This window comes from Phasianus colchicus, chromosome 1 (genome assembly GCF_987193195.1).
Source record: "Phasianus colchicus chromosome 1, bPhaCol1.hap1.1, whole genome shotgun sequence".
Lineage (NCBI taxonomy): Eukaryota > Metazoa > Chordata > Aves > Galliformes > Phasianidae > Phasianus > Phasianus colchicus.
The window spans coordinates 94589932-94646910 of record NC_143436.1 but is presented as its reverse complement, the minus strand read 5'-3'; the positions used below and the strand labels follow the sequence as shown (position 1 = coordinate 94646910).

Below are 56979 nucleotides of genomic sequence, written 5' to 3'. Positions count from 1 at the left end.
AATCACCTTGTGGTCCTTCACAGGACTCATTCCAGTATATCCCTGTATCTCTTGTACTGGGGAGCACAAAAATGGACTCAAGTGTTCTGAGTGTGGCATCACCACTGTAGGGGAAGGATCACCCCCTTCCAATTGCTGGCAACACTACTAATGCAGAAGCCTGTTGGTCTTTGCGGCAAGTACATGGCTGACATTAACAAACATGTTTAACTTGATGTCCCTGAGGATCCCCAGGGCCTTTTCTGCAAGGCTGCATTCCACATGGTTATTCCCAAGCAAACAATGGAATATAGCGTTGTTCCTTCTCAGGAGCAGAACTTCAGGCTTCCCTTTGTTGAACTGTGTATTAGCCTGACAGAAGAAAACAAGAGCTATGGATCAAAGCAAATCAGAAAAGAGGAAGGAGTACGAGAGCAGGAGGAGACAGACTGAGCAGTTCTCTCCTCACAGTGCCAGGGGGCCCTGAAACAAACTTGCTTGAGTTGAGCTTAAACACAATTCATTTTGAAGCTGCCTGACATGTCCCATGAGCTGAGCACAGCATCATAGAATCATACAATGGCCTGGGTTGAAAAGGACCTCAAAGATCATCTAGTTTCAGCCCCCCTGCCATGGGAAGGGTTGCCAAGCACTAGACCAGGCTGCCCAGAGCCACATCCAGCTTAGCCTTGAATGCATCCAGGCATGGGGCATTCACAACCTCCTTGGGCAACCTGTTCCAGTGTGTCACCACCCTCTGTGTGAAAAACTTCCCAATCACACAGAATCACACAGAGAATGGCCCGGATGGAAAGAGACCTCAAGGATCATGAATTTTCAACCCCCCGCCACAGGCAGGGCCACCAACCTCCCCTTTTAATACTAGACCAGGCTGCCCAGGGCCCCATCCAACCTGGCCTTGAACACTTCCAGGGACGGGGCATCCACAACCTCTCTGGGCAGCCTGTTCCAGCACCTCACCACTCTCTCTGTAAAGAACTTCCCCCTGACATCCAACCTACATCTTCCCTCCCTCAACTTAAAACCATTTCCCCTTGTCCTGCCATTATCTACCCTTTCAAAGAATTGATTCCCCTCCCCTCTGTAGGCTCCCTTTAGGTACTGAAAGGCTGCAGTGAGATCACCCCGCAGCCTTCTTTTCTCCAGGCTGAACAAGCCCAGCTCCCTCAGCCTGCCTTTGTAGGGGAGGTGCTCCAGTCCCCTTGATCATCTTTGTGGCCCTCCTCTGGACCCTCTCCAACAGCTCTCTGTCTTTCTTGTACTGAGGGCTCCAGACCTGGCTGCAGTACTCTGAATGAGGCCTCACAAGAGCAGAATAGAGAGGAACAATCACCTCCCTGTCCCTGCTGGCCACCCCTCTCTTAATGGAGCCCAGGATACCATTTGCTTTCTGAGCTGCAAGAGCACACTGCTGGCTCATGTTAAGTTTTTCATCTACCAAGACCCCCAGGTCCTTCTCTGTAGGGCGGCTCCCAAAGACTGCTCCTTCCAGTCTGTATAGATGCCTGGGATTCCTTCGGCCCAAGAGCAAAACCTTGCACTTTGCTGTGTTGAACCTCATCAGGTTCACCTGGGCCCACCTTTCAAGCCTGTCGAGGTCCCTCTGAATGGCATCCCTTCCTTCCACCATGTCAACCACACCACTCAGCTTGGTGTTATCAGCAAACTTGCTGAGGGTGCACTCGATTCTGTCATCGATGTCATTGATAAAGATGTTAAAGAGCACCGGTCCCAAGACAGACTCCTTGGGGAAACCATTCATTACCAGCCTCCACCCAGACACAGAACCATTAATCACCACCCTCTGTCTGTGGCCTATCAATTAATTTCTTATCCATCGAGTGGTCCACCCATCAAATCCACATTCCTCCAATTTGGAGATAAGGATGTGGTGGTAGCGGATCATGTCAAAGGCCTTGCTCAAGTCCAGGTAAATGACATTGGTTGCCTTACCCTTGTCCAGCAATGTCGTCACTCCATCATAGAAGGTCACAAGATTTGTTAAGCATGACCGTCCCCTGGTGAAGCCATGCTGGCTGTCTCGAATCACATGCTCATTCCTCATGTGATCAAGCATGTCATCCAGGACGATCTGTTCCATGATCTTCCCAGGCACAGAGGTGAGACTCACTGGTCTGTAGTTCCCAGGGTTCTCCTTGCTCCCTTTCTTGTAAATGGGAGTGACGTGACCCTTCCTCCAGTCATCCGGGACCACACCTGACAGCCACGACTTTTCAAATATGATGGAGAGTGGCTCAGCAACCACCTCAGCCAGCTCCTTCAGAACCCTGGGATGCACGCCATCCTGCCCCATAGACTTGTTGTACACATTCAGTCTCATGAGGCGATCTCAAACCTGCTCTGCCCTTACAGTGGGAGGGGATTTACCGCCCCGGTCCCCACCCAGAGGTTTATGTATGCAGGGCTCAGGGATGTGAGAAATACTAGAATCCTGACTGCCAGTGAAGACTGAGGCAAAGAACTCATTCAGTACCTCAGTCTTCTCTTCGTCCGTTGAAGCCAGTTCTTTTACATTTACCAAAGGTGGTACACTCTTTTTGGCCTGTCTCTTCTGGCCAACATACCTGTAGAATGTCTTCCTTTGTTTTTCACATTCCTCACAAAGTTCAGTTCTGCCTGCGCCTTGGCTTTCCTGATCCATGTCTGCAAGTCCGGATGGCATCCCTGTATTCTTCCCAGGTACACACCCTTGTTTCCAAACCTTGTATGCACCTTTCTTTGCCCTCAGTGTGCCCAGCAGGTCCTTGCCAAGCCATGCCAGTGTCCTACCTCCTCTGCACCTCTGCTTTCTTATGGGTTGGAGACCTCTTGTGCTCTCAGGAAGGCGTCCTCGAAGTGTAGCCAGCTCTCCTCAACATCTTTGTCTTTAAGGACAGCATCCCAGGGGATCTTGGCCAACAAGCCATTGAACAGCTTAAAGTTCACTCTTCCAAAGTTCATGGTCCTGACCCCACTCTTTGCCAGGTCCACATTCCTCGAGATCACGAAATCTAATGTCTAACCTAAATCTACCCAATCCTAGTTTAAATCCATTCCCCCTTGTCCTATCACTATCAGCACACAACACATGAGCTCTTACTGAGTCAGGACACATCTGAGCACATAGGAGTGAAGGCTCAAAATCACTCCGACAATACTGGTCAGCACTAGGCACCAGTGAGACTGGAGAACTGCAAGTGCTGGGATTTCAAAAGCCACAGTCAGCAGAGAAAAAAACTGAGTGTGATCAGAGCACGTATTTTCAAATCTTACCTATGTTTCAACATTGTCCTCTATCCCATCCCTCTCAAAAGTCACTTTGGGCAAAGAAACAGTGCTAAACAGAGACCCACTCCTTGCTTTAGACCTAGCCAGTGATATTTGCTCAGCTTGCTTTCTGTCCCACAAGATACATAAAGTCAAACCACTACCATAATTCCCACCTCTCCTTGGTGCATGCCAGCCCTCCCCACTCCTTGCCAGCCTGGCTTTCACCTGTCTCCAACTCACTGAGAATGGATTGAAAGCCTCTTACAACCAATTTATTCTACTGCTTCTCTTTCCTCCTTGACCAGAGATAACAAAAAGTGGCCGAAATACCCTCCAAGCTCTAAACCTGCAAACAAGCCAGAAAAATGAAGTACAATGAAGCAACCTAGATTCAAGAGAAAATAAAATGAAGGAATCCTTATCTAAACCATCCATTCTAGTTACCTCACTACATAGCCTGGCCGTTCTCCCCATAACGCAGTGCCCACCACGAATGAAGGATGGAGTTGCTTTCAGAGGAAGTTTTGGCTTATTTTATATTACTTGACAAAAGAGCTCACTTAGGGATGCTTCAGGGGCATGAGAATAGATAATGATACCCATTCTGCCTCTCTTTTTCCTCTGCTGTACCAGGAACAGCAAAGGAGGTGTATTATTGATGAATGGTGCTAATAAGGAAAAAGCAAAGGTGAAATAACTGTCAAAGAGAAAGAAAAAAGCCGGAGCAGCAGAGCAGATTCGGCATAATCCCAAACCCGAAGCTCTGCCACTACTGCGAGCAGAGCAGCATCCACCAGGCTATCACCTACAGCCGATACATCCAAGCCGGGCCGGGCTGGGCGGCCGCCATTTCCCGGGCGGGCGGTTCCCCCTAGCGGCCCCGGTGCGCGCTGCGCCTGAGGAGCATCGGGGGGGGTTTTAAGGGGGTCGCAGGGCTCCCCGCGGCCCCCGGGGTGATTTTTGGGATAGTAACCCAAGAATAAACACCGAGCACACAGCTTGGAGAAGGGAAAAGAGATTAATGCAACTTTCCATCCTCCAAAGATGTTAATGCACACTTTGGTGGCGGAAGACTTCAGGGACAACTGGGCACAAGAGGCACTAGAGTTTCCTAGGAAGGAGAAAGGGATGTGACATTTGCTCCCCTTCACTGATGCTGTAAGATTGAAGTAATTTGTGCCTCTGTAACATTTTGTCAGCTGAGGCAGGCTCCATGCCGTTTCAGTTTGACTAGGCTAGAGAGTTCAGCAACTTCTCTGAGATCTCCCAGGCAAAGGTCGGGAAGGGCGGCTATTTGAAATGGGCTGCAGAAACATCGACCCTGTTTGAAAATGTACATGAGAAATGTAGATCACCAGAGATCAGCTCCCCCATTGAATTCTAATAATATAGAATCATAAGGATCAGAAAAGGCCTCTAAAGTCACCCAGTCCAACCACCTACCCATCCTCACCATGCCCACTAACCATGTCCCTCAGTGCCACAGCCACACGGTTCTTTAAAACCTCCAGGGATGGTGACTCCACCACCTCCCTGGGCAGCCTGTGCCGCTGCCTCACCACTCAGAAGAAATGTTTCCTAATATCCAACCTGAACTTCCCCTGGCACAATGTGAGACCATTCCTTCTCGTCCAGTCACTGTTACACGAGAGAGTGAACCTAGAAGCATTTATGCCTTTCTCTTGAAGCTTGAACTTTTACTTTTTATTTTTAAAAATAGGCAGCACACAAGTCGCTTGAGCTGCTTTGCAAAGTGAAAATGAAAGATGGCAGATTTTCCGACTCCTTTGCTTCTGTCAACATCCCTTCTCCTTTTTTTTTCTGTCCCATATGTTCTCTTTTACTGTCACACAGATAAAAAAAAAAGGTCACCAGACCTAGAATTTTTTTTTCTTCTTCCAAGTTTTGTTGAATTTTAAGGATAAACAAATAAATAAATCATTCATAGAAAATGTGAGACCAGTTAGCATTACCTATGCTGCAGTTCCAAGGAAATAACACAATGGCAGTATGAATCCATCATGTTCCCTTCTGCTGCAGGATACATCACTCTGTTGAAGGAACTGAGACTCAAGTAGTTACAAATATCTAGACATCCTGAGGAGGAGCTAGTTCTACACAGCCAAGAGCTTACATTTCCAGACGATTTAGGAAGCTACTCAAAATTAACTGTTGCAATCAACAGCGATATAAGTTGGTACAAACCCCATTCAATTCAGTAGCCATGGAAAATGTAGGTCAGATCGTTTTTACCAAGTTGTACTTCTCACAATATTTAACATTAGTTTGATGCGGAAATATCACAGGGACTCTTTCTACTTGCAGCATTTTACCATATAATCAGCAAATACAAAGTAAACTCTTGTCATTTTTCCCTTGCCCCAATGTATTTCTTTCTGTCCCTAGATGACATACACAGATATTCTAGTGGAGGAGGTCTTCTCACTCAAACTTATCTCCAGGAGTTTCATTGTTGGAACAGGCAAGAGGATCAAATGATATCATCAGCATTGTAGGAGATCACAGATATGAAATAATCTCTCTACATTAAGAAGGTATCTGTCATAGCCCCTGAGCTAAAACAAAAATAAGTTAGATGAGACCTTCCCAGACTGGCCCAGAAAATAAAGTGAAGTCTGATGGCGAACCAGACAGCTGACATGGCTTGCAGCACACCCAAAGGGGGTGAAATCCACTCTCTAGCACCTAGAAAGGTGCCCACCTTGCCAACCGGTCTCTTTCTGTACAGATGAGCTCATGTCTCCCCTGCCTGTGGCTGCATAAATGTAAGGCAGAGACACGCCAGCCCATGGCAATGTGCTAGCCCTCAAATTCACAGGGCTGAGAGGAGGACATTGCAAGGAACAAAAGGCAAGCTCACACATGCAGCCAGGGAAGCTGCCAGACCTTTTATCTCTGCAACATGTCAATGTAAGTGCAAGTATTGCCTACTATAAAGGCTGCTGTCATTAAGCTGTGTTCAGGTACAGGCAATCTGAGCCTCATGAGGGCTTTCTGGTGTGAGGAAAATTCCCTACTGACCAATTAGTACAGTTTTCCTTTTGTTCCATCATGCTGCTGGAACAACAGAGCAGCCCATTATGAATATGCTCCAGAAGGCTCCAGTCTTTGTAACCAGGAAGAGAATTTGCTACAGCATCCATTGCCTTCTCAGTGCTGTACACAGACCTGGGATGTTCAGAGAGTAAGTTCATCAATTCTATTATTTTGTTTGCTAGTTGATCCTATGGGATCTATACTGAAGTACATCATCACTGCTGGGTACTTCACAGAAACCAGCAGTCTGCTTGTGTTAAAAGAAAACCTCAGCATTGTCTGCAGAAATCATTTCAACGTTTCTCTGCTTGTCTCAACCAGCCATGAGTCCAAACTGCAGGATAGAGTACAATTTCTTTGCAGTAGTGTTGTTTGTTCAATGAGCACATCCATAAATAAAAAAGACTCACTAGAGCATTGTCCAAATCCCATTCTGATCCAACTCTGGAATCTCCAGAAACTGCATGGATCTGACAACTATGCCTTCCAAATGTTCCCTCCAAAATAGTTTGTAAATTCTGTAACTGAAAGTTTGCAGTCATCCAACATTAATCCAGCTTTCCTTGCCTTGCATCACATCTTCACTCTGAAGTTGAACAGAATTTTATGAATTCCCTTTGTAGAATCCATGGAGATATTGCCAAACGTTGACTTTGGCCTAGTGAGTTAGATTTCCTCTAAGATCTCTTCAGGTGGTGGAAAGAAAGAGGTTCTTCGAGAGATGGGTTCAGAATAACTAAAGCAGGCTGCAGACATTAGCTGCAGAATCTGAATGTTATCTTCCTTGCCACATCCTAGGCAGACAGAGCAGACTTCAAACAGTCCTTAAGCATACTTGTCAGAATTTGGAAGAAGGCTGCTACATGGACCCTGTATCCTCTCATTCTTTTAATAGTCTCTGGGGAAAAACAAAAACAAAAACTCAGCAACCTGTCAAGATGAACGCTGTGAAGGAAACACCCAGCAACTGAAGTCAGATGTTTACATTCACCTTCAGCTTGTTCCATGCCTGTCTGAGAAAAAAATAGACCCTGCAGAACACTGGATATAGACTGATTTTACCAATCTCTGCAGACAGACGATCAAAATGAGGTATTTTGTTGCCATAAATTAAGGAAGCTTTGTTTGAGAGGAAGTACATTCCCATCATACTACAGCTATCTTAACCTACACATTTAATTTAGCTTCACTTTTACAGCATACAGCTTTAAAATAAGTAGCATAGTCTGAGATGTACCACAGAGAACCTAACCCAACGTAAAGCTAAGCTATGCCAACTCCTGGTGTCCCCAGAAATGATAACATTCCTGTTAACTACAGAAGGGTTAGGAAGTTATCCAACATTCTGGCATAGTATAAAAACACAGTTTGTTCTGAATTTTTTTTCTTACAGTAGCCTGCTCTTCTAGGCTACCCAGTAATCTAGTTGTTTACCATCCAAAACCGTAAATGCAGAAAGCTAGATTTGGCTTTAAGACTATCTTCAATTCACCATTTAATAAGGGTCGTAGATTGCTTAATGCAGCTATAACAAAAAGAGGGAAAACACCTGCCAGTCCATGTCATTTTGTGAACAGCAGTGGTCTCGAAAGAGAAGCATCTAAGCGTACTCCTGATGAAATACCTTTAATATAACTTCCAATCTGCAAGAAGGAAAAACCTAGTCACGAAGCTGGAAGGTAGAAGGGCAGATTTCAATCCCTTACCTGACAGCTGAAATGGAAGGAAAGACGATGTTAAGGCAGAGCTATTTGCACCATCTCTTCAGGAGAAGGAGGCCTCAATTGTGTGAGGGCAGGGTGAAGAGGACCATCTGGAATCATTTGGAAGGTGTGGTGTCTGGCTTTTATGTTTTTATTTTCCATGATTCAACAGAATTATAGTAATTCGACTCATTCTCTGTGTCTTTCCTTGACATCTCTGTGGCAGGAAGACATGGATTTTGCTATGATTAACCATTGGCATCTCATTCCTCTGCAGATAGCCTATGTTTAATAAAACCTGGAAATCAAACATTTCAAGGATAATTGCTAAGTAGAATCCAGCTAGCAGGTGAACACAGGATAACACAGCTGTGATAGATAACTTTCCTAGAATCATCCTAAGACAACTAAGTTTTACTGTCCTCACCCATAACCTCCAACATGGACAACAGTAGGCCAAGCCTCTGTGTTTGACTGCAGTTTTAAAAATTCTCCTTCCTTTCAGAAACTCCAGCTAGCCAGACATGTGGGTTCCTGGCAAACTGCTCTTAGCTCTTGCAGCCTGACTGCTTCTGATGATGCATAAACATACTGGTTCTTGCACAAAGCAGCACATACTATGTCTCTCCTAGCCTCTCCAGGCATTTAGGAGTGTATTTCTGTTTCCTCCTTTCACAAATGTACCACTCTTTTGTGGTGGATTCTCCTTACCATGCTATTTTTGTCCCCTTACACTTGTTAACAGCTGCGTCTTCGCAGGTGAACCACTGCTTTGCTCAGAGAGGTTTTACAAACCGCAAGACAGACTGAGACTGAAGCCTAGCTCCTATTTGCAATCACTGCCCACATTTTTATTTGTGATTTTGCAGAGGTGCCAAAAGAGCAAAGCTAATAACCTGGATATTTTTTTTTTTCCAAACATAAACCAGTAAAGTACGAGAATAAAGATGTTAGCCTGACCCCAGAAGATTCAAGAGTACTCCCCAAGAAAATGAGAACAAAACAAGAAGAATCTAGTGATAAGCCAGTCATTTATCTGAATGACAACACTGTCAGTCAGCAGTTTTCTCTGTCTGGTGGCTATTATGTCCAGAGGTAACTGGGGAATACCTTCCTTCCAGGCTGCTTCTGTCTGAAATTCAGACAGACCCAATAGTATTAGTCAGTGCCTATTGTGCATAGGACTTATAGCTGTGGAGAACCAATGCACTGTGCATTTTCCTCGCTGATCTTCTCGTCTTGTTTTCTAAGTTAGATAAATGTATCACAAGGCCCAGGACATAGTAATCTAGCCACAAAATTCAAGCAGCATAGAAGCAATTTATTCAGTACTGTATTTCCTATTTAGACAGAGTAAAGCAAACTCATCCCACTTTGTCATTTCACAGGTGTGTAGCTTTTCTGAAGCCTTTCTCAATATTAGAGCTGAAAATATCTTTCTGTTAGTAAAAACAAGGCTTGAGGCAGCAGCAAGGCTCAGATCATTAACCAACCAAGATGTGCAAATGTTATTGGTATCCTTACCTCACAGGCTCAAAGAGGACGCTGTAAATTGGTAGAATTATTTACAGTGATCCAGCCTCAAACATCCAGAGTTTCAGAGGTGGGTTTTTTTGCTATTTCTTTTGAGATGTCACGCTTACCACAGTGCCGCTAGCCTAGTGTCTTGCCTCTTTGTTATCTTTTACAGTGATTAAAATAATGCATTTCCAGGAAAAGAAAAGTTATATCATCCCCAGAGACAGAGAATCAAAGAAGAAAGAAAGAGAGACAAATTTCTTGCCTGAGACCACAAAACAGCAGCAAAGAATTAAACACAAAAATCCTCATTTACTTTGACATCATCTTATTACTTCTTTAGGCTTCTCTACATTTCCAAAAACGTGTAAAATGCTGAAGTTAGAAAACAAGCAAGGATGCTCCTTTAACATAAAAATGGGGTCTAGACTAAAGATTTTCTGAAAGAATACAAAAATATTTATTATTTTAGCTAGGTTCATAATTTTAAACCTTATTGTTCAAAACTGTGACTAAGGCTTCAGAAAACACTATATTATTTATTTGAATTTACCACTGATTGCTATGCTGCCCATGTCCACTGAGTTTTCATTTCTTTAGGACTAGAGACATCACATTTCTTCTATAGTCACAGAGGAAACCAAATACAGAAACTAGGACTCAGACAGCTGGGATTTTAAGGAAAAAGAGAACACAAAACAAAAGTATCAAATGCTTTATGAATAATCAGTAAGAATCAGCAATACTATAGTCAGCTTGTTTTGTCAGAGATACTGGAAAGTGAAAAAGGACTGAGAGAAGGGAACTTTATATGAAGCAAGTAGGGAAAATAATGAGCATAACTGTGGAAGCCCAGAATCAAATCTCTACTCTGTCCATTCAAAGTTAGGTCGAGATAGCTCCCCAAGCTATCCCTTGATATCTTGAGGAACGGAGTTGATCTTCCAGATATGGGTCAAGCAAGAGCAACTGCATGCTGGCCAACTGCTGTCACACCTTTAGAGCCAGTGTTGTTTGATCTAGATAAAGCAGCCTCAGGATTTAAGGAGGGGCACATCCTCCTGATACAGGTGGGATCATTTGGTATGTATGTTTATCCTCATTATTAAGGAGGAGACAGAAATTCAGTGAGAATCTTCTTGTTTGTTCCCTTTGCCTCAAAAGAGAGGTTTGAGAACCTGCTGAATGCTCTGATGTGAAATCATTATACAAGCTAGCAATGAGGCTGATAATTAGTTTCCTAACACTTGCCATTGCAGGACTTTTTTGGTGTCACTTTCTAAGCTTTTCACTGCTCTGGCTGACCTTTCCTGCCCTGGGCAGCTGTCTCAGGTCAAAATGATGCTCGAGCTGAAAAGTTGGCCCAGCCTGGCCAACCTCACCAGATGTTCAAAGGAAATTTGAACCAAAACGTTCTTACTGTTGAAAAATATCCGAACACTTATCTAGAATGGTTTTTACCCTCCACATACAGTTTTGCTACTTACTAGCCAGTGATGGTGTGTGACCCAAAATACAAGCACCACAGTGTCTTCTGAGTCTCCCAAACTATGGTAATGTAATGAGGGATTCAGAGTTGAGGTCTGTTCCCACCAAATTTGGACAGTCCGTGTGCTTTACTTGCACACCTCAGGAGAGCTTTCTGCTCAGCATTTGAAGGTATTTTGTAAGAGCAGCCTGCTGACAATTTCCATTTTATCCCTGAGCTTCTTGATGTCTAGGACAATCTCTTTTTCAGCTTAATATTTTTCTTTATCTCTGGGGAGTCTCTGTAGATATAGATTCCAAGCATCTATTTCAAGAGAATTTGCTCTTATTTCCAGAGCTGGCTGGGCATATCACTTCTTTTGTGAAGAAAAGTCTCCAGCATGTCTACACCTTTTAAAAAAATTCCAGATCTCAGTTAAAATGAAGCCTTACTCCTAGTGACTTCACCATTTAGTTCCCCCATCACGTATGCTTTTTCCTATTTAAAGTAAGAATAAGAGACACAGACCTGCATTCCAACTCACATAAATTAAATCAACCTCATGTGATCACTTCGGGTATTTCCTACAACCACCTTATCTATATTGTTGGTGTTAGTCACAGAAACAAACTTCTGAGTAGCAGCACTCTCAGTTGGCTCACTGACTGCTCAGTTAAATATACCTTCAAATAGACACGGTCTATTTTTGCTAATGATTTTTAGACTCAGTGACAGAGAAGTTAAAACTTCCTGTGACACAAATCTCAGGAGGATTTCTCTCTTCAATAAAATTAAAGAATTATTTGTTCACTTCCAAATTCAACTTCCCAGCCTATCCCAGGAGGGCCTCTTTTCACATCCTTTCCTAAAACAATTTTGGTCGTGACTAATCTACTTTATTCATATTATCACTGTTGTTTTTTTTTTTTTAATATAATTTCTTAATACGAATCCACTCCTCCACTGCCTTTAAATCGCTATTACTATTAATTTCTGTACAGCACATTTCCAACATGATTGTTCCTTGTCATATAATAATCACTGCTGCTCCATCTGGATGAAGTCGATGTCATATTCAGTTTCATGCTTGGCACATCACCTGGGATCCAATTCCCTGGTGTGAATACACACGCATGTCTGCGTGTTCCTCCCCATGTAAGACAAAATTATTTGACTATTGCCAACTTGACTACAACTGTCAACAGTGTTTCTCATTTCTTCCCCTTCTCATTGGTTCAGAGCAAATTCAGTCACATTCCACTAGGTTTGAGTTCTGCATTGTTTGCACTGTCCATCAGATAATGCCTCTACATAAAACATTTGCTGAGTGTGAGCTCCCAGAGATGGGACTAGTCTTATCATTGTAGCTAGTAGATGCAGTCTAAGCAATTGCTTTTTGCTTCTTTCTTTCTTTCTTTCTTTCTTTTTGGAAGATATGCTAATTCACAATTTGCACTTACGCACAATGGCTTTTTAGCTGCAAGCTGTTGTGCGATAGTAGTAGAAATTCTATGCCAGTTTACTTTTTTTAAATATCAAGTAAGTCAAATGAGACTCATGCATTTGCAAATAATTGTACAGATTGTATTACATCATTCTCCTTGTTATTCCAGCATTTCTGAAGAAAATACACAGCTTAGCTGGCACCAGTGCCTACACATGGTCATGGCTCCTTTGTTTTCTAGATGAGCAATCCAATGTAGCAAGTTACCAAAAGATTCAGTCTGTAACATTTTTTCCAAGACTTCCAAAGTAGCCTTCGAGGAACATATTCATTATGGCCCTGTTATTTTCCACCTATATCCTTTGTGTAATAAGAGAGAAAGAGGAAAAAAGAGAGAGGGACATTAAATACAGGAGCACTTCAAATTAGCAGTTTTCAGAGTCTTCATGGGGTTGATGCTCAGGTTATTTCCTGCATACAAAGCAGGTTATAATAAGTACACCCTTTGGGAAGACTTTTTTTTTTTTAACAAAAGCTGTGTTTATCTTTTCATCTACGTAGGCTCAACAGGAGTGGCTCAACAGAGCACAAGATGGGTTGAGGGAATTTTATTTTTGGCTTGCTATAAGCTGAACCTGCGAGTTGGGCACTCACTATCAGCTGGGGAGCACTAGGAATACCCCTACTGTGCACTTGCTGCTTTAGAGCCATTAGAAACTAAGCCAGTTTGCTGGGTGCTCCAAGGCTGCTTGACAATCTGAACTCCAACATTTAGTATGGACTATAGGGAATTTCTCTTCATAAGCATATTCCTGACTCAGGCTAACACTAATATTACTAATATTAATGCATCTGCCAACAGATGACCACAGAAAATAACAGTTATAAAAAAAAATATCAGGAATGGAACACAGACACCAGATTTAGCATAATACAGCCACTCAGTACCAGAGCAGTTGATACAGAACTCCAGTTGCATTTTGCTTATTTGGCAAGCCATATTTGAAATACATGATTTTCTGAGAATGTGCTAGAGGGACGACAGCTGTAGCTAAGAACTAAGAATGTTATGTATTTAGAAAATCATTTTTTCCATGCTTTAGCATAATCTTTACCTTTTTTTCTTCCCTCATCCGTGCCCTACCCCAACCTGCTTCCTACATCAAAATGAAAACAATGATATCAGTAGCTCCAACAAACTGCTGAAGCTGGTCATAGATGACCAGTAATGACTACCAGCTGTTATTATTTTTTTCTGCCTTACATCAGAAAAGGGGAGGGGATTAAAATACGGAAAGGAAAAAAAAATCCATTAGTTTGAGATGCACTCTAAAATCACTATGAGATAGGATTTCCATGTGCATATCAGCAATTCACATTCGTTTACCTAAAGAAGGAAATGATATGCAAGCAGTATTGTAATAGAAGAAAAAGACTGGAATTTTGAATTCACATGCACACATAAAGGACATTTCAGGTTACTATTTCTGCAAAAACTTTGCATTTTTTCCCTCACTTGTCTGTCTAATAAAGTATTTCATAATATTTATATGTAATGAAACGTTCTGTTGATGGCAAATTGTAAAGAAATTAATGTGAAGGAAAAATATATAACTTTTTCTCCTTATGTTCACAACTTCACACGTAGAAATACATACATGCATACTCATCGAGAAATAGGAGACTACTGCTAATTGTACAAGAACGACAATGATAAAGAGTGTGATAGCAAGTGCAGATGGTAGAGATTCATACCTGGATGCAAATGGTGCCCATGAGGGTATCATATCTATGCACACATTAACTTGTCTGATGCAGGAGGAAACCTTAGCTGGGCACTAATTTCTCGTTTGATTCTAATCTGCCTGATTTAAATATTTAAAGCAAGTTGAAGACAAAGGCAGGCATCCAGGCCTGAGTTTCTCACCACTTGTCTCACTCACCTTTTTTTCCACACAGCACTCTTCTCACACAAGACACGAAGTGAGTACAAGAAATATACTTCTGTATTAAGCACACTGTTCTGTATGTGGTCAGTTCTTTTGCACAGAAGAGAGGGTTTTGTACTTCCTAGATTATAAATCTAATATAAAAAGGATTTTAGCTTTTTCTCCACCATTTTTTTTTTTTTTCAGATATACATACACATGGAAATCCAAAATACAAGCCCAGCCAGATACAAATAATGTGACATATAGGCACTGTTGGGACTGTGGCAGCAGTCAGACAAAATCAGGTCATTATAGAATCATATCATATAGAATGTCCTGAGTTGGAAGGCACCCACAAGGACCACTGAGTCCAACTCCCAGCTCTACACAGCACCAGCCAAAATCCAAACACTATGTCTGAGAGCAGTGCCAAGGCACTCCCTGAACTCTGGCACTTGTGGCAATGCCCACTGCCCTGGGCAACCTGTGCCATACTCACTGCCCTCTGGTGCAGAATCTTTCCTTCACAGAAAAATAGAAGACCAAGAAAGGAGAGTCAAAAAGGAGGCCAGGTCAGACCAACCCCAGTCAACACCAAGAAATTCAAGAAACTGTATCAACAAAACAACCAGAAAAATACATAGTGGTATATCAGTAATGGAAGAATCTTGAAGAAGCAGAGCAAAAAACCTCCTTATGCTGTTATTTCTACTGTCATTGGGGGAAAACTTCACTTTTGCAAGTTCACAGTGAGTCTGTGATTTGTAATACCATTTGCTTCTTTCTCTGAAAGTATTACTGCTTATAAATAAAGTAAAATGGCACCTGTTTTCCATGCTGTAGCTAGAGCCACCATTTCTTGCTTATATACAGATTTTTAACAACGTGTGCATCAGAGACAGTCTCATTCAAAAACAGCAGGACACTGTGTCAGAGGTGCTTTGTTGAAGCAAGTAAAATCATCAATAACCAAGTTTGTTTGAAAAGTCTCACGAAAGAATGTGTGCTTTTATGACTCCCTGCTGCGAAAAAAAAAAGCTGGTTACAATGTTTTTGCAGAATAATAGAAGACAGATGTCACTGCAGATCATATAAAATTACGCATATTGTGCATTTATATTTGGTAGGTATGCTTCGTTTTGTAGGCACTGAAGCGCAGCAGTGGTTTACAATCAAGAGAATCAAGTGAGTGATTCATTTCCTATTATATACTGGCCAACGAAATAAAGGAGACTTAGATTAAGCATGTCTTACAGGGGAAGTTCAGTGAAATGCATTAGTAAGTTCCAGATCAAATGACTATTTAAAATGTATTGTTTTTACAAAAATAAACATTTCTTTTAAAAAATTAATTGAGAAGAACTGGGACATACTAAAGCAACTGAATAGAGAACACAACTGTCTTTGATGCAAAAAGGGAAAAAAAAAAAGAGAACCGGATGCTAAATAATTAGAGAAGATAAAAATCAATAAACTGAGAAAACTAAAGCACCAGAACACTGGTGGGATGATAAGGAAATAAAGAGAAAAGTGGGTAAGCTTAAAGAATCATTGATAGGCATAAGTGTGAACTATTCCAGAATAGGCAATTGGCAGGATATGTAGTTGATATCCCACATGGTTCAGTCATGAGCTCTTCACTGACCTCCAGTGCATGAACGATGCATACAGATTATGAACACCAAGCCAAGTAGTGGAGAACAAGTTAAAAATAAGAAAAAGGAAAAAAAAAAAAAAGACAAAAAAAAAAAAAAGAAAGACAAAAAAAAAGACAAAAAAAAAAGACAAAAAAAAAGACAAAAAAAAAGACAAAAAAAAAGACAAAAAAAAAAGACAAAAAAAAAAAGACAAAAAAAAAAGACAAAAAAAAAGACAAAAAAAAAAGACAAAAAAAAAGACAAAAAAAAAGACAAAAAAAAAGACAAAAAAAAAGACAAAAAAAAAGACAAAAAAAAAGACAAAAAAAAAGACAAAAAAAGCTAGATCACAAAGACATCAAAACCAGTAATCCACAAGGTGTGGAATTCCACAAGACAAAATTCTGCAGGAGTTAATGTAATTACGAGAATCAAGGAAGTGTTCTATCCTCACCAGAGAAGAAAAGCCAGCAAGGCTAGACAAAATATATATATATATATATATATATACACACACACACACATCTGTAAGAAATACCAGCTTAGAACTTGAGCTTTTCACTGACCTGGCCTTTAGGAAATCTACTTTATTTCCAAACTCTGCAGGAAAAAATCATTTATCTTCTTCCATTCAACATTTCCATCCTGATGTTGAAATTTGGAGTTCAAATCTTATTCATAATCTCAAGTTGCATTCCAATTTATGTGGTTTTAAACACAGCTTTTCATCAGCTATTGTTTTTTGCTACTTTCAGCAAATAGAATGAGAACAGAGAACTGTACCACAGTTTTGCATTATCTCCAGTTACCAAAAGTCAAGTTGCTTATAGATGAATCAGATTACCAGATGAATCATTATTACAGGATTGCCCTATAGACACTATGAGTGAGAATAGAAACAACCAGGAGCATTTTCACCTACATTTTCTGCATGGAAGAATTCGATGACACAAGTTTGTTTCATATGTACTTCCATGTCATACTGCTCCTCTTCTGTCATCTGTCACACAGCAGCAACATGTAAAGGGATATTGGTGAGAAGGTTCAATCTTTACTGCCATACCACCAGTGTTTGCCTTTGCCATTATGGGACAGTATAATAAAATCAGAAACATTACTTTTGGAGCAGCCCTCATTTAACTGTGGCTTGTTCACCTACTGGTTAGAACTTATACAGGACTATTTTTGCTATTATACAAATCATATCCTCACACATGTATGTATGAATGTATGTATGTATCATATATGTATCATATCTTCACACCCCTAACCATATATATGGCTAGGAATGTAAGGATATGATTTCTACAAAATGTGTGTGTGTGTATATACATACACATTTGTTTTTTGTCAGAATGTGCAAATAGCTCATTCCAACGCCCATTTCCTCTTAGTAGCTCTTTCACAATATTTTCTTAGCCATTTTTCACAATTCCACACAAGAATACGTGGAAGTTTGCAATCTAAAATGTCTGCTTTGCTTAAATTTTCTTTCAGACAAAATCCATGTAAGCACCAAAATCATGCAATGAAAGAAAGAAGCATGGTAAATATATAAATTTCCTCAAGTTGATTATTTTTCAGACGAAATTCCTGCAAGAGACGAAATACACAATTTGGACTGTTCTTTGGATTACATCCATGTGCCTTCCCTGTTACAAAACCAGCATGATAGAAAACATCTAAATTATTTTCTTGTTCTCAAAATACTCAACAGATGAACTTCCGAATTAAATCCAGGTGGGAGGCAGGATCTTTCTCAGCAGCCTGACCAGGAAAACAGGAGCTGGGCAGGTGCCAAACAGCAGCTTCCATCACCTTGGGGAGGGCTCCTGCATCAGCCCCGTGCTCTGGCCCAGTGGCTGAGCACTGCAGCACATGGGTCCCTGCTTCTTGGAGGGAGGGAGTTGACTGAGATGGATTCAGGTGCATGCCCAGCTCAAGCCTTTCAAACAGAGGAGGAATCCTGGCTAGCCAAATCTTCCCCTTCTTCCCTCTTGAGGTATGCATCTCTTGGCTTTTAGCCCTTTGGTGTGCAGCTCGTAAGACTAAGAACAACAGTCCTCATTTAGGTGCTGTCAGAATGGGAAACAATGGAGTCCATGCATAGTTCTGACACTGAGTGTGGAGTGCTTCCCATATGACAAAAGCTTGTCTTTCACCAGTCAGGATCAGAAATAAAGGTAGCCAGTGACAGAATAAACAGAAAAAGCAATCAGTCACAAAATTAAGTATGGAGCTGCAACAACCCAAAATCACGCTTGCTCTCAGTCCCTACCTATCTTGTTTCCCTCTGTCAATCCCCTTCTCCAATCTACTCTGTTTTCTTCTCACTGCTTCCACACAGACTTCCTCACCTCACAGACCTGTGTGGCTTACACCAAGCACCAAGGACTTCCTTTCTGAGCATCCTCATAGGCCTATTGCTTGACTAGTCCTATTTTCTTCCTCTCAAAGACTACTCCCTTAGAAGTGCTGTCAGGTCACTACAATATTTATCACCTGTTGGCAGCTTAGATGTGTTCCAAAAGCTCCTGTGAATCACAGATAGCTAATATGACAGAAAAAGTGTATCTGAAACTACCTACCACTTGCGTTGTGACCATAACACATTTAAAAGAGAAGCAGGAAAAAAAAAAAGTAAATTCATAGAATCATAGGATGGCTTGGAAGGGACCCCAAGGGTCATCAAGTTCCAACCCCCCTGTCATGATCATGGACAGCATGTTTTTCAGACCTGTCCAATTATTATACTCCAGAGGGCTTTCCCAACAAAATGACGCCCCTAAATTTTATTCCCTGTGTCTGCAGTAGGTCTGTCTTACTGTTTGACATTTCATATGGTGCAAAGGAATCATGAGGAGTGCTTGCACTGCACACTAAAAACCACAAGACATATGGTGTGCACTATGGTCATAGAAAATAGACTTCTCCACAGCCTAACACTCTTTGTGTTTGACAGAAACGTCACCCTGAGGTCTGGCTGCAATGGTCCAGCTTCTGAATCAATGTACTTGTAGCCCTGGTTTAGACCCAGTTGGGCAGTCCTCTAAGAAACAAGACATCTTTCTGCTGTTTTGGTGGCTTCTGGAAACAACTAACTGCATGACAGAACCCTGGCTGGGAAAAGTCCAGGCTGACATGGAGAAAAAAAGGGTGCTGAATTGCACCAGTTACACACTGCCAACTACAGGCCAGCAGAATCGGGAAACCACTCACTACTGAAAAAGAGCTGTCAATTTCACTAGAGCTACAATATGGTTTCTCAACTAGCATCACTGAAAACATCTTTTCACTATTTCCAAGCTGTCACTTTTTCCCCCAGAGGCTGTATTCATGATAAGGTACAGATGACATGAAGGTGCTACACACAGCTCTGAGGTAGTGACCCACCACTGACATTCACAAGAACGGCTCCTCTTGGTATGAGCAGACTACCTTCTGTAAGCACTTTCCATGAGCCGAGGAGTTGTTCTTCATGCCTTTGTGTTGTAACCGATAGGAAAGCTTGGAATAGCATCAGTACGTGCCAACCCATGCCTATTTAGAAGTGATAAAAGGAAGTGCAATTAAAAGGCACAGAGGGATCCTCGTGCCTGAGAACAACAACAGGCAGACAAAGACCAAAGCACACACTTGAGTATACTTTGGTGCTGCATTAGAGTTTCAAAAAGGTTTTACAAGCCCAATATATGAAAACGGAAATTATCAATCAATCAGTATTTATCTTATACTTGGAGCAGGGAGCTGAGAAGAAAGAAATGGCTTGGTTAGATTATTTTCAAGAAAGCATATCACCTGCGTGTTTTTTGTTTTGTTTTTTTAAAAACAAACCAGGCTGTAATATTGGCTTCTAAGAAAATGGACCCAAAAATCATTTAAGATAAATACTTGTATATTTACATATTTATTTCAAAATGAATCTTAGAAAATCTCATTGCTATTTCTCATTTCCACATCAAGTACAAATTCAAATTGGCTTTCTTCTACCATTTACAATAGAAAGTATAATTGAAAATAAACACACTTGAAAATCTAGTGTTTTTCAACCCTTTTTTTTTTTAATCTGCCATATGTAACTATCTACCTAGAACAAAATGTTTATTCCTATATTTCTGCCAGATAGATCATCTCGTCTTTTTTTTTTTTTTTTTTTTTAGGGCTCCTTTTTGCAATTCCTGGTTTCCATCTTGAGACAGGAAAGAGAATCTAGATGCTAAGGTGATCTACATTTTCACCAAGCCTTTTACTCTGTCACAGAAATGTATCAATTATGGATGTGAGGGGAAATGGCACATACCTCAGAACCCATTCTCAAATCAAAATCGTGTATTTCTCCACCTCAGCCTTTACAAGTTTCAAATGTTTAAAAAATATTTAATCTGTTTTCTGATATTTACAGAAAGAGAGGAATCAGTAACTTAAACAGGTTGCTCCCCTGTCTCCCTTCATGTCAGGAAAGAGAAAGGCTTTTCTTGGTCAGTTTAGAGTATTCTGCTGTCCTGCTACGCATAAGGTCTGAGATTTGCTAGATCGAGGACAGGTTCAAGTTACTGAGTATAATTAATAGTTGAGCCAGTATAGATGGCTGGTGCCTACATGGTTAATAGCTCATAAATGTAGTTTGTGGTTTATAATTCTGATAGATTTTCTCTGGTGAGACATAATTGTCCATCACAGGTTCAGTGTTCAGATGCAAAGGTGTGAATCTGAAGTTTTCAGTCTGCAAAATAAAGAAAAAACACAGACCATTGTACTATGTTGAAGAATTTTTTGGAACCTCTATAGAGGCCAATAAAACAAAAGAAAAGAAAAACAACAACAACAACAAAAAAAAAAAACCAGGATCAGAAGAAATCTGGCAGTCAACATTAGTTTTGCAAAGGATCTGTGAAGGTATTTCTCTAAGCTCCACAGGCAAAGGGGCAGGGCATATAGGTTGAAACCTGAGTTTGTGGAGAGACAAAATCTGAACAAGACAACCTTTTGAATCTTTTTCTTAATGAGATTGAAAACAAAGATTGAAATGTCAGTATTTCAACAACGTAGGTCATAATGACCAATGTTAACTTCTCTGACAGAAAAAAACAGGCAGGCCACAGGCATTCCAGTGTAGGCACTTAAACTTACTGGTAGTTTTGACTTTGATCTCAGCAGTTCCCACTGCCATCAGTCAAATTGTGCAGAATACCGTATAAGAGTATATCAGGAAATTAATCATTCTGACTTCAGAGCCCCATTTGACTAGTTTACAACAAACAAAGCATATAGCTATTAATTTCACTGTGAGCAGAAAACTAAATATGAAATAATTGTTCTTTCAGGGTGCATTAGGTGAAGCAGGAGCCCTGAGGAGAGAGTAGTGTGCTACCATGCAATCAAATATGTATCAGAACACCCTAGAATTAGAGAGGTAGTAAAACTTGCAGTGGCAAATTTAACACTGCTGTTTCTTAGCTCCTGCATGTCTGAACTACAACTTAAGATACAAAAATTTCATTACTGTTTGTGGTGCTAATAGGGCGTAAAGAACTGCATCCTTTTCCCTCATTATAAAACACCTGTCTGTTTCCATCATTTTTAATCACACAGATTTCTGTCATCAAGGGCAATACGTACTCTTAAGCAAATGTTTGGTGCTAAGATTTGAGTGTGAAGCAGAGTTGTTAACATATTAATGCTGGAGAAATCTAAAACTCAGCTTGAACATTGCAAATGCAATCTATTGTATCCTTAAGCAGAAAATGCTTTACTCCATTCTCTATCTAGTGTGTAAGCAATTACTCAGATACTCTGTGTAATGAAGTTATGACCACCCAAATAACAAACACCCTTCCAGACACACTGCTCATCATTCCAGCCAACCAGCACATGTGGAGATATGTTGGATTTTTGTCACAGCAGCCACACATTGTGATGAAATGACATGTTTTGATGAAGAAAAAGACAAACACACACACAAAAACAAAACCCATACACTCCCCCTCCCCCTCCAAAAAAAAAAAAAAAAAAAGCAGCAGCAGCATCAAAGCAAAAAAAAACAAAGCTCACCACAGTCTGTACTGGTGACTGATGCACCTTCTTCTGTAGCCGGGAGGCTGGAAGAAGTATACCAGGAAATCAAAATGGTTTCTTGGGACAAGGTACACAGCTGTTATATCCAGAGTTCTTCTCTAGCTGCCCTCAGCAGCTGAAGGACTTTTTCTTAAATGCTCTCACTGGTTAAGTTCTCACCTTTTATGCTCTGCCCCTGAATGTGTTATTGTTTTATTTTCCCCTTTGCTGAAACATTTGGTTTCCCCGGGAAACATGGTTGAATTGACTCAGTTAGGTGTACTTACTGGACCAAGAACCCATCTGAGTGCATTTTCCCCTCTCCTTGCTTGCCCCAAAGGAGCCCTTCACTACGTAACAGTGATGTGCTTCTGTCAGAGTGCTGTAAGCACCTGTCAGCGCCTCCACTACTAACAGCAGCTGCCCTTCTGTTTTCTTCTCCTGCCTTTTCTGCTCTGTCTCCACTCATACTCCCTCTTGCCAACTCATCACTTCATATTATTAGATTCACTAATTACATCTGCAATCTAATATTCACAATGGGGGCAAAATCTGAGCAACACTGAGCACAAGGAAGAACCCTAGGAAAGCATTAAAGGTAGAACCAATGCAATGAAGAGGAATAGGGCATTCTGATGCTCTACAGATTCCCTCTATTTACAGTTTACTCCCTTCTAAGTTGCCTTCTCCCAATGCTTCTGACCAGAATGAGCAGAAACATGGTAGACACATATAGTCCTGTGGTTGACTGTATTCCATATGTCTAACCACATGACTTTGCCCCAGATTGGTTGGGCATGGATAGTCCATTTCTGGGTGGCCCACTGTGCAACCCAAAGAGTGAGCCCCCGGTACAAAACCCAACTATCTGTACAGATATTCAGAATACCATCACCGGGTTCCTTGGTTATAATCATCCACACGGCTCGCAGTTCTGCCCATTGGCTGCTCTGACCATCCCCCTCATCAAACCAATGGTCTCGGTGAAAGGATGGTATGCTATTGCTCTCCACTTGCTCAGGTTGCCCTAGCTGGACCCCCCATGTACCAGGCATCTTCAGGGATAGGATATTTTCCCTCCTGAATGGGACTCTTCCCTGGTGGAGCGACCAGCGTTTCTTTTGGTGCATCACTGTGATATGTCACTGGGCCTAGGATCTTCTGGAGTTCTTCTTTCAAGGGTGATGAAGACAGACTACTCCTTTGGCTGAGGTAGGCAACCCATCGTGCCACTGTTTGTGCTTGGGCCACCCCTGTCTTAGGAAGGTGGGTCAGATCTTTCACCCACCCCTGAATCGGCAGAGTGGTCTTGACTATGACTTCAGCCATTTGAGTTATTGGCTCTACTGCCTGTAGTGCAGCGTAGGCAGCCAATAACTGTTTTTCAATCATACTGTATCTTTCTTCTGCTCCATGCCAGACCTGAGACCAAGAACCAATGGGGGTCCAAACAGAACTCTGGCACTGCCACAGGCCCCAACCAAAGCCATCTTGAGTAACGTGAACGCCCAACTCAGCTGGGAGGGCAGGATCAAATATATCCAATGCCTGGGTTTGTTTAACTGCAAGTTTTGCTTGTCGGAAAGCATCCTGTTCTGTTTTCCCAGTCCCATAGCTGCCTCTTTTTTGCGAGTCTGTACAGCGGCCTTTGCAGCTGCGCTAGGTGAGGTATAAAGGAAGGCAATAACCCAACATACCTAGAAACTCTTGCAGCTGCTTTGATGTTGTAGGGACTGGGAACACCTGAACCTTATCTATGACAGCACTGGGTAGTACTTTGGTCTTCCCTGCCCAAACCACCCCCAGGAATTTTACACACAGGCCCAGACCTTGCACCTTTTGGGGATTTATAGCCCATCCCCTCTGTTGTAAATAGGCAGTTAATGAATCTGCTGCCTCTCTACTGCCTCCAGTGAGTCAGATGTCAGCAGGAGATCATCAATATAATGATATAAGTTAACATCATCAGGTTTTTTCCCAATCAGCCAGATCACGTGCCACTAGATTGTGACAATACATTGGTGAACGCACATACCTCTGCGGCAGGACCTGAAAGGTCCACTGCCTGCCTCCCCACATAAATGCAAACTGATCTTGGAATTCCTCAGCAATTGGGATACTGAATTGGGATACTAATTTAGGCATCTGCTAAATCTAGGAAACAACAATAGGTTTTTATCTCCCTACTTAATGTGCCCATTAGGGAGGCAATATTGGGTACAGCTGCATGAATAGGCGGTGTGACCTTATTTAATTCTCTGTAATCCACTGTCATTCTCCACGTGCCATCCAACTTCCACACTGGCCATATTGGGGAATTATACAGGCTGTGTGCAGGTCTTACAATGCCCGCTTTTTCTAATTCCTGCACCGTTTTCAATATTTCATCTTACTCGCCCAGGAGTCTATACTGTCTTACATTAGTAATCCGGTGCGGTTTCAGCAGGCAAATAGGCCCATGTTTCGCATAGCCTCTTAATATTGCCTGCACCGCCCGGATACTGATACATATCTGTCAAAGTCTGAACTCTCCCACAGTTGTCTGGAGAGCCAGACCCCATAGAATATCTATACCCAGAATGTATTCCTGGACTGGAGCAATAGACTCCTTATACTCCTGGGGTGGGAGATACCCAAGCCCTAATTTCAACCATGTTTGGGTGAAGGAATAGTGTGTCCCCCAGAGCCATCAATCATCACTCTGTGTCCATCAAATTCGGTTGGATATCCATAGATAATTGATGTTTCTGCTCCAGTGTCCACTAATGCCATAACTCTGAATATTTTTTTGGGACCAATAAATCATTAATTCTACATAGGGCCTCTGGTCCTGTCTGGAGGCCCTAGAGGGACTAGCATCCCTCGTCATGCCATGAATTGTGCTATGGCCGATTCTTTTGCTTCCAATGGCTCAGGCATCATGGCCCGAGACACCTGAAGCGGCTTTTTTTTCCTATTAGGAACAACAAAATCTTCTAGGCCGTTGTTGTTATTCTCTGTAACCCTTACCCTTGGTTTCTTAGGGTAATTCTGAAATTTTTGGTTGTCCTTTAGTTGTCTCCAAAGCTGGGGAAGGACATGGTAGGGCTGGTGGTCAATCTTAGCAAATTAGACCCCAGCCTGAATTAAATCATTAAACATTTGTTTTCAGAGACCCTTATGGATCCCAATTGAGGAGCTCAAGTAGCTGGCATTTTGGTTTTAGTCACCAGCAGGACCTCAGCTTCTTCTAATGTCTGAATATTGCGCCTTGTCCATAGGCGTTCTGTTTCTCCTAGGTTGGCCACTAGCTGGGCAGCCTGCTGGACTACCATTTCTGAGGCCACCAGGGGATTTAATATCGAGACCAAAGTACCATACAAATGAGAGGGAGCTTGCTGTAGAATCAGGTCTCTCATCCCTGCTGAGAATTTGACCATATCAGGGCCATCAAATGTGTCTTCATTAATTGCTTCCCTTATGCCTAATTCACGGATATAATTTTGAAGGTCCCCCATGGAGGACCACATCCCTGTATGTAGAGGTATATCAGATTTATTGGGCCATACCATATGGCAGGCTGCTATTAACCATTCTATTATAGAATGGTTTTTATTAAGATACTGATTACCTGCATATAACCTCTGCCTGAGAGCAGGATGGACGGTCATGGTGGCCAGTTTGGCTATTTCCAGGACATTCACCAAAACACTTTCTGCTCCAGAATCCCACAGTCTTAATAACCAAGCTGTCACACTTTCTCTAGGCTTCTGCCAAAATCACTGTACTAAATGCATTAATTCTGTTGCCATGTATGCCTAGGCTGTTACATGCAAATGAGTCTGGGCAGGGGGTCACTGATCAGGCGGCACCCCTGCCAGTCTGTCCTGTACTTTTTTTGTTTTCTGAGTTATAACAGGACAGACTTCTAGTGGATATGTCAAAATTGGAGATTTGAGATCTAATTTAGATTTTTTGTTTTCCTGATCAACGCAGTCTGTTGATTCAGGAGTCTGGTCATTGTTTATTGAAATGTTACGAACTTGACCTATCGGAAGATGCAGAATTGGTTTCTTCCCTGTTAATATGCCAAGTTCTTGCTCTAATTTTTCAGTACGGTCTTTCAAAAGTTGGTTTTCATTCTCTAAAGTATTATGCCTCATTTCAGCATGATTTAAAGCATTTAATAGCTGTTATGCCACTATGGAGGCAGCTAATTGTCTTTCTTTCATGATCAATATATCTTTGTTAAGTCCCTGATAATTTGCCATGCAATAGGGGGAGATACTTCCCATAACACAGAGGGGACCCCATTTTTTAATGACAACCACTAGTTCATAATAGGGAGATCCCACAAACCCTGGAATCACTTTATCTAAGGGGGTAGCATTCTCTCCCCGATCCATTTATAGAAATTCTAAAGAACGGACATGATGTTATGTTTGGCCTGCCTGGATCACCAAGTGTATAATCAATGAATATAAAGATGCTATAATTATGAAATAAACAAGAGAGTTTGGCAAACCAGGTTATAATAACAAAAAGAGAATAGATAGGACACTTACCCATATCCTAGGCTCACTTATGAAACTCCAGCAGAGTGGATCTCCAGAAGAGATCCTTCCCTACTGGTAGTCAGCTCTTAAATGGGTCTAGGAGAGGTGGAACCAGGCTCCACCCCTTCCAGCAGCACAGGTGAATTGTCTTCACCTGTGCCCGCTTGGCTGACTCCTTGCTCGCCTCAGGTGATCAATCAGAGGTTCAGGCTGTGGTTCAGCAGTTCCCATACAGCTTCATACTCTCCTCTCCCAAAAACATCCTTGCTTTCAGTTTCTTTCTTTCAATCCTCTCGTTTTCTCTCCCTCCAATTCACTAAGGCTTTTACTCCATCTGTACTTCATTACAGCCATCTCAAGAGTCGGAAGGCATCACATGAGCTCTCATTACCAACTTATTCAGCATGAGCCAACATAATGCCAATGAAATCTACACAGACTGAGAAACTATCAGTGTACCAGAGAGAAATATACATTTCACCTATTCTTACACTTCCTGAAGGGAAAAATTAGAATTGCCAGGATAGAGGAAGGATTGCTTATGATCGACCATTAGGACTAATGCTTAAACTAGTCTTTAAGCTCCTCAGTCTATGTGTAGAATTTTATGTTGGTAAATTCAGAATGATCAAAATAATTCAAAAAATTCAAAACCCACCCTACTCATAACAAGTATTCTTCTCTCCCTGAATAACTCTTTGCCTCATATGTAATACATTAATAGTATAATAACAGTGACTCTTACAAAACTCCAGGCTTGTTTTAAAATTCCATCCCTCCATTTATTATTTCCAAAGGGTCAGTACACTATATATCAACATTTTCCTCAATCCCTGCGCCCCAACCCACTCTCAGCCATAAGATACATATCTTAGTACCTGCACCTAGCCTGCGATGGAATGTAAAACATTTCAAGCTCATCAAATGACTTACCCCTGCACCTTAAAATCAAGCATGAAGTCACTCCAGCAACACAGACAACAGCAAGAAATGCAGGCAGTCCAATCTGGAGATATTGGAGACTGGAAGAATCATCTAGGGTGAGAAAAGAAAACCAGTCACAGAGCTAGATGTCAGTATCCACTGACTATATGACGATGGTATCTAACTTAATGAGAAAAGAAAACTAATGCTCTATCCCCATAGCTCCAATGAGAGACAGATCAGATGTCTAGGTGCCAACCTGCATAAGGAACTGTTTCACTCATCCAGTGTGTACAAACATACTTCCATTTTCAACACATATATCTGCATGGTTTCCCTTTGTACAAATGATACTAAAAGTGCATCAGCAGAACTGACGAGACATCCCTCCAGAATTTTGTTATTAATGACTGGTCTGTGTTAATTTCCATCCTTCATGCCCCTGCTGAGATATTTTGGTAATACAAGCACTGTTTACATTTTCTTACAAATTTTGATGGCAGAAACATATCAAGTCCAGCGTAGCCAGCTTAACCTTTACTACCTTTGTCTTTGGGAAAGTTTGCTCAAGAGTAACACACAGACACTCTCCACTTTCTCCAGACCATCAGCACTGTGGGGAAGTGGAAAAAATCAGCTCAAGAGGTCCAAAGTTTCACATCAAAAACAAATCTCTACTGCAGAGAGAACTTCTCTGTCACTGCTAATTAAACAAGGATCACTGAAAGAGAATAAGGAGCTCTTGTATCTTAAAATGGAGATCCAAGTAAGCTCCCACTGGAAACTTCCTCATACCATGCTGCGAAACATTTGGTTTCAGTTGACTAACTCTGAATTACTAATTTCTCTATCAACATGCACAAGAACTTTGGCATTTCACCACTAAACAATCTGCCAAGTCCTGGCATTCAGTGGAAACAGCTGCAAAGAAAACCACAGTCACAAGTGTATGATGAAGAACAATTACAAAACAATGTTCTTTACCTGACAGATCCAGGGAGAGAGTCTGGTTCACAGCTGGGTGGGTAACCAGGCAGGTGACATTAGGATGTGTGCTGTTGACCCAGCTTATGTAGCTGAAGCTGGTCACTGTTCCGTTGAAGTGGTGGACATATTTCTCAACACTGTGATTACTTGCAGGGATCCAGGAGATTTTGGCAGCTGGTTTTCCAGCAGTAGCTTGGCAAACAGCCACTCCGTTCTTGTCAGAGGTCAGAGACAATGTAGGAGGGACTGCAGAAGAAGTAAATAGACTACGGTCATCATTCCAGAGTAAGGTCTCTAACTGAGAAACAAAAACAGTACTATTTTTCAGTTTTTGTGTGGCCAACTTAAGATATTTTGAAATAATTCAGAATATTATCACCAACCATCTTTAGGGGAAAAACACATTAAAGTCCAAGGTAAATATCTCTAAAAATTGGTAGCGGCACTTAGAATTGAGGTTTCCTCACATTTTCCAAAGGATGACTATAACTGTAACAGAAGATGGGATGTTGGATAGGGCTGGATTAAATGAAGATTTAAAAGTATAGCAGTGCATGTACTGAACAAAACACCATAGCTTGCTGAAGCTACAAGCTAAGAAATTCATAATATGGATAGAAAGGAGAAAATGGAGAAATACTAGTCTGCCTAAAGCCTAACAGTTTATGTTCTGCATTTTACAGAACAGATTCTGCAAGGAAGAAGAAAAAAACAATATCAAAGGACAAATATTAACAGTAGCAATTACTGATTTGCAGAATAACATTGCCATAAGCCTTCTGAGTATTACTAAAAATCAACTAAGATGATCATAACAAAAAAATCCTCTCATAAGTAAAATGTTTCTTGCGATTTAAGGAAAGTTAGAGATAATCTACACATGTCAGAAAGATTGACTGATGCTTTGCTTTTGTTTCCTAATACTTTCTCTTCCTGCCTTGCTTGAAAATAGCCTAAAATCATTTTTATTTTAGTGATGCAGTACTACAACTTTCAATGCTTCTGGAAGAGTTAAATATTTCCAGATAATGTCCTGAAACTCTTGCTTCCTTCCTATTTGGTCCTTATCCAAACAAAGTACACAATGTGTGCACTGTGAAATTTGGTTCAGCTTTAAGTAGCAATATTTATTTAATATCATCTATTTGCACCAACTTAACCAAGTGTGCACTCCTGTTCATGTGAACATTCACACAGCATTCAAATTCCATGTTACAGCCAAAGACATCAGAATCTATCCAGACTGGTTCATCTGGGAACATCTGAAAACAGTCTCTGATCGTGAGGCAGAAACAAACAAACAAACAAACACAAATAACAACAACTGATTATTTCTCATTAAAACAGCCCTATGTCTTCATATGGCTTGTTGCCCTCTCCAGTCACACTAAATCAAGTTTCATCTTTATCTTCAATCTCAGCATGCATCAAAAATGAATTTGGTCCTTTAACAACTCAAATCCGTTTTATGTCCACACAACAATGAAAAAGCATAGGTGCATCTTACCTATGACATTCAGAGAAAATAAAAAAGGAAAATTCCCCTCACTGCTGAGAATTTCACAGGTGTAATTTCTCTCGTCATTCAAGTACACAGGGTAAATACGAAGAGCTAGGTCATGGTCAGGTGAGTATTTCCACATCACCCTCTCACTGCAGTTTAGCATTCTTGACTCATTGAGATCCCTTCTGTAAGCCAAAAAGCAGGAAGTGCTGGATTTCATCTTCCATGTCACCATTACCAAAGACAGCTTGGAGATTGATGAGCAATTCAACACAGCCTCATGACCAGCCTCCACATTCACCCTTCTATAAGCTACATGGGAAAAAGAGAAATAGAGAAAGAAAAAATTAAATATTAAATATGATCCTTCAGCTTTCATCAATATCCAGCTCTTGGCTTCACCATACTTAAAAATTTCTACTTTCTTACTGTACTGGCAACCTTGGGAATGCGTTGCTTTCACAGAAACTTATAAGTAGTATTCAGTTTCCAGGTCCTGCTTCTTTCTGTCACTGTCTTTGAGATCTTGAAATGCAGTGGAGATGGTATCTTTCCACTGAATGCAATGTGCGTTGGTGAGCTACAAGTTCTCCTCTGGTTTTTTTTGGCAGAAGATTCCTACCACTTCGATATGGACATTGAAAAACTGATGGGGAGGCCAAGATTCACCCTTAAGAGAATGGAAACTACCTTTTCTAAGGAAAAAAAAGAAAGAAAGAAAGAAAAAAAAGAATCATAGAATGGCTTGGGTGGGAAGGGACCTCAAGGACCATCAAGCTCCAATCCCCCTGCCGCATGCGGAGCTGCCAACCTCCACATTTAATACCAGATCAAGCAGCCCAGGGCCCCATCCAATCTGGCCTTGAACACCTCCAGGGACAGGGCATCCACAACCTCTCTGGGCAGCCTGTTCCAGCAGCTCACCACTCTCTCTGTAAAGAACTTCCCCCTGACATCCAACCTAAATCTTCCCTCCCTCAACTTAAAACCAATTCCCCTTGTCCTGCCATTATCTACCCTTGTAAAGGATTGACTCCCCTCCTGTTTGTAGGCTCCCTTTAGGTACTGATAGGTTGCAATGAGGTCACCCCACAGCCTCCAGGCTGAACAAGCCCAGCTTCCTCAGCCTGTCTTCATAGGGGAGGTGCTCCAGCCCTCTAATTTTCTTTGTGGCTCTCCACTGGACCCTCTCCAACAGCTCCATGTCTTTCTTTATTGAAGTCCCCAGACCTGGCTGGCTGCAGTACTCCAAATGAGGCCTCACAAGAGCAGAATAGAGAGGAACAATCACCTCCCTGTCCCTGCTGGCCACCCCTCTTCTGATGGAGCCCAGGATACTATTTGCCTTCTGAGCTGCAAGAGCACACTGCTGGCCCATTTTAAGTTTTTCATCCACCAGGAGCCCCAGGTCCATCTCTGTGATAAGGTGCACCAATTACAGTGTAAGAAAAACCTGGGATAGCAGTGAAACAGGAGTTGGACTCAATAATCCTTACAGGTCCCTTCCAACTCAGGATACTCTATGAACATATACCAATAAGAAGGGGAAGACTCACGATCATCTGGCATAGTAGTTGATGGAGCATATGCTATATGGGTATATATCTGTCTTTTTCTGCCAGAAACCATAGCTCTGCTGGTGTTTTCTCATCTGAACAAGAAATAGATCTTCAGATTATTTGTGTTGGATCGCTATCAGAAATAATATTCTACGCCACTCTGCAAAGCACAGGATTATTTTGTCAGCTGATGTGATATCATTCTTCATACTGGTGAACTGTAAAATTTCAGTGTACCAGTGAGTCAGCAATACAGAGTATCAAACAGTGCTGAGTGCAGCTTGTGTACTCACTTACCTGACCCTCCAAACAGGTGGATCATCAAGAAAAGGACTGCAGCCTGAACTGCCCGTGTCTGAGTCATCTTCAGCAAAAGGATTCAGCACTGCAGTAAAAGAAGGAAATGGTGGGTAGTCACAAGCTGTGGTGCAAGTCCCTTCAAAGAAAACAGGAAGAAAAGCCTTTTCTTTTCTTTGAAAACAGAAGTTGTAACAAGGAACTATGTCAAGTATCATTCTTACAGTAGAAGGAAGAAAGCAAAAAAATGCTTTGGAAATAAAAAGCATTTCTGTTTACAAACCAGTTTTAAAAACTCAAGATCTCATTTTCCAGTCATCTCCAGTCACTCACTACTCATGACCAGCTAGCACACAGATAGCTACAGACTTCTTATTGCTGCTTCACAGATTTACCTGCAGAAGATGAAAAAAAGACTTTGCAAGAGCAAAGATGATTGCATCAAGCTCTTTTTGAAAAAAATCAAGGTACAGCATTTATGGGAAAACTCAGAACCTAGACTTGGCTATTAGAAGGAAGTAACCCAGAGAAATGATTTAAATCTTTGCCCTGCTTTTAATTTCTCAAAGGGTAACTCCATTTCTGCAGTAGAAGTGAAAGGTCAACTGTCTTTTTGTGAGAGATCACAAACATGAGCTTGTTTCCTGCTATTAGAGACACAGAGAACTGAGGAAGCATTTCAATAATTAACATGATTCCATAATTATGTATCTACATATTACAAACTACTAGCTCCTTTTTGGCAAAAGGGCTGTTGCTTGAGCACAGGCCTGGCTGGAAACATTGCTGGTACTTTCCTACAGTCAGTTAATCATGCATAAATAAACCCAAATTTTTCTGGCATACTTTACTATGTTCTACTGAAAAATATGGCTATGTATTCAAAATACCATCCTTTTCTACTCAGATCTCAAGACCTACAGCACCTTACTACAGCTCCCACTAGCTCGGTCACAGCAAAGGGTTCCCAGCCACTGCACTGCTGTAACCCCATCACTGAGTGACAAGGCAGAGGTCTCAGTGTGTGCCTGTTTTTATGACACCGCGGTAGCCATACCCTGGCTGGGGTTTTGTGAGGTTACAGTCAAAATCTGCAGCCACAGTTTTGTCCAAGGCTCCTTCCCACCTTCCCATGAAGTCACCCAATTTTCCAGCACTCACCTCTGCATTTCCTCAAGCTCTTCCCGGTCTTTTCACTGTTCTCTCCTTCATACCACCATCTGCATCGCTTTAATCTCCCATACACAGCTAGAGATGACTGAAAAATGGTGTTGCCATCCTATGGGAAGTACTGATATGTTGTTCTCATTCCTAAGTCAAACACCAATACACACCAAGCTAGCAAGTATCTTTCTGACACAGTTGATTTAGAGACGTCATACGGGTTGCAACAGGACCTTCCTCTGTGGTTATTTATGGTCATGCTCTGTTCACACTCATTTTGCCCATATTAATACAAGGATGTTTCATTGAAGGTACTAAGAGGTATGTAAAAATATATTAAGAAAAAAATAATAAAAATAGAATAAAAAGAAGCAATAGTGCTACATTTGTGATCTGAGTGCAAGAGGCAACAATATTCAGTGCAACTTATACACGATGCAAGATGTATGTACATTCTCACAACAGATTGATAGGTTTTCTGCACAATTCTAACAAAACACCAATGTATCTGGATGAAAAGCTTTTATTGCAGTCTGAAAATGCTGATGCAAGCACATTGATCAGTATACTACAACTAACATGCAAGTAATGGGTAATGTAAGTCTTATATTCCCAAACTCTCAAATTTCATTTTTGTTCACTTTAAATCTTTGCCACATATGACATAATTTTTGTGCTTTGTGTTATTCAGTATCAATGAAAAAGTTGCTTTTTTCTGTAATTGAAATAAATTATGCATGCAAAAGTTGCGTTCAGTGAAAAAGCTTGTTTTTTTCTTAAAAACAACAACAGATTATTTTTGGCCAAAAATATGTGCTGAATTAGACCCAATTTGGAAATTATTTTTCTGCCTCTTTAAAAAAAAAAAAAAAAAAGTCCTCCACAATGTTTATCAGCAAATTCAATATTCACCGATGTTGATGGATCCATAAATATTCATATACAGCATATTGTGACACTGGAACTTGTCCCAGAGAACTATCATTTTTTAAAATGCATACAAGTCATGTATACACGGAGCTTATTTGCTCAAAAGAACAGACATTAATGATTAAAAATGGGGCCTTACAGAAAGAATAGAGAATATCACTCTGCTTAAATATTCATGTATGAAACACTGAATATAGATTGCAATTTTTAAGGTTCACAGTCCTTAACTGCTTACGCCTCTGAGCAAGAAGTAAATCTCAAAGTAGAACCCCAGAAGGAGAAACCCAGCACAGCTGAATCCAATTCATTTAAAAGCATCAAATGAATGTTTGTAGATTGTCTTGTGTCATTTCCTTTGATGGAATTAAAATGCCCCAACAACTGCATTAAAATAAATTAAAGTTTTAACTCAGCCTCGATGGTGGTGTCTGGCATGAGACCCCACAATGCATGCATCACTCTCCCATTACCCTCCACACTGCAGCTGGGAATGGCACTGCTCACGCTTGGTTGCCTCTCATGAAAGCTGAGGGGAAGGAAGTTGCTCAGTGTCAGCCTGGAGAAGGGACCTCCAGCTCCAGAAGCACGGGAGGTAAAAGGCAGCCGTGCCAGCACATTCTGGTCCTTGGATAATCTTAGTCCTGGGGAGGAGAAACGAGATATTAGCACAGAGGTTTGGCCCAGTTTGGATGCTGGTCCCAGCTCCCACGCACCAGGGAAAAGCACTGGAACACCTGTAGCTCCCTTCTGGTTGTCCTCACGAGAACAGAGAATTTAGAAGTGGCTCAGCTCAGGACAATTTGTCCCAGATAGTCCCTGTTTTCTTTGCACTGTTCACAAATTTCTTTCTGTTGATGCTCCCAAGATTATAGCATGCAGCTGATTTGTCTCGCAGACAGACAAGAGCTCCTTGCCCTCCTGCTACAGCTCAGTGAAAAGAAACCATCTGGTGGTACATTCCCCCAGAAGAGGATGTGACACAGTTAGAGCTAGGGAAATACCACATTCAGACACGAGGAACAAAACACAGCCTCTGGTTGCATTATACTGTGTATCAAATACAAGATGCAAGCCCTGAGCTATGTAAAATGACAGTTAAAGTGGATTAATAAAAGCCAAGTCCAACATAACAAAAACATATTTAACACAAAGCGAAGAAAGAAAAGGTGCTGCTCATAAAGAATCGATGCGAGCAATGCATCAGTCATCAACACAAACCTTTGTAAATGTCACATGGCCATTGCCATGATTAACAGGAAAATATGACACTGCTTTGCAGTGGAATCACAGTTTAAAGTGTAGCAAAGATCTTCAGAAACCCATTCCTTCCTCTGGGCAAGGGAGGGGAGGAAAGGATGGTACAAAGAGGAACCAGTTGCACATAGCTACGAGCTGCACCCACAATGACTCAAAAGGCAGAAGCCAGCCAACGCTGTCTGACGTGGGAGGTACACGGACAGCCCCAGGTCAGCCTCCACCCTTCGCTGCCCTATGGGGCCTCAGTAACTCTTAAGATGGGATACCTCCTGATAACATGCTGCAATAAAAAAAAGAGCAGTTCAAATGGCTGTCTCAGGGTCTCCCTTTTTTCCTACAAGTTTTCACAGCGACCCTCAGACGTTGGAGCTGTAGCAGTTACCTGGGGAGAGACTGGTGTCTGTCTGTGTGCATTTTCTGCGTATCTTAGCCACAGGCTATTTTCGTGCAGCCTATTTTCTGCGTAGGAAGTTTTGCAGAAAGTCTGAGAGCGGTCTGCAGCCCCCACTCAGGAGACAGACTCTGTTCAGCTGGTGTCTCCAGCTGCTCCCAGGCTACAACACATCCTTCAAGTCCCTCAGATGAAAATGAAGTCATAAAATACAGGAAGCCTTTGGATGCTCTGGAAATAGAGCATATATAGAATTATAGAATTGTCTGAGTTGGATGGGACCTCTAAAAGTCATCTAGTCCAACTCCCCTGCAATAACACCTACAGCTACATCAAGTGCCCATCCAGCCTGATCTTGGGACGAGGCATCCACCACCTCTCTGGGCAACCTGTTACATCGCCGTTAATGTAAAAATCTTCTTCCTTATATCCAGTCTAAATCTCCTCTCCTTTATTTTGAAACCATTTAATCTTGTTTTATCACCACAGACCCTGCTAGAGAGTCTGACCCCTTCCTTCTTACAAACCCATTTAGATACTGAAAGGCCACTCTCAGGTCTCCCCAGAACCTATTCTTCTCCAAGCTGAACAGCCCCAGCTCTCTCAGCCTGTCCTTACATGGGAGGTGTTCCTTGGATCCTTTTTGTGGCCCTCCTCTGGACACACTCCAACAGATCTATGTCGCTCCTGTGCTGAGGACTCCACATCTGGATGCACCACTCCAGGTGAGGTCTCACCTGAGCAGAGCGGCAGGTCCACCTCCACTGACCTGCTGGCCACACTTCTTTTGATGCAGCCCAGGATACGGTTGGCTTTCTGGGCTGCAAGGACCATTACTGGCTCACATCCAGCTTCCCATCCACCAGCATCCCCAGGTTCTTTTCAGTAGGGCTGGGCTCAATCCTTTCATCCCTCAGCTTCTGCTGATAGTGGGGGGTATGTGAAAAGGAGTGGAAAGGGCTCTTCATTCTCAGAAACTGAGATGCATTTAGGGGTTGGGGAGGTTGCATGCTTGCTCTGTCCTTAGCTATCCTCCATAACTACCTGCTGCTGGCTACTGCAAGTGCACTGAGTAGATGGACCTCTGGTTTGACTTCATAGCCTTTTGGTTTTTTTAGTCTCTGAAGGATTTCCTAACACTGAAAATGCACCCATGAAGCCCTCTCCTAGCACAGCAAAAGTTTGTTAATACTGATAGCGAATAGAGGAACTTCAGCTTCTGCTCAAACTGCCTGTTTGTCTCATACTTGCTGGCAGGTGAAAGTAATAGGTAGTTAGCAGCTACAAAATTCAGCCCGTCCAGTTCATGAGCCAGCCTCATTCAGATCCAAATGAGCAAAACTGTATAAACTTTCTCTATAAACTGGGAAATAAAGGGTAGATGGCTTCCTGAAAGGAAAAGAACTGCCTAATAGAAGGAGCTGTCAAAAGAGTTATGAAGTGTTTGTACTGAAATATAAAATTACTGTTTTCTGGTAACTTATATCTGAAGGTAAATAGGCTTAAAAATTCCTCCTCAGCAGGGTAGATGTTTCCTGTGTCTGTGTACAATTTGTCAAAATATTAATGATTAGAATAACGCTAATACTAACATTACCACAATGTGTTTTTTCCCTAGCAGGGTGAAAAACAAGCAAAACAGCAGATGAGTGTATTGCCTGCTTGTTTGCTTTCTTATTTGTTTTTAGTAGTTGTAATTCAACAAAACAGGTGTGAATTGCCTCTCCTTTTAGAAATATTTACCTTCTTAACACCGGCCAATCTAGAAAATAGCCTAGTCCTGTGAAGTTATTACCTGAGCTAAATTGTACACCTCACATCCATAGCTACCTTGCAGCCAACCTGTTCAGAAAGCACAATAACCCCATGATGGGAGTAGGACCAAAGGATGAATAGCAGTAAGAATAGCCTCTAGTAAGCCTGTTCTCTTCCTTGCAGGAAAACAGATGTTTGCCTTGAAGAGGAAAATATAGAAACAGCCCGTGAATGTAACATCTTGATTTTCCAAGGTACAAACCACCTGTGGTTCCACTGATGTCAGCAAACATACAGTGGGACAAACACTGCTCACAATAAAACTTTTAAAACCCGAAACTTCCAAGTGAAAATGTCCAGAGGCAATTACATTGCCATTTCCAGGGACTATGAAAAATCACTTATATTTTAACTACAGCTAATCTACACTCGCTCACCAACACAGTCAAGTCCAGCAATTTCTGTTCTTGGCCCTATCAAATCCCCCTTACCAATTTTAGGTCATTAACTCATTGTTCAGAGGCTTCTCATTTAATCCTAATGCTTCGGCAACAAAATTTATCTTTAGAAAGGTGCCCGTTACTTTGGCTACTTCAATTTCTGCCTCTTGTGGACTTACTGCACCACTTTGCACTTTTCCCATGAAGAACCAAGGAACCAACAACCCACAAATACAGCTACCACCTTCAGAACTGTGGGATAATCCAAGAAACAGACTCCTAAAAATTCAATAGTGAACGAAAAATAGATGATTCATAGGTGGACACAGCTCCCCTTCAAATAAGGGTAGGCATATATCTCAGATTCCTTGGATGAAAGTTTCTCTCCCATCCCAGCCTCAGGAATTGGCCTTCCCCTACACAGCCAAATGTGACCCAGTGTACTATATATCCTGAGAGCTTCTTGCAAAGCTGCAAACTTCAAATAATCCCCACTTTAAAAAGAATACAAATAGCAGCAGAAACTGACTTGTAGCAGAAGCAAAATCCCAGGCAAACCTTCCTCACCTATTAGTAGATCTTCGGTCTAGCTTCACTGATCATGGTTCAGGCAGTTCTGAGCATGGGTAGAGCCACAGGATTATCAAGACTCTCTGCTTCATTTGTTCGCTCCTCCTTCACTTCATCTTGGAAAGGATGATATCCTTCAAAGCTACAGCTTTGCTCTCCCTGGAGAGCTGTGAACATCCTGCAAGAACTGCTCCAAACTCAGCTGTGAGTCCACTGCTCCACAAGGAGCTGCATAGTGAGTCCTTAGACTCATCACTCAGCAGACTTTTACACACCTTAATTTACAGGAAGGGAAAACTTTGCTGCCTCTCCTGTGTTTGTAGGGCACTCAGGCCAGCAATGCTAAACATGAAGTTCATACTATTATCACATAGCAAAGGAGAAGGTTAAAAATATTTATTTCAGTAGATTCTTTTTTTTTTTTCCTGTGGTTTGTTACTGGAGTGGAACAAATAAATGGTAAAACAAAGCATACGAAGTCATCACACCAGTGTCACAGCAACGTGACTGCCTACAATCTTCTGGTGCCACCACATAAGCCAAAGAGTTTCTGCTTTTGTTTGTTTCGTTCTTCACTATGCAGGCTTCTCTGCTGTCATAAATTCCCCCTCTCATGAACTAGCCTAGCACTCATAGCTCTGTGTCACTTAGGGCTTCAGAAGAATTCACTCTGGTGGCTTCCAGTCCAACTTCAGATCCCAATTCTTGTCCATGCCTTTAGCAGTACTTCTGGCAGCGTTATGCTCAGCATACAGATGGGTGGTGCATCCTACAGCACATCCTCATTCAGGTTTGTGTTGCTGGAACTTCCCAACCCTTTCACAGCCCAGTGATTTGCAAGTGGAAAATGTCACATGAAGTTAGGTTAGCCCCCTGTGTTGATGTTAAAATGTTGATGTTATCGGTATCTGTGCTGTGGTTGTGCCTATGCATGTGCTGCTATAAAAAAAAAAGACGACAATGTATAGAGAAATACAGACACACAAGTTACTAGAGCTATTGTATTCAAGTGGCAAAGTATTTAGGGATGCTTGGCATCACAGAGGTGCTGAGAGGACAGGGGTTAGCACCAAAATGAAGGTAGGAATGCAAAATGGTGCTGGCAGTGCTTCCCCATCTTTTTTCATCACCACTTTTCCTTCTCATCCCCTGCTTGGACAGCCAATAGATGTGTACCTCGCAGCCCTCCTACTCAGCAGCAAAAGGTCCTTGGGCTATTTGCTGAGTCTCCATCATCAGAAATCTGGGTTGCACGTTGTTTCTGCACGGTTTATTGTCAGAGCGAGTTTATGACTCCAGTTATGATAAATACCCTCTAGCTAAAGGAATTTCAAAATGCATCCATGGGGATTTACCGCATGTGCCTTTGAACTGCTTAGACTTCCAGCAAGCCGCCATCAGAGGATGATTTTCCTGAACCTATCAAGTAAAACAAAGTAGGAAAGCCAATTCAAAGTGCAGATTCAATACTTCAGAATTTAGCACTGCTGCTCAACCAGACCTATACACTGCAAGGTTGGTATGGCTGTGGCATGTGTGGATTTCTCCAAGCTAGCATTAATACAGTTAATGAGGGCACAAGCAACAGTGATCTCATTATGCTCATAAGCGATCCTGGCTGAATGCATACTTGGACTACTAGCTTGAAAATCGGTTTTTCACAAAAAAAAAAAAGACATTTTCAACTGGGAGCTTTAGACAAGAAGCCTATATTTCTTTACAGGTTCTAGAAACGTGTTCTTCACTATCTACTCAAACTTGTCTCTTTCCTCCTCACACAGGGCAGTTTTGAGAAAGGAAAAGGACACTATAGATACTCGATCAACACCTCAGATAAAACCCAGCTTCATCTTGACTACACTGTCACTGAGAAAAGGTCATTCTGCTCTGTAAAAAATATCATTTTCTTATTGCTGAAGTGCATTTACCTCGCAGAATTCCTGCGGTCTTCACCAAGCAACCTCTACAACTGTTTTCTTAACAGTCAGAATGCATAGCTATTTCAGACTGAGAAGTCATACTGACTGAAGTGTATCAAGTGTGTTCCTGCCCCTTCTCAGATACCATGGAAATACATTCATTTTCCCTCCCTCAGTACAAAATGTCTGTCTTCTGTCTCACTGCCTGCAGTCCTGCTGCAAGCACCTTGTATTTATGACTCCTTTCAGCTTAAGCACTCAGTTTCAAGGGGAACTACTTGGAAACTGTTTCTATATGCTGTTTTTCTATAGCATAGAAAACTGAATATTAAACTCTCTTTGAGCTCAAGGGAAGCTCTTCTTTAAAATCCCTACTTCATCTTCTAGTGCTTTACGAAAAAACATGCATAGCCCTCATTAGTCTCTTTTCAGTTGTTCCTTATATTTGCCAGGAGGTGGAAACATAGCTACACCAACCCGCAGGAGAAGCGTCATGTTGGTGTATAATTGTACAGCATGCTGCTTGCTCAATTATAGCACTAAAAATATCTGCAGTCTGAATTGGCTCAGTGGAGCCCAAAATGCAGGATCCTACAATGCTCTTCCTGGCACCCCCTGCTTCTCCCTTTCCACCAGCTTGTGAGACATCCATACTGCTTATTACTGCCTCTCAACATCAAGGATGCCCTTTAAGCAGCTGGTTCTGTCAGATGTGACATACATTTATTTCAACAAGAATCCCAAATCAGGCTGCCTTTGATGGATAGGCTCACAAAGCAACAGCAACTGCAGCCCTTCACAGCTGATAAACAACCAGATAGCTGGCAAAGGGATATGGAGATAAATGACCACTTGACTTATTTACTTAGAAGATGTTTGTCTGCTTTTACTTTCAAACATATTACACACATGCTCAAATATGAAAAAGAGGTCAGAAGCGTTCATCAGATAAGCTTTAGTAGCAGAAATAATTCCCAAACATATTGACAGACGCAGATATAATCATATTCCCACTGATACCTGGAAGGAAATTCAAAACTTCAGATGAAACTCCTAACAGAATCACACAGTATAACAGAACCATAGGGGCTGGAAGGAACATCTGGAGATCTCCCAGTCCAATCTCCTGCTAAAGCAGTTTCCTACAGCAGGTCACACAGGAAAGCAACCAGGGGGGTTGTGAATATTTGCAGAGGAGACTATTACCTCTCTGAGCAGCCTGCACTGTCAGTCTCAGTAAGAGAGTTCTTCCTCATGTTTGTTACAGACCTTCCCGTGCACCAGTTTGAGCCCATTATCCCTTGTCCAGTCATCAGGCACCACTGAAAACAGTCTGACTCCATCCACTTGACTGTCTGCTTTAGGTATTTATGAACAGTAATAACATCCCCCATCAGCCTCCTCCTCTCCAAGCAGAACAGTCCCAGGTCTCTCAGCCTTTCCTTGCACAGGAGGTTCTCCAGGCCCCTCATCATCTTTGTGGCCCTCCGCTGGACTCTCTCCAGCAGTTCCCCATCTTTCTTGATCTGGGAAGCCCACAACTGGACACAATACTCCAGATGTAGCCTCCCCAGGGCAGAGGATAGGGGGAGTATCACCCCCCCTTAACCTGCTGGCCACTCTTTGGAATGCACCCTGGGACACCATTGGCCTTCTTGGCCACAAGAGCACTCTGCTGGCTCATGACCAACTTATCATCCACCAGGACTCTCATGTCCTTCTCTGCATAGCTCCTCTCCAGCAAGACAGCCCATAACCTGCATGCAGTTATTCCTGCCTAGGTGTAGGACTCTGCACTTCACCCTGTTGAACCTCATCAGCTTTCTCTCTGCCCAGCTCTGCAATCCGTCCACTGAATGGCAACACAGCCTTCTCAAAAGGCAAAAAGGAAAAGGATAACTGGGCACAACATTGTTAAAAGATTGTAGACAAAAGGAAAATGAGTCAAAGTGCAAAGAAGAAAAACACACACACAAAAAAAATCTATTGGTGTTCAGGAGCAAAATATACTAACAAATTAATAGAATGCATGCCTATCCAAAAAAAGTAACAGATGCAAGACTACATCTCAGAGGTGGTTTTGAAGGATCATCTGGCCAAGAGAGACACTAACACATCTAAATCAATTGCCTGAGCACAGGCTCAATATTGAAGCTGCAAGGCACCTCATGTCACACCAGCACTCATCTACACATTCCCAAAAGGCCATGCCAGCTGCATATGCAGTCCATAACGCAATGATCCTGTGCTAACTCAGTGCACTCTGCCTTCACACAGCCAGGAATCAGATAATGAGACAGGTGGTTTCTTTTCATGTTGGCCTGAACCCAGCTCAACTGCATCTTCTGCAAAATCTCTCAAACCAATACTCCTGCAAGTTAGTTGGAATTGTTTCACTTTCCTGCCTGGCAAGCTGTAGCCTCCTAATTCCTAGGGAATTATTATAATGGGAAAAGGGAGATATTCAAACACAAGGACCATGCCAGAAATCCATCTGGGTGAGACTTGTGATTTATAAAGCAATTCACGATCTTTTTCTTCAGAGAAGATCTACTCGTCTCTGACATACGCAGTCATCCAGGTTATGATGACCACAACACAGATCTCCAATTCAGAATCCACCTTCAGAGCTCAATGAATGTGAGCAGAGGACACCATACCATGCAATCAGTTCACAACTTTGCAAAAATGATTGCACAGGGACACTGGAACAGTATGTTTCAGCCCTCCAGCTTTTCTGCACAGTATTTTTTTCCTCTTTTGTGCAATGAAGCAGGAGGAAAAAAATTGCCTCAATACGAAAAAATAATCCACAGTGGTGACTGTTGTACTTTAAGCCTCGCTTCCCATAAGCACCAGTCCCCCCCAGAGCCTACACATGTTACAAGATATTCAAGGGGCAATAAGACAAAAACGTTTCTGTACACAGACATCTCCGTTTAAGAAAAAGCACAGATCTGTTTTGAATAACATAACTTTACCACCTATGAATTTTGCTATGACTATAAGCCTGCAACAGATGCCTGGAGACAGACTTGTGTCTTCCCCAAGACTAATGCACATTTTCCCACACCACTTTTTCTACCCAATTCCCTTCAGCTCCAGCAAGGGCTCTAGGAGCAGAAATCATGTGGGAAACTATTCACATTAGTTCAGAGAAATCTGCAGCCAATCGGAAACAACCCCAAACATATTTCACATCAGTCTCACATACAGCATGCACAGACCGAGAGGCAGCAGAGCATGAAACTTATTCCACATGTCACGAGTGTGGCAGCAATCAATTTTAGTCTTGCACCCTCAAAGGAGAGGAAGACATAACCTCACTGACACAGTTTTTATTTAGGAAGATTTCACATAAGAGACAGCCACATGATCTCCCAACTCCCTCTGCAAGAAAGCCCATAGACACTCAAAGCTTATTGATTACATTCATCCCAGTGAAATATCACTCCTTTTGGTCCTGCACTGTGTCCGACCACTGCCTGACTGGTTGACTTTCTGAATTTTCAGCAGCAGAAGGAACATGACATTTGCAATGGGGTCTCTGCTCTTTGCCAGGTGTGCAAGTGCTCCATCCCTTTTCCAAACCCAATCTCACTGCATTATTTAGTTGTTTGTTTTTGTTTTTTTTTTTTTTGTATCAGTAGGCCTCCATTTGTGAAGACCGATCCTGTTGATACTTCCTGGTGTTGTTCAGACAGGTTCTCACCTTCTTTCAGGTATTTTTTTGACAAATGTCAAAAAATGATGACAGATGTCCTCTCAGAGTGAGTGGCAGTGCAGTGGCACAGGCTGCTCAGGGAGGTGGTGGATTCACCATCCCTAGAGATATTCAAGAGCTGTGTGGATATGGCACGGAGGGACGTGGTTAGTGGGCATGGTGGGGATGGGTTGACAGTTGGACTGGGTGATCTTAAAGGTCTTTTCCAACCTTAGTGATTCTGTGATTCTAGGGAAGTTAGGACTTAAAGCACAATCTTGTAATTATTTCTGAAGCCTACAGTGAATTAAACAAGTCAACAGATTCTTAAAACTAACATTTGAATTTATACCTTCTCCTCAAGAGAACACCTGCATCATTTTTATTTTAGATAGTGTAAAGAGCCAAGATCCCAGTAAATAGCCTGGGAACACACCTTTAAATTCTTGTTTGCACTCTGAGTAGGAAAAGTAATCAAAATCAAGAAGTTCATTTTTATGTCATTTTTCCCCCCCATACTCACTGTTTACTACCACCTTAGACCAAGACATAGAAGAAAGCCATGACAGGACTTAAGTTGTTCCATATTGTCCAGTACTTGTAATCTGTGTACTTGCGTGACTTAAATCAGCTCTTTTTTTTTTTTTATGCTCTGTTCTTCTTGTTTGTAGTGAAGGGCAGAAAAATTGTGGTCGTGAAAATGACAAACAAATATTTATCTACATTTTCTGCACGGCAGGGAAATTCCCATTCTGGTTACATCTGCAAAAAGTTGACTGTCTCATTGCTGTCTGTGTTATCCTAACTACAAAATCTGTTTTTCATGGGTTCTTATCTTTCCATTCTTTACTGGCTTTATTATGGATCCTTTCAGAAAGGGTCCTCATATAATTTTTGGTGTCAAGCCCTCATTTATGGGTCAACTACCCAGCATCATGAAACTTTATTGGTTTTATCAAGCCAAATTCAATTTCAGTAGCATTTCCTATCTTAGATGAACTAGTAATCTTTGGACACCTAAAACCTTCAGAAACAGATTTAGAGCCAAGGGAAAAACCACAAGTTCAGTTATTCCTTTAACAGCTTTAGAGACAAACAAAAACCTACTTGCTGAATACTTCAGAATGGATAGGCATTTGTTTCAGGGCAAGTGGAATCTCCTCAGATGTCTCAGGGTTAGTAAATCTGACAGATTCACTACAACAGCTAACAATTTCTCATTATAAGTTTGCATGGCAAGCATATATCAGAGCTGGAAAAAATTTAGATGCAAGATGAAAGAATCCATTCTCCTGTGTCCTGATCTATCATATGTATTTCCTGCCTTACAAACCTCCTAAGGAAAGAGAGAAAAAAATAGCTTTCAACCCTTGTGCATGTTTATCTTATACCAAAATTAAAAATCAGAGGTAGATTTTAAATACTGAAATTCTATTTTCACTCTATTTTGTTCAAAAACATTAAAAGACAACATTAAAGAAGCATATGCCCCAAAAACAAACAAACAAAAAAACCATGTCCCAAGGCTTCTTCAGACTTTTCCCTTCATGTATCCCTACATATCTGCATCAATAAAATATTCAAATAAAGTGGATTCCAGGATTTCTCTTAGCAGTGTGCAAACAGTGTTAAAATAGCAAAAGAAAAAGCAGGGTTGACTTAAATCATCTGTTACAGAGGGAGAACAGTACAGTCATGAGGAAAAACATATATGAAAGATATGCAGGTCAGATTAAGCAGATTGATCTGTAACTGGGTAGCACCACATTCAGTTTTTAAAACAGGGACTCCAACAAAGCATTTCAAACCTTTATTTATTTACTTTTCCTAGAAACGAACCCAGATAGCTTTTGCTTTCAGCTCTGTAGATAACATGGGGGGAAAGAATGGTCCTTGTGAAATCTGTCGTCTTTTACTACTTTGGGGTCAGAATTGCATTGGGAGCAGGCATGGCACAGCTATACATCAGTCCTTCTGGATTTCTAATGGTCTTGTTTATAATCTCTGCTAGGTGCTTGTCTTCATCATGATGACATGGCATGACTCAATTTTGGATCTGCTGGTTTACAAATCAGTCAGTACCAAAAAGCACCTTTTCATCCTCCTCCTTTAAGCCCTTGTTTGATAGAAATGTTTTTGTTTATCCGTTTCAACATTATATATCTTAACACACTGTCTTGTATAAATGACAAAGGACTGTCATTACTACTTTCTTCAACGTAGAACAACAAATAACAGTTATATATTCAATTAAAGCATAAAGCTTTATGCTGTGAAGCAGTACAGAACTAGTTTTGATGAGAACACAAAGAGCTTGCAAATTTTACACCTCAAGATGCAAGTATTCTGTAACTGTAAAGAGAATAAGTCCATGTGCTAATTACTGAAAAGATGTGCCTTCTTTTTTTTCCTTTTTCCAAATCAAAATAATACGAAGAATGTCAATTAAATAACATAAAAGCAGGAAACCTTTAGAAGTAACACTCCAGTTACCTACACTGAATAAATACAGAGCTTGACAGTATTACAGCGCATCAACAGGTCAGCATAGCCAATGGATCACAATCCCAAACTAATAGAACAGATTATCACCACTTACAAAGTTAATATGAAGAGGAATTTCTCTAAGTATCGCTCTCGAAGACTTTAAAACAATGACAATACCTTTCAGCTTAGACTCCCTACACAGTGATCCACCTCCAAAAGTACATGGCTAATGAATAGCCCCACTTACTTTTATATTTGTACATGCCTATGTGATTTAAGCATACTTGTTCCTTTCACCTCTCTGTAACTAAACACAATTATGGAAGGTTCTTATTCCATCATCCCCTTCAAAATGACACACTGGTCTTAAAAGAAAGTATGACAGTGAAATCATATAGCAGCAGTTTTAAATCCTAGCATTAACACAATGGAATCTGACTCAGTGAGTGATAAGTTGCTGCTTAGCTTCAGAAATCATTACAGAACTTGTTTAGAAATCTCTTGTGCACAGACAAATGAAAACCAAGAGAGACTAGAACAACATAAGCACACATCCCAAATAAACAAAAGCACAAAATAATAGAGTTTAATCTACTTTTGCTTAACTTCTTAGGATCTTGCCATGGAGTCAAATAATGTGGAACTTACAGCCACACATAAGAGTTTAGTTCAGGTATTTTCTGGCTTCCCCATGACATAAACATTTAAATTCTTCCTTCTGTGGATGCTCTGCCCAAGAAGACAGATTAATTTCAGCTATATCTGAGGATATGAACTTTTCTTTTTCAGTCTTCAGTTCTTGAGAAGGTTCTACTTGCTTCAGCTCAGAGTCCAGCTCAATATTTCACAATCAGTCATGTAGGCTCAGATACTGTCAGGCCACTCAGAATGATCTTCAGGACGGGCAATTAGCCGAGGTGCAGGTGAGTGTTTCCTAAGAAGTCTGTCATTTTATAGCTGAAATCAAGGACATAAGTTCTGCTGTCCCCAGAACCATGGGTGACCATTCTTACAAGCAAATTAACATTATTTCTATGTAGGTATGTCTTTTAAGGAAATGTATTCTGTCCTTAACATTTAGGTAAAGTTTTCTGGTAGGATTTGTTCCTTGTCTGGAGGGGATTTTAAGCAAATAAACATCACCTCACAATCAACTCTACTAGCTTTTATACCATATAGAAATATTTTAGCATGAAAATTATTTATTTCTCAAATGAAAGTAATGTAGGATTCAGATCGTGTCTAGGTTTATATTCCTCACAAAGCTTACCATGTTTTCTAAAGTTATTGAGGGAAGGGGCCGCATTCTACTGGGAGGTTCAGTTTGGCTCAGAGGAGACCTTGTATCTCTCTGCAATTGCCTGAACGGAGGCTGTGGTGAGGTGGGGGTCGGCCTCTTCTCCCGAGTAACAGCGATGAAAGGGAATGACCTCAGATTGTGCCAGGGGAGGCTCAGGTTGAATATTATTGAACATTTCTTCCCAGAAAGAGCAGTGAGGTACTGTAACAAGGTGCTCAGGGAGGTGGTGGAGCCACCGTCCCTGGATGTTTTTAAGAATCATGTGGATGTGGCACTGAGGGACATAGTAGGCGTATGGTGGTATATAATCAATGAAAATTATATAAAGGAATATTATATAATCAAATAATATTAAGATGCTATAATAATGAAATAAGCAAGAGAGTTAGGCACAGCGAGACAAAGAGAATAAATAGGAGGCTTACCCATGTCATGGGCTCGCTCAGGAAACTCCAGTGGAGCGGATCTTCCCAAGAGAGAGAGATCCTTCCCCACTGGTAGTCAGCTCTTAAATGGGTCTAGGAGAGGTGGAGCCAGGCTCCACCCCTTCCTGCAGCACAGGTGAATTGCTTTCACCTGTGCTCCCAGGGCTGACTCATTGCTCGCCTCAAGTGATCAATCAGAGGTTCAGGCCGTGACTCAGCAGTTCCCATACAGGTGGGGATGGGTTGACAGTTGGACTGGGTGATCTTAGTGCTCTTTTCCAACTTTAATGATTCTGTGATTCTATATAAACCACACTAGATCAGAGGGCATTAAACTGTCCCAGCACAAAAGCAAGCATGAAGTGACCAAGAAGATAGAATCTTCTACAGGAAGTTTGTATTTTTCTTTGCATTCATAGAATCATAGAATCACCATGGTTGGAGAAGACCTCTAAGATCATCCAGTCCAACCATCCACCTACCACCACTGTTTCTGCCTAAAACATGTCCCTCAGTACAACATTTAAACGTTTCTCAAGCACCTTCAGAGATGGTGACTTCACCACCTCCTTGAGCAGGCCATTCCAGTGCCTCACCACTCACTTGGAGAATTTTTTCTTAATGTCCAATCTGACTCTCCCCTGGTACAACTTGAGGCCATTCCCTGTAGTCCTATCACTAGTTACACAGAAGAAAAGGCCAACACCCAACACCACAGCATCCCTTCAGGTACTTGTAGAGAACAACGAGGTGTCATCTGCAAACTTACTGAGGGTGCAGTCAATGCCCTCATCCAAGTCATCAAAAAAGATACTGAACAAGACAGGCCTCTGTACTGACCCCTGGGGGGTACCACTCATGACCAGTCGCCAGTTGGATTCAACTCCATTCACAACCATTCAGTCATCACATTATGATCACTGATAGCAAAGAGGGGTGAGTGAATGCTGCTCCAGTTTAAACCCTTCTTGAAGAAAGGGTGGATGCACTCAGTAGGAAAGCTGAAGTTAAGTCCTTGCATGCAAAAAAGAGTCAAAATGATTCTCTTAATTTCAGTGAAGCAACATCATTTATATTTGCTGAGATCAATGCATACCACCCCTCCACATGCCACTGCAGTCTCAGCTTACAGCAACAAAATGTATCTTCAATGAAAAAAGTAAAATAAAATACTCAATAATTTAAGTATATGACAGAAATTAAGAATATTTCCTGAATGAATTACAGACTTTGAGGGCTGGTGACTGTACTGGGACAGCAGGAAAAGGAATAAGAGATCGAAAGAGAAAGATTCACATTTGTTGCTGTCAGAGTCTTAGGTGTAGATACTTCCTGTCCGACAGAATTGTATTTTTGGAGGAAGAAGGTACAGATTCATAGAATCACAGAGTGGCTTGGGTTGGAAGTGACCTTAACATCATCTTTTTCCAGCCCCCTACTGTGGGTAGTGTTGCCAGCCACTGGATCAGGTTGATGTTTCTGTGTGGTTACATAAGCATCTCTTCTTCATGCGCCTTGTAGAAAACAGTGAAGTAGATAAACTTATTATTTATAAATTTCAAATGAAAAGGAATACAAGCTACCACCAACATCAGAAATCCATCTCCAGAGAGTGACAAACACATGCAACCAAGATTTAAACAACTTCCGTTCTTTAGATCAGAGGGGAAGGGAAAAGAAAAAGAACACCGCAGTTTTATCAGGGTGCCTATCCTAGGAAACAGAAAGATGCATGTGCAGAATGGAAAAAGTTGAACTAGATTGGTAGAACTACATAAGAAATAATGTCTTGGCAAATGATGTAGCTAAGAAAAATCAGAACTGAGGAATAACTTGTCAAAAAAAATACCCAACATACAGAACTAGAAAGAAAATCCTTCCCACATACTATGAATGTGACAGGGAAGAAAAAATTGCTAAAGGCATTGTCCTTTGAACAGCATTAATTGAATCAACTTCAGTTGTTTTTATTTGAACAGTCCTGCAGATGGCCTGATTTTTGTGCATGCATGTAAATACATACATGCACACATCCATTTACTGTAGATGCATGCCTCCACCAAAAAGCCTACTCAACTTACACAGTTCCTCATTTTTAAGAGCACTTGTCTTAACAAAAATTTCTGTTTTAACGTTGATTTCAGACTGACAAAGCAGCAAAAGAAGCTGCACAAGTGCACTTCCTAATTTTTTTTTATGTTCTTAGGCAGAAAAGAAATTGCAGAAGACATTTCAAAATACAAAACACGGAGAACAACACCAGGGGGAAGAGGAGTGCCACTGTACCTCCTCACAGGCAGGTCTCGTGGGTAACAGAATTCCTTTTTTTGCTGTAAATGCAGACATAGCCATTGATTTATTTATCAGTTTGGGAAGAGAGAAGCCCAAAACATTAGGAAGCTTATTCTCCCCTTCCTCTCCCAACACCAGCATGATAGCAGTGTAATTCCTGTTTGCTTCCCCTTTTTTTCCTTGCCACTTTTTCATTTATCAGTAGGATGTGGTCACCAGAAAAGAAGGATTTAATTACCACATAGCTATCTGCATGACGATTAATGAATATTCATTTGGTGGATCAAATGGACTTTGCCTCATGATTACTGAGGACTTCATGAACGAAATATTCCTATCATCAAGTCACATGGTGTTTTATATAACACTTGCCCAATCAGAGTGGAAGAACATCATTGTAAAAGCAAGGAACAAAGGGATGAGGGCTGTACTGATTCTGAATAGCTTAGATATGAGAACAAATACAAAACATCTTTCTATTACCCTGTGAAGGAGACCTTAGAACATTCCGAGGTTCTGATTCACTGGCTCTGTTAGACTTATCTGTGGAAAGACAGACTTAGCTGAAGAGGCCACTGCTCTCTTGCACAGGAAAAAACTTCTTCATGTGCCATACCTCTGGGTGAAATAGCACAGCCTTTCACCATCACAGTTCACAGCCTTGCATATTAACATAAACTGGAAGAAATACTGCTTCTTCTTAATATATTGTGTTGTGGTGGCTTAGATCTGGCATCTCATTTTCCTCAAACTCAGCTACAAGTGCAAAATATTCTGCAGAAAGCAGGGGACAACTTCACAAATAGAGGATATAAGAGCCCTTATTCTCCCAGCGTGCTACGTTTGAAAATTAAATTTGTATTAACTAGTTTCTGTCTGTAGAACCAAGAGAAGAATGGCCCTGCACAGAGACGAGTGAGATTGTGTTTAGCAAGTGTACAGTAAGCAGTATAAGTAAGCAACCATTATTCAGAACTGTGTCATTAGATGGATTTTTAAGAGGTGCATGTGCACCCAGAAGGAGGGTTCTGCTCTGATTGGTATAGTCAGCATCATCAGGATAAGAAAGAGGAAATATTTTCACAGCAAAATATCCACATAAACATTTTGTCAACAGAGCAGTGCTGGCAGTGATGTGTTTTATTTGATAACAATCTTATTTTCAGAACAAAACATATGAACCATACTGTTGTAAAAAACATTACCTTTTTAGTCAAAAGTTTTGCAACTTCATGCTTGTGTTATAAACTTCAAAGGTGTATTTCACCAAGCTATCGTTCATTACTAGCTGTGTTTTCTATTCCTCTCATCCAATGGAATGGTCATGGATGCTCTTTCTTTACCATCTCCTAATACAATACTTGTGTCAGCCACAATTCTAAAATAGTAATAAAATAAAAGATGTACCAAAACATTTTAAGTGGTCCAGAGACTAGACACGTTATTTTTTTTTTTTCAACTCAAACATGTACCTATAGAAAACTCCTACACATTAAAAGCAATTACATACAGGCCATGATCATTGCACCAATTATTTGACTGTCGGACTGCCCCTCTGCTGCCGTCTGTCACACAGGAACAAAAAGTGATGGAATATTGGTGTGAAGGTTCAGCTTCTACTTCTATACCAACATCTTCCTCTGACCTTGTGGACCAACATAATAACATGGGAGGCATTACTTTCAGAGCAGCCCTCTTATGCTCTGGAACAATACCACTCCACCAGGGTTGGTTTTCTCTGTTCCATAGTCTGACTTCACTGTAAGACCCTGGAACATGCCAAATGTACCCCCTCTTTCAGGCTACTAGAATATGTGCAGCACAGCTTTCATCTTATTTCAGATGCTAAGTAGGAAAACTACCACAGCCTTTATTGTCACCATTGCCCATTTGCCAGCAGAGGACACATTCACTCTTCTTTGAAATTAGGCAGCTCTTTCATCTGTTACAAAGAATGTATGGATATGGATATTGTGGATACAGGATACCTTCTGTAATTGCTGTGTTGTCAAATCAAATCCTCTGAAAGCCATCAGAGAATCAAAATAAGGCGCCTCATACAGATAATACCAAAACAGCCATAGGGACGGTGCCATTATTCCAGTTGGCCTGCCAGGAGCACTATAAAGTCATAAGTTTTTGCTTTGGGGATTTTCTTTGAGGGGAAGAGGCTAGGACTCTTCAAATCCTATGAACTTGAAGTCAGAAACTGTAGCAAGCATCAAAATTAAAAACACAGGTGCTTCTCTCCATTTACCAAGAGGCTAAGGAAACCAAATACAAAATAAAAATTACTACAAAATGCTTATTTCTGATATAAATCTAAAATATATCTGATAAATAGATAGATCATAGAATCACCAAAGTTGGAAAAGATCTCCAAGATCATCCAAGTCCAACTGCCCACTTATCGCCAATATTTCCCCCTAACCCATGTCCTTTAGTACAGCATCTAACATTTCTTGAACACCTCTAGGGATGGTGACTTCACCATCTCCCTGGACAGCCTGTTCCAGTGCCTCACCACTCTTTCAGAGAATAAATTTTTCCTAATATATCAACCTGAACCTCCCCTGGCACAACTTGAGACCTTTGGTAACAGAACTTCTAGGGAACTGTTTTATCAGGGGTTTGGACAAAACGATCTCCAGAGCTCCCTTCCAACTCCTATGATTCTGTGATTCAGATTGAATATCAGAAAGGTCTTGTAAAAAGAATAGTTGAAAGTATTTTGTAAATGTTATCCCCAGTGGGGATAGGAATGAAAGTCCTTATATAGGTCCTTATATTACCTCAGCAGGGCTACAGATGAGGAGGAACAAACCTTAGAGAAAACACCCCCCAAAGTTTAGTCCCTGAGCTAACAGTGCCATACCACTTAAGTCACTGCAGCCAACTCCTGCAATGTTAACTGTTCTGCAAATTCAGAGTTTTGCCCAGACTTCCATAAACTTTGAAATGTTAAAAAATAAGATTAAAAAAAAAAAAATTAAGATAAGTTCCTCATTTCTGTAACTGTATGAATATGCTTGAGAATGCACTTCCAAAAACCTCAAGAGGCTTAAGAAGAGGCTCAAGAAGATGGCCTCAAGCTGAGGGTATATTGCAAGCCACCTTTATTCTGTTCCACTTTTCAATAACTTTCGTTTTTCTGGCAGAAAGACAGGAGGTTTTGAATTTTTGGCCACAAGGGCTTGCTAGCACTGGACACACTAGCACTCCTTCCAGGCAACTCACAACTCAGATGTGAAGATACGTTCTAACATCTGAATGGTCCTTAGCACACATAGAGATACACCCTCCTTGCACCTTGCCATCAAAATCCCATCCAACCTCCTGTCTAGCACTAACCACCTGCCTCAAAGCAAAGAATCTTCCCCTCTCCAACCTCATTTACCAGCCTTTGTATTTCACCATGCCAGAAGCTCTCGAGTATTCTGCTGACTGCTAGGCCTTCTTTCCTCAAATCTCTCTTCCAAATCTTTTGAAACAGGTGCACAACATCTACCTCCCTTCTTCTTGGAACATGACCATACTTTCCCTTCCAGAAACTCTGAATATTTCTGTTTCACCAACATTTTAGATCCGTGCAGCACCTTATTCTTGGGGAAAAAAAAAAAATCTTATCTGGATCCAAAATGACCTTAGGCAGTTGTCGCAGTGGCACTGACATAAAAAAATACCACCTGATATCTTGTTTCAAATGCTGCATTATTGTTTTGTATGCATGGATTCCCATGCTGCCTGTGCTGCAAGCTGCAAACTGTGAGCTGCTGCGATTCCCCTTCTCTGTGTCCCTCCTCACCCAATCTTTGTCTCACTTATCTGAAGGACTGCACACCATCCTAAGCAGGGTCTGACTACATTTGTCTGGTGCTTACAACATTGGGGCTCACTTATACAGCTTTCTAGATTGTTACAGAAAGAAAAACATCTCATAGTCACAACAGGCTTGCAAATCCACTTAGAGTAAGTGGATTACATTAAGGCTTTTATAACACTGATGCCTGTTCCATTATAGCCCATATAGGTTATGCTTATTTTTATTACCTTTCCTTTGAATTAAACAGTTGGAGCAGACAGCCATGAAAAACACAGGTATTATTTCTAATAATCCAATTCCACAGCAAGCTAATGAAGGAGATCAGTCACTTTAAAGCTTTCCAAAACTGAATGAGACTTTGTAGCAAGAACTTCACACTCTCATTTCATTAAATATCTTGGCATACCAAGATCTCCAATTTGGAGGCTTCCCCCATTTCAGAAATGCCATCAGTTCAGACCATGCCTATCAGTACATCCTTCAGATGCTTATGTCTGCTGCATAAGACGTGTTCAGTGGGTTGACCTCACTCAGCAGCCAAACACCCATCCTGTCTCTTCCCCACAGGGTCAGGAGAAAACAGAAGGCAATACTTGGGGGCTGAGATAATGAGTTTGGTGTATAGAAAATGTTATGCATGCATACAATACAAAAAGAGGGATTAATTCATTCACTACCTCCCATCAGCAGGCTACTTACTGGGAAGCAACAAGCTTAACAGTGGTTTGGAAAGACAAATACCATAATCAAGTGTCCCTGCATTCCTCCACCTTTCTGCATGATATAATGCTGAGCATGATGTCAAAAGGCACAGAATATCCCTTCGGTCAGCCTGGGTCAGCTGTCTCTGCTCTGTTTCTCTCCAGCATCTTGTTCACATCCAGCTTACTCACCTGGGTGCAGGGGAAGAGGGATGGAGAAAGTTCTGGTAATTTGCACAGTGTTCAATGACAGCCAAATCACTGGTGTGGTTTGTTTCAGACACAAATGCAAAGAACAGCACTGCACAGGCTGTCGTGAAGAAAGTTAGCTCTGTCCCAGACAGACTCAGTATAACCTTATCCCCTTATTCCATGTCATTTGCACCATTCTTAGGTTCCACATTATCTAATGCATCTACGTATCCTCTGGACTTTCGTCCCATTTGTCAAGGCCATCACTCAGGACAGGAGGAGCAGAATGTTGGATCACTGGGCACCAGCACCAGCTTGGACTGGGACATTGCTGTATTCACACTCTTCCGTGTGAAACTCACTCCCTTTTAGTTCAGGTGATTTCTGCTGTATTACTTATTGCATTATACAAGTCAAATTGTGCACCGTGCACAACTGTGCACAGGTGTGCTAACCTCAGAGAGGTACATGACAAATCTGCTCATCCTTCCACACTGACCACCAATTACACTTCGATCCTTCAGCAAAGACAATTCCACAAGTGGGTCGTTCCTTTCCATAAGGAGAGTAATCCAAACTGTCTTTCCCAACCACTTCCGTATGTACGCTGTAGGGACTTCGTCTCTTCTCACTGATTATAAAGCATGTTTCACATCCACAGGTGGCCTGTGGGATGTTCTCAATAGTCAGGTCTACCCCTCAATCACAACCACCCTGTACATTGATATCTCTCAGAATTACTGTCATTATTTCAGATTCCTCACACTTTTACATGCCGTTTTCTTCCTTTGTCCAGCTGAGGAGGGGAACAAGAGAGTAGACAGGTGAGCACCTGACTGCTTGCCAAGATTAACCCATCATAGCCCCTGTGTTTGGCACCCTGCATGGAGCGCACAGGTTTGAAGTGGGAACCTCTCGATCTGCAATCAAATACTAGCTAGCCATGGTCAATACATGACAATCCAAACATGCTCCTTTAAGGCACTTCTTATAGCTGAAGAAGGTTCTTGCCCAGAGCAAAGATCAGGCTTGCCTCAGATCACCTCCTTCACTGAGTTTTTGAGTATAATTATCAGTAGAACAGAATTCAAAGCTGCTGCTGAGAAATACATGTGATTTGCACTTCTGCAGGCAAGGACAAGGCAGCTTATCAAGGCATTGAGCATATTCAGTGAAACTTGGTTAAATAAATCATCTTTTAAATCAACCTTTGCCCAATCAAAGTCCAGTCCTACCTATAGGTACAGCTACAGGAGGGACGGCAAGAGAGGATTCCTGCAAAGGCTGCTTCACACAGATATACAGGTAAGTTGTTTCTTTTTTTTTTGCTATATAAAACTCTGTTTTATGAGCCTGATAATCTTGCATGTAAAGCTTTCATGAAGTGAAAAGTTGTTTGCAGCCCACTATAATCTTCCCTCCACTTCTACATATGAAGAGATAATCTCTCCTGTAAAAGCTTACTGGTCCTTCAGCTTTGTGTACTACTGGTTTTGCGTAAACTTCAGGAATTAACCAAATTTCCCAGTGCTTGTCAAGAAAAGCTGTTCTGAGTTGTAGTTGAGATCTGTACAATGTCCAAACAATAGTGCAGGACATCCCTACATGAAGTTATTCTTCATGCCACTATGCATAGACTCCACAAACTACTAAGTACCTCACCAAAGGGAGAAAGAAAATCGCAGTCCACAGCCTGCCTATCCATGCGTGCTGAAATGCCCCATATTCTCCAGCTTCAGTGA

The 56979-nt window shown here is 41.5% G+C and overlaps 1 protein-coding gene, 1 long non-coding RNA gene and 1 pseudogene across 6 annotated transcripts; all 3 read right to left on the bottom strand.

Annotated features, from left to right (window-relative positions):
* Positions 1-19916: 19916 nt before the first annotated feature.
* LOC116242025 (cell surface glycoprotein CD200 receptor 1-B-like) lies at positions 19917-38474 on the bottom strand. 5 transcript variants are annotated; one of them, XM_090120914.1, is made up of 8 exons: positions 38393-38474; positions 33050-34623; positions 31889-31976; positions 30036-30344; positions 28526-28774; positions 27551-27652; positions 22080-22126; positions 19917-20751 (listed from the first exon to the last, which is right to left on the bottom strand). In XM_090120914.1, the coding sequence occupies exons 3-8, from the start codon at positions 31953-31955 to the stop codon at positions 20632-20634; spliced, it is 894 nt and encodes a 297-aa protein (XP_089977040.1). In that variant the 5' UTR covers positions 31956-31976; positions 33050-34623; positions 38393-38474; the 3' UTR covers positions 19917-20631. The 5 variants fall into 5 exon arrangements, with proteins under 5 accessions (XP_089977040.1, XP_089977036.1, XP_089977045.1 ...); XM_090120910.1 differs by lacking the exon at positions 38393-38474 and adding an exon at positions 35201-35321; XM_090120919.1 differs by lacking the exon at positions 38393-38474 and adding an exon at positions 34696-34912 and having other exon boundaries at positions 31889-32027.
* Positions 22135-27544, bottom strand: LOC149919875 (uncharacterized; annotated as a pseudogene).
* Positions 38475-38831: 357 nt separating the features above from the next.
* On the bottom strand, positions 38832-48400 carry LOC149919874 (uncharacterized). Its single transcript, XR_016463727.1, has 3 exons — positions 48230-48400; positions 39751-39814; positions 38832-39334 (listed from the first exon to the last, which is right to left on the bottom strand). It is a non-coding gene; the product is annotated as an uncharacterized LOC149919874 (long non-coding RNA).
* Positions 48401-56979: the final 8579 nt, after the last annotated feature.

Coding starts and splice junctions, on each gene's coding strand:
- LOC116242025 (XM_090120914.1), bottom strand. CDS start 31,955: ATGACTCAGACACGGGCAGTTCAGGCTGCAGTCCTTTTCTTGATGATC. Junction 30,345..31,888: donor CCACCTGTTTGGAGGGTCAG/GTAAGTGAGTAC, acceptor TTTCCCATGTAG/CTTATAGAAGGGTGAATGTG. Junction 22,127..27,550: donor CTTGATTTTAAGGTGCAGGG/GTAAGTCATTTG, acceptor TACTTCTTCCAG/CCTCCCGGCTACAGAAGAAG.